Genomic DNA, 72,089 nt, shown 5'->3' with positions numbered 1-72,089 from the left:
AATTAATATATGTTTGCATCCAAGCATATTATATTTACAAACATTTTATGTCCCAAACATAATATGTCCCAAACATGTTATGCTAGTTTATGAACATTATATGCTTGCACTCAAAAATATTGTGTTTAAAAATTTGTGTTCCAAACATATAATGTTTATAGCCAAACATATGAAAAACAGTCTTTTTCATCCGTGCAAGTCTCAACCGGGTCGCATGAAGGTTAGGTATAGTGATTGAAAATCGTGCCATCTATGCCTTCAAGAAGTCAAATTGGGGGATCGGTTTATATGGGGGCTATGTCGAAACATGGACCTATATAGCCCATCTTTGAACTTGACCTGCTTGGAGACGAGTTTGTGCAAAAATTAAGCAACATACCATGATTATTGAAGGTTGTAGCGTGAATACAACAGACATCCAGACAGACGGACATTGTTATATTGTCTTAGAATTTCTCCCCGACCAAGAAAATATATATATCTTATATAGTGGTAAACCGTTATTTCGATGTGTTACAAACGGAATGGCAAACTTATTATTCCCCCATCACCATTGTATGGTGGTGGATATAAAAATGTATAGGTAATTTAAGTAATATATTTAATTTTTATTTATTGTGCATGGTAGCTAAAAGACAAATACCCGCGTCATACGTCCGACCTATATCAATAGCAACTATTTTGCCAATTTCCAAGCCGATAGCTTGTTTCTTTCGGAAGTTAGCATGATGTTAACAGACGGACACAGAATGTCAACACGACTAAGAATATATGTATATACACCCAGCACAAAAAAAAATTGGAACTTGTTCCACCAACATTTCTTTTTAAGAGCATCCCGGGATCCCTTATCAAATTTTATTCCACTTTCGATGACGTTCTTTTAGACCACTCTGAGAAAATATTCTATTTGGCAGTTTAAAGTCAAAACTTTCTTTTCTGCTAAATTTTGATGTCGATGAACAGAGAGGAATTGAGGCCATTTATTGGTATCATAACAGGACATAACACACTTGGGAAACACATGGTAGGAATAGGTCTTAAAGACGATGATATCTGTAGATGGTGCCTGGACCCGGAAGGTACAGAGGACTCGTACCACTTCCTGTGCTATTGTCCAGCTTTATCCTTTAGAAGAAACAAGATACTGGGCTCCTTTTTCTTTCAGGCTCTCACTGATCTGCAGGAGTGCAGCTTAAGGAACATATTTACATTCATCAGGGCCTCTGGTTGGTTGTTCTAAGATTTCTTTTAAAGAAAACGAGCAGGTGTAAGTTCTGGGACTATTCCAAAGGGGACCGCATCGGAAGGAAGAAGATGGAAAGAGGAATTACAATTGACCTATACTGGTCTAAGTAGACATCAATTTAATACAAAATTGATGTCATCCTCTACACCTACACAGAAAAAAAATTCACGAAAAATTTTCCAATTAAAATTTTAATTGAGTTTTAAAAAATATTCAATTAAAAATTTAATTGAATCAACAAATTTTTTAATTGAAACAAAAATCAATCACAAAAATTAATAGTATCAATTAATTTTTTAATTGGATCAATTAATTTTTAATTGACCTTCAATTAATTTTTTAATTGATACTATTATTTCTGTGATTGAAGACATTTCAATTAAAAAATTAATTGGATCAATTAATTTCGTGATTGAATCAGAAAAAAATTTTTTGTGTGTAGACACAAATTGATGGAGGTTCCCGGGATGGTTTTAACAAGAAGTGTTTGTGGAACAACGTACAATTTTTGTACTGTGATACTTTATGGTGCCATATTGACCAACATTTAATGCTTTATCTACGGAGTGACAAAGTTAGTATACTTGATGGAGGGTGTAATTACTTTTTACATTTCAATACAAAAATCCTAATATAGCATATCTCGATGTGCTATAAAATAATGTTTTGGGTCAACTTCCAATTTTTACCGAGATCCTATGGATTTTCATTTACACCAAATATCAGATTTGACCCTAATTAGATAAACATAAAATTTTTTTGAAGCTCAAGAAGGTTCTTCTTGAAACCTAAGAAAGTCCAATCATCCTATATTGGTTACAAAATAATCTAATACAAATTACAGTCTCTTGTCTTGGGAGTAATTACTTTTTACATTTCAATACAAAAATCCTAATATAGCATATATCGATGTGCTATAAAATAATGTTTTGGGTCAACTGCCAATTTTTACCGAGATCCTATGGATTTTCATTTACACCAAATACCAGATTTGACCCTAATTAGATAAACATTACATTTTTTGAAGTTCAAGAAGGTTCTTCTTGAAACTTAAGAAAGTCCAATCATCCTATATTGGTTACAAAATAATCTAATAAAAATTACAGTCTCTTGTCTCTGAAGAAATAAAATTAAAAGTTGATTTTAATTTTTCTAATAGTCCTAGCTTGAAATCTCTACAGAAGAATGTCAGCAAAAAAAATCAAAACTCTAACCCCAAAAAGAAATCAAATAAACAAAAATCATTTGCAAGTGAAACTTCAAATTTTCAAAGAATTGTCAAGTTCTTGATTTCAAGTAATGCACTTTTGGACATAGTTGATACACATATACCTTTTTAGTAATTTTTTTAACAGATTACTTGTGTTTTTCTTCCATTTTTTGGGGAGTTATCATTGTAACAAATGCAAAATTGCATTAAATTGGTGGTGGAACAATTGAAGCAACAAGGTGGCCACATTCTGTGGTAACTTGTGTTTATTGCGGCTAAATGTTTGCAACTTGCTAACATGGAAAATAGTAAAACCAAACGAGGGGGGGTTTCAACATGTATACCAACATGTAATTCGGCTCCATTTTGCCTGATTGTATGTGAATTTATTCCGTTCCGTTGTTGTTTTTTCACTTTTTAGGAGAGTGATATAAATGTAAGCTACTTAGGTATTTCCGCTAACACAATCATACAATTCAACAATGCTCAAATTGTCCGAAGTGTTGAGGATGAAGTGCAATGCAATATACAACTTTCCGTTCCATAGGGTTATTGTCGGAAATTTTGAATTTTTTGCTTATGTGTAACAAATAAGAGAAGTCTACAGTCAGGCACGACTGACTTTATTATACTCTTCACCTATTTGATGTGTATATAAAAGTTTATATTCCCATATACGTATATTTAAATCTTACATCAATTTGAAAAAATTGGTCATTTCTACTAAATCTTTAGAATGTTAATAAGAACAAGTGAGTAAAGTAGAAAGTCGGGCGGTGCAGACTATATCATACCCTAAAGTGGAAGCTAGCGTGATTTCAACAGACGGACGGACGGACATGCTTAGATCGACTCAGAATTTCACTACGACCCAGAATATATATACTTTATGGGTCTTAGAGCGATTTTTCGATGTGTTACAAACGGAATGACTGTTAATATACCCCATTCTATGGTGGAGGGTACAAAAATAATAAGGAAAGAGATATGCTTGCAAATTTGTTTAGGCAGTAGCCGACGATCAAACCCTTTTTTCGGAAGGTTTAAGTTCAGTTCACTTTGGGTTGAGTGAATTACCCGAATTTATTCTGATAATTGGTAGATAGTTTTGCTGCAAGTAGAAGATGCTGATGAGGAATGTGGTAATTCCGAAACAGCTGTGCATCCAACCATCTTGCAGTCTATAGGGCTTTGCCCAAATAAATTTGACAAGCATACTTTTCCTCTGTTGGTTAAGCTACACTTGTAGTTTAGTCAATGCATGGTTTTAAACTGAGATCGAAAACAAAAATATAAAAAAAAACTTCATACCCGCTGGGATTTGAACATGTGCCGTTGGACTTTTTCACTTCTATGGAAGTTTTTTTGAGAAGGTTTTGCAAATTGCATTAATTTTTAATTCTTTTTTTTATTTTTAATGGAAAAAATATATTTATACAAAACCATATATATTTATACTCCAAAACCAAATTTCGGGATCGGTTTATATGGGGGCTATATATGATTATGGACTGATATGGACCACTTTTGGCATAGTTGTTATAGACCATATACTACCACCACGTACCAAATTTCAACCAGATCGGATGAATTTTATTTTTCCAAGGCACCGGAGGTCAACTCTAGGGATCGGTTTATATGGGGGCTATATATAATTATGGACTGCTATGAACCAATTCCTGCATTGTTGGATACCATATACTAACTTCAGGTACCAAATTTCAACCGAATCAGATGAATTTTGCTCTTCCAAGAGGCTCCGGAGGTCAAATCTGGGGATCGGTTTATATAGGGCCTATATATAATTATGGACCGATTTCGACCAATTTTTGCATGGGTGTTTGATGCCATATATTAACACCACGTACCAAATTTCAACTGAATCAGATGAATGTTGGTCTTCCAAGAGGCTCCGAAGGTCAAATCTGGTGATCGGTTTATATTGGGGCTATATATAATTATGGGCCGATGTGGACCAATTTTTGCATGATCACTAGAGACCATATATTAACACCATGTACCAAATTTCAGCCGGATCGGATGAAATTTGCTTCTCTTAGAGGATTCGCAAGCCAAATTTGGGGGTCCGTTTATATGGGGGATATACGTAAAAGTGGACCGATGTGGACCAATTTTTGCATGGTTGTTAGAGACCATATACCAACACCATGTACCAAATTTCAGCTGGATCGGATGAAATTTGCTTCTCTTACAGGATTCGCAAGCCAAATTTGGGGGTCCGTTTATATGGGGCTATACGTAAAAGTGGACCGATGTGGGCCAATTTTTGCATGGCTGTTAGAGACCATATACTAGCACCATGTACCAAAATTCAGCCGGATCGGATGAGCAATATTTCGATGTGTTACAAACGGAATGACAATGTTAATATACCCCCCATCCTATGGTGGATGGTATAAAAATGTGTCATGTTAGGTTCTTGTGATATGAATAGACGTTTTGATGCATCGTGTTCAATGGAGTTTATGGCTGAGTGTGCTAAGGCGTTCTGTTATGGTGCCAACAGACCCAGGTTCAACCCCCGGTGGAAGCGAAGAAGTTTTTCAATTTGTAAAAATTAGATATGTTAATAAGAAAATAAAAGTGTAACAAAAAATACTGATAAAAATAAAATGTGAAATTGGAAAAAAATCAGTTACTGACAAAATCAGCTGTTACCGCATTATGACCCCACACGGACGAAAAAGACTGTTTTTCATATGTTTGGGTATAAACATTATATGTTTGGAACTCAAATTTTTAAACACAATATTTTTGAGGGCAAACATATAATGTTCATAAACTAGCATAATATGTTTGGGACATATATGTTAATATGTTAGAACATATTATGTTTGGGACATAAAATGTTTGTAAATATAATATGCTTGGATGCAAACATATATTAATTTAGAAATAGCCCATAAACATATATGTGTTTACAAAGAGAGACAAAGTGTATGCTGGAAGTAAAATAATGAAAGTAACCAATTGGCGCATTACAAATATATATACACAAAGAAAATTTCATTAAATATAGGAAAAATACTATGTGTGAATATAAACAAGTATAAATTTACATATTATGAGTAAAAATATATATGTTGTGATATAAGACTTCGCCAAAAATTGTATATGCTTAAGTAAAATATTAAAATGAGTATTCGGAGAGAAAATTCATTCGGAACCAAGATAAAATATATTTGAAAAAAAGAGCATGAGTTTTGTTTATCATTTTCGCATTACGGGCACAATTTTTTTGTTTCGTCAAAACAAATCGGAACGTAGGACGAGTAAGTCATAATATTCAAACAAAGGTAATTAAAGGGATCTTCATAAAAACTAACGAAAGGGCACTATACACTGAACAAAAAGCATGTCCGGTTCCAAAGATTGTGTCTCCACTTTAACAATTTTTAAGACACAATTCTCTTTTAAATGGGGTTTTGTGTACTTGACTCTACGAAGCACATTTCAATTTTTCGCTTTTTTAGCTTTTTTCATATGATATAACATGTCCGTTAAAATCAAGACTTCCAGTAGAAATTATGCTATGTTTCACGTAAAAAATGTCTTTAAAATAAAGTATTGAAAAACATGTCCTATTTTTTTAATGATTTTTGCATTGTAGTCAAGATGCAAAAATGCAACAAATTTAAAGACAGTTTCATTAATTTTAAAGAATTTTTCTGAATTATTAAAGTCAAGTTGACCTTAGTCCAAAATTTGTTCTTTCATGTTCGAAAATAAAAGTGGGCATTGAGTTAGAGTTTTGCCGCTAAAATTATTTCTCATTTTAGCGGCAAAACCAGAATAACATTACAACTTTTTCCGGTAAATTGTATTATAACATGGTGGGGAAAGATCCAAAGCAACAATTGAATAAGTTTATTTCCTTTAAAAGAAATTATTAAAGAAAAGTAAAAGGGTAAACATGGCCATTTTAACGCGATAATGCCAACTTTATACCGGCCTTAAGAATTAAATTAAGTACAAAATTATTCGTTAATAAAAATTCATATTTATTTGTATTTCTAAATTAATGGTGTAACATGCTAGCAAACAATTGTTCACACCAAAACAAATTTATGTGCTGTTTTAAAATTACTGTTTAGAATTTAAATATAATGTGCTTTTGAATGGTTATCGTTAACCTTAGGATTCGATGGAAAAATATTTATATATACTCGACTTCACGTTCTTCTTTTGTAAGAGTTTTTGAATTTCTTCGAAAATTTTAAATTTGTATACAAAAACCTTTATTTGTTACACAATTTTTATTGTTGCAATAAAAAAATAATATTTGATTTGAACTCAGTCCATTTCGTTTATATCAAGCACTTTTCTTTTCTGACTTTAAGTCTTTTATAAAACACACTTTACAATTTCGTAGTAAAAATTTAATATAATAGTATGTAATGCTGAACACCTTTTCGGGAACTTCCGAACGTATCTGGAATATATGTTAAAAAATATATTAAAAAAAAATGGGGTTGGTCGAAGCAGGGATCGAACCCAGGTCCCCTGTCACGCAAGGCGGACGACCAACCACTGCTCCACGCTGCCAACAAATGTATGTTTAATGTTATGTTGTTAAACAATGTTATGTTTGCACCGGCTCGTGGGCGCCGCAAGCTATGCTATATAAATATAACTTATAACGATAATTATCTCTTGATGACCATAACAGCTACGTAGGCCAGTGGTTAAAGTGCTGGCTTACAAACTGTGTGGTCCGCTGTTCGAATCCCCGTCCGGCAAAAGGTAAAATTAAAAAAAAATTATAAAATATAATAATTTCTTCTAAAATGTTTGTATTACAGAAAAAGTGAGAAAAATGTGAGGGAATATACAATTAGGCAGAAAAAAAAAATTTGAGTACAATCTTCTTTGGGAGAAAATTCTTCTAAGCATATAATATTTTTGGGTTCAAAATGTTTCCAAACATATTATATGTTCACATAAGAACATATAGTTTTTTGGAAGACAACATTATTGAATTTGGATGGAAAAATACAAAATGTTTGGAACTTAGACTACCCAAACATATTATATTGTTTAGACCAATATGCTTTCAAACATATTATATATTTGAAGAAATCAAACATATAAATGTTTGGGCAATACCCAAAAATTTGTATGCTTGAAGCAAAATATGTTGGGAGTATATGTTACAGAAGCGATTTTTTTTTGAGGGTGCAGAAACCAGAGTTTTACTTATATTTGCTTGACATTTTGCACGAGGAGTCTTATTAGTAGTACAGTCAAGTGTGCGAAATCAGTTCGGATTTAGATAGCTCCCATATATATCTATTGTCGGATCTATACTTACATAACAAACGGAAACTAAATTTTCACTCCGAGACCACATTTTCACTCCCATTTACTTGAAATTTTGCTCAGGTAGCAGAATTAACATTCTAACTATGCAGGCTGAGTTTGGTTGAAATCTGTTTAGATTTAGATATAGCCCCCATATATGTCTTACGACCGATATGCACTTATATGGCTCCAGAATCTAGGATTTTTCTCTGATCTACTCAAAATTTCGCACAAGGAATATATTTGGCAGTATCGTCAAGTGTGATTTAGGTATAGTCTCCATATAAACGTAAATTTACAGATAACATATGCACTATTTTACGAGTTAGTGAGGTTTGATTAACATTTTTGGCGCATTTTACTAAGCAAAGGCCTATGTATAATATATCATTAGAAAGGTTTTTTATAGGGCTTTCATTTTATGTTATCGAAAGATAATGCAAATTTAACGTTTTGGGGCAAGGAATCATTTTTTGGGAATTAAAAATATGAATTGAAATCTATATAATATTTGACTAATTATGATATCATTATGAATTTTATTGAGTTTTGCAGGAAAATTGTTTTAAGAAATATTGCTGAATATAATGTTGCCAAAATTCGTATCTAAAAATCCCCAAAATCCCAAAAGTAGGAACATATGTTAAAAAAAAAGTTATTTCAGCTGTTTATCAGTAGGATGTTGTTACAGTTGGTTAGTGGACATATAGGGCTTTCTGGAAAAGAGAGAAGTTTGGGAGATATTTACGAAAAAAAAAATTACGACAGAAATAATGCACCTACATTATTTCTGTCGTAATTTTTTTTTCGAAAAAAGTGGTCAAAATTCTGTATTTTTCTGAAATTTTAAATTCTGAAGTTTACAACTTTTAATCTAAAGCACATAGATACACAGTTGATAAAAGAAGACAAGGATCGGCCCAAAAACGGACCCTGTAGGTTCAAAATGCTGACCCCCCTTTGTCAAAATTTTGCTAAAAATAAATTGTGGGGCCCATATCTCGCAAACTACAAAATATTTTTTGAAGAGATAAGTTCAATCCAGCAGATAAAAAATCATCGGTTCATAATTGCGGATTTGACAGCTAAAACAAAATTTGATACCTCCGAAGTGACCAACTTTCAACGTCTTCAGATCAGCCCGTGGACCCACTAGGGACTCACAAGCTTGCAAATTTAGAGGAAAACACCTTAGCTTTCACCCAAAAAAAAAAAATATGTTGATATCTTTATCCGTTCAAAAGTTGCAGAATTATTTCAAAAAAGCGGTTTGGAACCACTATGGGGCATCGCTAAATCGACTTAGAATTTAATTATGAGACGATCAGTATACTAAACAATGGATCTCATACTGGTCCTCCTTGGAACGACGATTTAATACAAGGACCTTCTAGGGAATTTTAAACTAGCGAATTTTTGTTAAAAAAAATATTTATAACTCATTTTATACCCCTTTATGAAGACCAATGCCGAAAGCAGAGAAAAAAAATGAACATGAGAAACCAAAAGAAATGACAACACTTTCCTGTAAATTTTATGATAGTCTAATTTCAAGTTTCGAGTTTATTTTTAGAATTTACTTTGTCGTTTCATGTCGCCTACATGTATAGTAAGGATGAGAGACGGACACAGTACAGCGGTACCATATTTGAAATGGTGCAACAAATTGCCATTCCTGAAGGTCCTATATTCGAGTAACAACAACAATGGTAGGGCTAAGAAAAACTTGCAAAGGTTTCATCAGATTGTCGAAAAGTGTGTGAACCTGAATATCTGTGTGTGTGTGTGAGTATGCTATAACAAATAGTTGTTGAGTTTCCGAAGGACTGTGTAAAAAGGACATACACTTTAAACTTTACCGGATATCCGCTGTGACACTTGGAGTGCAGCCTCTCTTCCTGTCCTTTTTTAGGAGAGCGTTTTTTATTCTTCTTATTCGTTTGTTATTTGCCATCAAATTGTTAAGTGGAAGAAGCCGACCAAGTGACCGAAAAAGAAGAATTAAGGAGACAATTGGTTGCATTTTCAATAGATGACAGAGGCGAACAAAAATGACCACAGAGCACGTTCCCAATATTGGCCTTTTTTCCTATTGGCTTCACTTCACTTTGATATATGTATGCGGTTTCTTACTTTATGGGTTTGTGTGAACGAAATCAATGTGAGTGTGTGTGGAATGTGTGGTAAGATGTATTTGAGCTTGTGACCATTACTTTGACATTCGATGACTTTGCAAAAGGTATCTTGAATTTGTGGCATTGTGGTGTTCATCCAGAGGACATGATTTAAATTAGCTTAAATTCCGATCAAAAGAGTAAACCAACAATCGGAAGGAAATATTAAAGAAAACTTCAAAATATTTGACTATCACATACATTAAAAAGAAAGATGTTCTAATGTAATCAATAGTCGTAGTATATAGCGCCGAAAGTTCGGTCAGATGAATTCTTTTGTACCCTCCACCATGGATTGCGTGTAGAGTGCTACTAAAGACTGTTATCCAAATCGAATAACTTGGATTGTGGAAACTGTTGCCGATGACAAGGTATCTTAAAACGTCGTTATATTGTCTTCCAAATTGTAAGTTAGTCCATATGCGGTCTATGTTAAATAAAAGAGGCTAATTAAATACCTCTTTAACCCTATATAGCTCTTGATCGGTTATACAGAGGAGTCTATTAATAATTATGAAACTATATAAACCAATTTTCGCATGGTACTAGAATTAAATTTCATCTGGGCCAGTTGAATTGATTGTAAGGACAAAAGGTCTTCCTTGAAAAGTTTATCGACTTTTGGAAAAGGAAACAAATTTATATCACCTGTGTTAAGAAAAAAAAAACGCATTCGTATTTTAAGGACAAGAAATATTTGCCTCAGGACAATATTTTTTCAGAGAACAAAAGGTTTAGCCTCCACTATAGAAAATCCGTAAAAATAACAAGTATAAACGGCCGTAAGTTCGGCCAGGCCGAATCTTATGTACCCTCCACCATGGATTGCGTAGAAACTTCTACGAAAGACTGTCATCCACAATCGAATTAATTGGGTTGTGGTATCTTAAATCGTGTTCTAAATTGTGAGTTAGTCCATACGTGGTATACATTAGACAAAAAAGTATGTGTAGGTAAGTCTACAAATAATTACGAATCGATATGGACTTTTGCACGGTACGTAGGGAGCCGGAATTGAAATATGGGGGCTATATACAATTATTGATATGGACAAATTTTTGTGTGATTGGGGATCGATTTATATGAGGGCTATATATAACTATAGACCGATATGGACCTAGTTAGGCATGGTTGTTAACTGCCATATACTAGCACAATGTACCAAATTTCAACAGACTCGGATGAAATTTGGACTGATATGGACCACTTTGGGCATGGTTGTTAAATGTCATATACTACCACCACGTACAAAATTTCAACCATATCGGATGAATTTTGCTTCTCCAAAAGGCACCGAAGGTCAAATCTGGGGATCGGTTTATATGGGTGCTATATATAATTATGGACTGATATGAACCAATTCCTGCATGTTTGTTGGATACCATATACTAACATCACGTAGCAAATTTCAACCGAATCGGATGAATTTTGCTCTTCCAAGGGGCTCCGGAGGTCAAATCTGGGTATCGGTTTATATGGGGGATATATATAATTATGGACCGATTTCGACTAATTTTTGCATGGGAGTTTGAGGCCATATATTAACACCACGTACCAAATTTCAACTGAATCAGATGAATTTTGGTCTTCCAAGAGGCTCCGGAAGTCAAATCTGGAGATCGGTTTATATGGGGGCTATATATAATTATAGACCGATGTGGACCAATTTTTGCATGGTTGTTAGAGACAATATACTTACACCATGTACCAAATTTCAGCCGGATCGGATGAAATTTGCTTCTCTTATAGGCCTCGCGAGCCAAATCGGGGGATCGGTTTATATGGGGGCTATATATAATTATGGACCGATGTGGACCAATTTTTGCATGGTTGTTAGAGACAATATACTTACACCATGTACCAAATTTCAGCCGGATCGGATGAAATTTGCTTCTCTTAGAGGCCTCGCAAGCCAAATCGGGGGATCGGTTTATATGCGGGCTATATATAATTATGGACCGATGTGGACCAATTTTTGCATGGTTGTTAGAGACCATATACTAACACCATGTACCAAATTTCAGCCGGATCGGATGAAATTTGCTTCTCTTATAGGCCTCGCGAGCCAAATCGGGGGATCGGTTTATATGGGGGCTATATATAATTATGGACCGATGTGGACCAATTTTTTCATGGTTGTTAGAGACCGTATACTAACATCATGTACGAAATTTCAGCCGGATCGGATGAAATATGCTTCTTTTAGAGGCCTCGCAAGCCAAATTTGGGGGTCCGTTTCTATGGGGGCTATACGTAAAAGTGGACCGATATGGCCCATTTGCAATACCATCCGACCTACATCAATAACAACTACTTGTGCCAAGTTTCAAGTCGATAGCTTGTTTCGTTCGGAAGTTAGCGTGATTTCAACAGACGGACGGACGGACGGACATGCTCAGATCGACTCAGAATTTCACCACGACCCAGAATATATATACTTTATGGGGTCTTAGAGCAATATTTCGATGTGTTACAAACGGAATGACAAAGTTAATATACCCCCCATCCTATGGTGGAGGGTATAAAAAAGCAAGTAAAGTCGGATGGGGCCGGCTATATTATATCCTTCACTACTTTATAGACCGACATTTTTTCAAATCCTTCAAATTTGTTTGGAGCTATATAAAGGTGTATATACCCACACGGGCGAAAAAGACTGTTTTTCATATATTTCAGTATAAAGATTATATGTTGGCACTCAAATTTTTAGCACATTATTTTTAAGTGCAAGCATATAATACTTATAAACTAGTTTAAAATTTTTGGGATAAATATCTTAATATGTTAAAACATATTATGTTTGGGAATCACATTTTCTAAAATATAATATCTTTGGATGCAAACATATATTAATTTGGAATGTCTGTAGATAGCAAAAGACATCAACGTAACACTGCGAGAAAATTAAATGAGATTGGTGCTGTGTTTGAGAGGCTTATTTTTTATGTTGATAAGTGAGCTTGAACATCAAAAAATTTTAATTGCTTAAGTCTAAACATTATTCAATTTACACATTAAATTGGTGAAGCATAAAATATGTATGCAAAATTTTTTGTTTGCACAAATTCTGAACATACCCTATGGGAAATTGGGTATTGGAACTGGTACCTGTGCTCCAGTTAGTTGCAATTTCTAATAGTAGTAATTTATTTGTATCCGTACTCGCTTGATATTAAACTCCATTAAGATTTTAATATCAAGGATTTTCACATTTTGTGAAATAAAATTATCAGAATAATAAAATTTTTTTTTCATTTCGGGTTCGATTGGGATGCCCAAATTGAAATAGATTTCTAAGAGATTGTCCGAGACTGGTTCCTGAGGACCTGTCTATGGGGTGCTCCCGCTAAATTGTCCCAGGACGTGTCCTTTGGGATGAGTCCAAGACGCTTCCTAAAATGTAAATTTACTCCGTCAATGACAAACCCATGTTAAAGTGACCGGTCCCTTCCATACGTTTTCAACAGAACTGGGACTGGTTCATACATTTAGACTCATATACCCACAGAGCCCAAAGTTTTACCTCGATTTACTTGAAACTTCGCACAGGGAGTAGAATTAAAGTTCTGAATATGCATGCTAATTGTGGTTGAAATCGGTTCAGATTTTGATGTAGCTCCCATATATATCTTTCGCCCGATTTTCCGTCATATGACCGCAGAGGTCAAAGTTTGCGCAGGGAGTAGAATTAACATAGTAACTATGCATGTGAAATTTGATTGAAATCGGTTCAGATTTCGATTAGCTTCCATATATATGTTTTTCCGATTTAGTCAAAAATGGTCAAAATACCCACATTTTTTTTTTCGTTATAAAATCGCCACTGCTAAGCCGAAAACTTGTAAAAATGACTCAAATTTTCCTATTACTCTAATACACATATATCGACCGATGATTATTAATACACTTTTGCGAAGTTGCCTCAAAATTGGTTCTGATTTAAATGTCTCCCATATTTTTTTCCCATTTTAGTTGTAGAGTTTTTGTAGAAGTACAAAAAAAGGTTAAAATATAAATATTTGTATATGGGAATATAAACCTTCATGAAGGAGTTGAGATGGTAACACAAATTGTGGTCCACAAAGTGGTGATGGGTATAATATAGTTGGCCCGCCCGACTTTAGACTTTACTTACTTGTTTTTTTACTAACACTGTGGTCCGTCCCGGTCATTAACCAATTTAAATTTTGATTCTAGACATTTTGTGAAAGTTTAAAAATTGTTTTCCAAATCGGTTCAAATTAAAATATTTGTATATGGGAATATAAACCTTTATATAGCTCCTAACAAATTTGAAAGTGTTAAGATGGTATCAAAAATGTTGGTATACATAGTGGTGAAGGGTATAATATAGTAGGTCCCGCTCGACTTTAGACTTTTCTTACTTGTTTATTAATGGATTTTCCTAAAGTCGGCACAATATAATATTCTATGAGCTCTACTTAATCTACAAAAATTAACCAAATCGGACCTACTTTAGATATTGCTCCCATGTATATATCCCTCCGATTTTCCCAAATTTGGCCACAATATCCTTATTTACTAACCGATCTTAATCAAAATCTTATCTAATCTTCTGTAATCCTAATTATGCCTGCAATAGCTCCAATATAAATGTATAGCCCGATTTTCCAAAATCTTGCCATTATGGTGTTATTCACTAAACGTTGGAAATACGGTTTATCTCCCTAACCTATTTCAATGATACCCAACAAATGCTTATGCTTATTAATTCAGTAGGGGTGGTTTAGGGTGTGATATAGTCTACTTTATTCACTTGTTTATTAATAGGCTCAATTTTAGTGATATACTAATTCTGGAGGTGTCAAATAAACAGTAGCTGCTACAGGTACCTACTATGTGTGTATCACAAGATTTTAATGAACAGAGCCATATTATTATTGCAAACTAAAAGACGTATGTCCGTATTTTCATCTCCTCTTAATAGATGTAAGTTAAAATTTATATTAGACAATTCTATAAATTTTCGTTCATATAAGAGAGGATTTGACTATAACTCCCATATGCAGTAGAGTGTAAAACCGAGCACATGCTTTATACTTTTGAATTGGTGTACCCATAAAAATATTACCAACCAAACTTAAAAGTTTATTTTTGCCAGCTACTTGACCCTACCCCTACCTCAATCCCATAGAAAATTCGTGATCGATTCTGCAAAAAGTCTAAACCAATACCCACCGAAGGTTCCGGCAAAATTGCACGAAATAAACCAACAAAATTTAATTTTAAGACTGGTCCAAACGATCGTAATCGGAAGTGGAAAAAATTAATGGAAGATCCGGAGAGCTCTTAAAACGAAATGTTTGTGGAATAACTTCTAAATTTTTTGCTGAGTAGTGATGAGATTTTTCAAACTTTTTACAACAAACAATTGCACTTTTGACAATAATTTCTTTGTTAGAATTTTTTGAATTTCTTCGAAAATTTTAAACTTTTATAGCCAAAAATATTCGTTTGTTACAATTTTATTTATTTTTTCAATAAAAAAATATTTTTGAACCAACAACACAGTCCATTTCATTTATATCAAGCACTGTCCTTTTCTGACTTTAAATCTTTAATAAGACACATTTTACAGTTTCATAGTAAAAATTTAATATAGTAGTATGTAATGTTGAACCCCTTTTCGGAATCTTCCGAACATATCTGGAATATATTAAAACAAAACACTTTTTAGTGTTCGGTCGAAGCAGGGATCGAACCCAGGACCATTGGTGTACAAGGCGGACGTAGCAACCACTTATCCATAGTGCCCAACTAAATGTATGTTTCTTTTAAATAAAATTTGTTTAATCGGCTCCTTTTCGGAATCTTCCGAACATATCTGGAATATATTAAAACAAAACATTTTTTAGTGTTCGGTCGAACCCAGGACCCTTGGTATACAAGGCGGACGTAGCAACCACTTATCCATGGTGCCCAACTAAATATATGTTTCTTTTAAATAAAATTTGTTTAATCGGCTCATAGGCGCCGGAAGCTATGCTATATAAATATAACTTATATGGATAATTGTCTATTGATGACAATAACACCTACATACACCGAAAAAAGTGAACTGTTTTATAGGAAGAATGAACTACCACGCACGAAAATTGAATTAAATTTTACTCCACATTTTGAGATTTCCACAAAGCATTGTTAAAACCAGGAAATTCTAATGCCCTGTTGTACTTTTTAACAGCAGTTCACGAAATTACATCATCTCATAGAAGAAAAAATTAACTAAAAGTAAAGAAGAAAATCATTGGCGCCAAATCTTGACCATTTTAACCATATATTCATTCTTACTATTTTTAGGAATCGTACGAAAATTTTCATTTGTTTTAGTTCATATTGAACTTATGTGTACGGTCATTGAACTTTATACTCACGTTTAGTTCATAAAATTTTTGATACATACTTAAAAACAAGTATATACGGCCGTAAGTTCGGCCAGGCCGAAGCTTATGTACCCTCCATCATGGATTGCGTAGAAACTTCTTCTAAACGCTGCCATCCAGAATCGAATTACTTAATTTGCGGTAACTCTTGCCGATGGCAAGGTATCTTAAAACCTCCTAACACCATCTTCTAAATTGTATGTAAGTCCATACGTGGTATATATTAAATCAAAAAAGATCGATCCAATACGTGTATAATTCAGTTTGACAAAGTAGACATAAAATTTTGACAAAATTTTCTACAGAAATAAAATTTTCACAAAATTGTCTATAGAAATAAAAATTTTGACAAAATTTTCTATAGAAAGAAAATTTTGACAAAAATTTCTACAGAAATAAAATTTTAACAAAATTTTCTATAGAAATAAACTTTTGACAAAATTTTCTATAGAAATACAATTTTGACAATGATGAAAATTTTATTATGAACCGAATAAAATTTTAACAAAATTTTCTCTAGAAATAAAATTTTGACAAAATTTTCTATAGAAATAAAATTTTGGTAGATTATTTTTGGCTCTAGTGGCAACCATGATTATGAACCGATATGGACCAATTTTTGTACCAATTTTACCAATTTTGGTATGGTTGTTAGCGACCATATACTAACACCACGTTCCTAATTTGAACCGGATCGGATGAATTTTGCTCCTCCAAGACGCTCCGGAGGTCAAATCTGGAGAACGTTTTATATGGGGGCTATATATAATTATGGACCGATATGGACCTATTCTGCCACGGTTGTTAAAGATCATATACTAACGCCATGTTCCAAATTACAACCGGATCGGATGAAATTTGCTTCTCTTTGAGGCTCCGCAAGCCAAATCTGGGGATCGGTTTATATGGGGGCTATATATAATTATGGACCGATGTGGACCAATTTTTGCATGGTTGTTAGAGACCATATACCAATATCATGTACCAAATTTCAGGCGGATCGGATGAAATTTGCTTCTCTTTGAGGCTCCGCAACCCAAATCTGGGGATCGGTTTATATGGGCGCTATATATAATTATGGACCGATGTGGACCAATTTTTGCACGGTTGTTAGAGACCATATACCAATACCATGTACCAAATTTCAGCCGGATCGGATGAAATTTGCTTCTCTTTGAGGCTCCGCAAGCCAAATCTGGGGATCGGTTTATATGGGGGCTATATATAATTATGGACCGATGTGGACCAATTTTTGCATGGTTGTTAGAGACCCTATACCAACACCATGTACCAAATTTCAGCCGGATCGGATGAAATATGCTTCTCTTAGAGGCTCCACAAGCCAAATCTGGGGATCGGTTTATATGGGGGCTATATATAATTAAGGACCGATATGGACCAATTTTTGCATGGTTGTTAGAGACCATATACCAACATCATGTACCAAATTTCAGCCGGATCGGATGAAATTTTCTTCTCTTTGAGGCTCCGCAAGCCAAATCTGGGGATCGGTTTATATGGGGGCTATATATAATTATGGACCGATATGAACCAATTTTTGCACGGTTGTTAGAGACCGTATACCAACACCATGTACCAAATTTCAGCCGGATCGGATGAAATTTGCTTCCCTTTTAGGCTCCGCAAGCCAAATCTGGGGATGGGTTTATATGGGGGCTATATATAATTATGGACCGATGTGGACCAATTTTTGCATGGTTGTTAGAGACCATATACCAACACCATATACCAAATTTCAGCCGGATCGGATGAAATATGCTTCTGTTAGAGGCTCCACAAGCCAAATCTGAGGGTCCCTTTATATGAGGGCTATACGTAAAAGTGGACCGATATGGCCCATTTTCAATACCATCCGACTTTCATCGATAACAACTACTTGTGCCAAGTTTCAAGTCGATAGCTTGTTTCGTTCGGAAGTTAGCGTGATTTCAACAGACGGACGGACGGACGGACGGACGGACATGCTTATATCGACTCAGAATTTCACCACGACCCAGAATATATATACTTTATGGGGTCTTAGAGCAATATTTCGATGTGTTACAAACGGAATGACAAAGTTAATATACCCCCATCCTATGATGGAGGGTATAAAAAGTAAGATTTCATTAAGCTGTGAAAATTTCGATAAAAACAATAAAATTTAACTACAAGCAAATAATTTTTTTTCCAATAAAAATAAGTTACATTTAGCGTTAGTTTAACTACGGAATTTTTTTTTCTGTGTAGCTAAAGGGTGGTACGGTCAAAATTTGGTCAATATAAACTTGACGTATTTCTTTCAATTTTGCATTTAAAAAACCTGAACACCCCTCATTTTGAAGGTGTATGTGTAGAATGTTACTCCTATTTTGATTTTGGAATTCACTCTTCAGTTGTCAAAATGCCGTCCAAGCAAGAAGAGCAGCGTATCAAAATTTTGCTCGCGCATCGCGAAAATGCGAACTACTCGCACGCAAAGCTGGCAAAATCGCTAAAAGTTGCCAAATCAATCGTTACAAATGTAATTAAAGTGTTTGGGGAACGTTTGTCGACAGCCAGGAAGTCTGGATCGGGGGGAAATCGAAAACCGGAAGCCGCTGAGACGACAAAGAGAGTTGCTGGTAGTTTCAAGCGAAACCCTAACCTCTCTCTCCGAGATGCCGCAAATAAGCTGGGTGTATCGTCTACAACCGTGCATCGAGCCAAAAAACGAGCCGGACTATCGACTTACAAGAAGGTAGTGACTGCAAATCGCGATGATTAACAAAATACGACGGCCAAAGCGCGATCCCGGAGGCTGTACACGACGAAGTTTGACTGCGTGGTAATGGACGACGAAACCTACGTCAAAGCCGACTACAAGCAGCTTCCGGGACAGGAGTTTTATACGGCAAAAGGAAAGGGAAAGGTAGCAGATATTTTCAAGCACATAAAACTGTCAAAGTTCGCAAAGAAATATCTGGTTTTGCAAGCCATCTGTACCTGTGGCTTGAAAAGCAGCATTTTCATAGCTTCCGGGACTGTCAACCAAGAAATTTACGTGAAAGAGTGTTTGAATAAACGTCTGCTGCCTTTCCTGAAGAAACACGGTTGTTCGGTACTGTTTTGGCCGGATTTGGCATCTTGCCATTACGGTAAAAAGGCCATGGAGTGGTACGCCGCCACCAACGTGCAGGTGGTTCCCAAGGATAAGAACCCTCCCAACACGCCAGAGCTCCGCCCAATTGAGAAATACTGGGCTATTGTCAAGCGGAATCTAAAGAAGACAAAAAAACTGCTAAGGACGAGCAGCAGTTCAAGGCAAACTGGCTTTCTGCGGCGAAGAAGGTGGACAAGGTGGCTGTACAAAATCTGATGGCAGGTGTCAAGCGTGAGGCCCGGCAATTCGGATTTGGAAAAGCGAAAGCCTAACTGAATATTTTTCCTGAATTTTATACTAATTGAACTTGAAAAATAAATTTAATTTGATTTTTTAAATAAACGATTTCACCGATTTACACGCGTTTTCCCTTGACCAAATTTTGACCGTATCACCCTTTAAGTGGATAGTGTATGTATGAAATTGTTTTTAGATCCTGGAAAAGAATAAACGTTTATTACAAAAAGTATATACTTTTCTTCCAAATAAACTTCCTTAAAGCAAAAAGCAAATGAGAAACGAACTTTGTTTGTCTAAAATTTCGTTTGGGAGGAAAGAATTACTTTTTTGCGTGTAGAGTCGAATAATAATGCAAAATATTTATTAAAATATGCAGTTTCATTAAATTAGATTGATTCCAAATCAGAATATTTTCCAAGACACAATGTGCCCTATCATTCAGTTCTCTCGTCGGTTTCTTTTGCATCCATTACACTTGAATACCTCATAGACTCACGAGGGCACAAATAACTTAAGGAAATACTCACCTCATGTATACAAATGGAATGACATGAATATCGGCATCGCTACATCAAAGCGTACTATAACAAAAACAACACCTTTGACAAAACCAGAATCATTTTCGTATCCTTTTAGGACGTGCGAATTGCATTTTTGGCCATTTTCATTGCAAGTGGACGAAAGAACCAGTCATTTCACTCTATCCATATATAACTTCTGTCACAGTCGTGTGTACAAATGTGTGTACACATGGCAGATAAGAAACCGGTATTGCTCTTAGCCATGGTCTCACGAACCTATCCATCCATACACACACACGATGATCCTGCCAGCATTTATTGGGGTTACTAGAGCCTTTGCCATTGCCTTCGCAAATTGCAAAGAAAATGTTGTTATTCTTTGCTATTTCGGCCTTTTGTTCGATATACTGTTTTTTTTTTACTTGGTTGTTTGTTGGTTGGCTCGTTCATTCCTTCGTCCTTAAGGTTTCCTGTTATCTTGTTGACATGTCGGACTTTGACGTATCCATTTTTCACAAGATTTATACGAGTATGAATGAAAATGCCCCGTTTTGCACTGGTGTACGGTTCCAAAGTGTTTCTTTTCACGTTCTGTTCCCTTTGTCAATTGACTCCGTAAGATGGATAGTACATTCGTATTTTTTGTCGGTTTGTAACACTTTGAAAAGTTTTGAAACTTTCTTTTTTTGCTCTTTGAACTATGATAGTTTCATAGGTAGATATTGTGATTAAGAATCTACGAGGCATAATTTTAAATTAAAAAAAAAATCATTTTATAAAAAGTATATTTAGATGTATGAATCAATTGTATTGAAAGTATTTGGGAGATGTTGAAAAAAGAAGATTTTGTGTTTAGTTTGAAGAAAGTTAGATTTTCTACTGGTTGGTAAATTAGTAGAATTCTTATGTTTTCATAGATAGATTTGCAAAATATTCTCGTCCACTTACGAGGTACAATTTTCTAAAGAAAAAAAATTGTGTAAAAATTTTCTATAGAAATAATATTTTTCTACAGATATAAAATTTTGGCAAAATTTTCCATAGATATAAAATCTTGACAAAATTTTCTATAGAAAGTAAATTTTGAGAAAGTTTTGTATAAAAATGAAATTTTGCAAAAATTTTCTATAGAAATAACATTTTGCAAGAATATACTATAGAACTAAAATTTGCCAAAAATATTCTATAGAAATAAAATTTTGCAAACATTTTCTATAAAAATAAAATTTTCCAACAATTTTCTATAGAAATAAAAGCTTGCAAAAATTTTCTATAGAAATTTTCTATTTTGACAAAATTTTCTACAGAAACAAATTTTGCAAAAAAAAAAAATTTTGCAAGAATTGACTATCGAAATAAAATTTTGACAAAATTTTCTATAGAAATAAAATTTTGACAAAATTTTCCATAGAAATAAAATTTTGACAAAATTTTCTATAGAAATAACATTTTGACAAAATTTTCTATAGAAATAAAATTTTGACAAAATTTTCTATAGAAATAAAATTTTGACAAAATTTTCTATAAAAATAAAATTTTTGACAAAAATTTTCTATAGAAATAAAATGTTGACAAAATTTTCTACAGAAATAGAATTTTTACAAACTTTTCTATAGAAATAAAATTTTGACAAAATTTTCGTAGTTAAACTAATGCTATTTTTAACCTATTTTTACTGGAAAAAATTTTCGTGTTTTGTTTTTTATTGTGGGTTTGTACTTCAATCACATTTGTTGTTTTGATCTCGGCTCTAAACCATTGTGTTGACTAAACTACAAGAGTAGCTTAACCGACAGAGGAAAAGAATATTTGTCAACTTTATTTGGGCAAGACTATAGACTGCAAGATGGTTGGATGGACGCACGTTTCGGAATTACCGCATTCCTCATCAGCATCCTCCTCTTGCAGCAAAACTATCAACCAATTATCGGAATAAATTCAGGCAGTTCACTAAACCCATGGTGAACCACACTTGAACCTTCCGAAAAAAGTTTTATGATAGCCGGCTTATGCCGAAATAAATTCATACAAACATTTCTCTTTTCCTTTGCCACCATCAAATCATCGATTTGAGTGCAGTTGGCTGGGTTTATTTTGAGCGTGCTCCTTCTTACTTCATTCGTGTTTTGTTTTTTATTGTGGGTTTGTACTTCAATCAAAATTTTTTTGACATTTTATTATTTTTTTGAAATTTTCTACAGGCCAATGAAATTTCCTTTTTGTTAAGTACGTCTCAAAAAAGTACACCAGGGCATTCAATTTTCAGCCTCGACTCCGACTCCGGATAATATAACTAAATATCATTTTAATACCACAAATTTCTAGCTCTATTGTGGGGGGGTACCATAAATGGATCGGTATAAATTATCGTGTTTATTTCTGAGTGCAAAAAATGATCTAAATTTCATATTTGATGCCAATTGAACTCTTTTTTTCACTGAAAAAAATATAATATAACTAAATCTCATTTTAATACCACAAATTTCTAGCTCTATTGTGGGGGGTACCATAAATGGATCGGTATAAATCATCGTGTTTATGTCTGAGTGCAAAAAATGATCTAAATTTCATATTTGATGCCAATTGAACTCTTTTTTTCACTGAAAAAAATATTGTCGTGAGGTCAAAGAGTTCATGTCTTTAAAATACGAATGCAAATTTTGCTTAGCATAGAAGATGCATTTTTCTAATATAAATATAAAATATATAATATTTTTTTTCCTTGTCCAAAAGTCGATAAACTTTTCAATGAAGTCGTATTGTCCTTATAATTAAGTGATTTCACTTAAAAATGGATATGATATCATGAAAGAAAAAATGTTTGGGCTAAGGTCAACTTGACTTTAATAATTCAGAAAAATTATTTAAATTTAATGAAATTATCTTTAAATTTGTTGTCTTTTTGCATTTTGACTACAAAGAAAAAAATCGTTCCAATATAGGACATGTCTTTCAACACTTTATTTTAAAGACGTTTTTACTTGAAACATAGTATAATTTCTACTGGAAGTCGAGTTTGAATTTGGAAAATAAAGTTGTCGTTAACTCGTGTTTAAATGACTTTGATAGCATATGAAGAAAAAAGCTGAAAAAGCGAAAAATTAAAATTTGCTTCCTAGAAGCAAGTAAATTAAATTATGATATAAATACCCATCACAATGTGAGCAGATACTAACATTCTTCAGTATATGTATTTATAAACAAGTAAAGAATATACAAAGTCAGACGGGTCTCATTGTATTATACCCTTCAACACATTGTGGACCAAAATTAGTGATAGCATCTCAAATCCTTCAAATTTATTGCGAGTTTTAGTAAATTAATTTGGAAAACAAAGTATTTGTTAATTTTCAAAAAAATTTTTTGGTGTGGTTTATAAACAACAAAAAGAAACATATTCAGTTAAGAGGTAAAAAAATCGGGGGTATATAAACTTGTGTAAGACTGTGTACATTTCGATACCATCTCGAATCCTTCCAAAATTTTGTCAGACTTCTACAAAATCTCTAGACTCAAAATTTAAATCGGATAATGCCTTGGTGCAGGGTATAAATATGGGAAATATTTATACATTTTTAGGCAACGCAAAAATGCATTTATGATTTATCGGTCAATTGATACGTATGAGAAGTAAAATTTTAGACAAATTTACCAATTTTCGGCTTAGCAGTGCCGATGGTACAAGGTATCTTGGCCATTTTTACCCAAAATCGGAATATGATATACATATTGGGGCTTCGTCCAAATCTGAGCTGATTCTGACCAAATTTGGCACACATTTTTATACCCTTCACCACCACTGTGGTACAGGGTATAATAAGTTTGTGCATTTGTATGTAACGCCAAGAAGGAGTAATCATAGACCAACCTTTTAGTATAAGGATAGGCTTAGAATTAAATTCTGAGTCGATTTAGCGATGTCCGTCTGTCTGTTGGTGTATTTTTGTGTGCAAAGTACAGATCGCAGTTTTAGTCTGATTGTCCTAAAATTTGGTATAGGGTCCTGTTTCGGCTCAAAGACGATCCCTATTTATTTTGGAAAAAATCGGTTCAGATTTAGATATATCTGCCATATATATTTTTCACCGATCTGGTCATAATTGGCGTGTCAAATTCCGAACATCTGAATATTTTATGAGTCTCGAAAAACTTCCAAAATATCAGCCAAATCGGTTCAGATTTAAATATAGCTCCCATATATAGTTTCGCCCGATTTACAATCATTTGCCCACAGAGGCCAATTTTTTGCTCCGATTTAGTTGAAATTTTGCATAGGGAGTAGAATTAGCATTGTAACTATGCGTGCCAAATTTGGTTGAAATCGGTTCAGATTTGGATATATCTCCCATATATAGCTTTCGCCTGATTTACTCTCATATGACCACAGAGGCCAATTTTTAACTCCGATTTAGTTGAAATTTTGCACAGAGAGTAGAATTAGCATTGTAGCTATGCGTGCCAAATTTGGTTGACATCGGTTCAGATTTAAATATAGCTCCCATATATATGTTTTTCTGATTTCGACAAAAATGGTCAAAATACCAACATTTTCCTTGTTAAATCGCCACTGCTTAGTCGGATAGTTGTAAAAATGACTCTAATTTTCCTAAACTTCTAATACATATATATCGAGCGATAAATCATAAATAAACTTTTGCGAAGTTTCCTTAAAATTGCTTCAGATTTAAATGTCTCCCATATTTTTTTACTAAAATTGTGTCTCACCCTAGTGCATTAGCCAACTTAAATTTTAAGTCTATAGATTTTGTAAAAGTCTATCAAATTCTGTCCAAATCGAGTGATATTTAAATGTATGTATTTGGGACAAACCTTTATATATAGCACCCAACACATTTGACGGATGTGATATGGTATCGAAAATTTAGATCTACAAAGTGGTGCAGGGTATAATAGTCGGCCCCACCCGACTTTAGACTTTCCTTACTTGTTAAAATGGTAATTGTACTCGCTGTGCAAAATTTCAAGTAAATCGGAGTGAAATTTTGATCTACGAAAGTCATATGAGTCTTAATCGGGCGAAAGATATATGGTGGAGCTATATCTAAATATGAACCGATTTCAATCAAATTTGGCATGCATACTCAAAATTTTAATTTTACATTGGATTAAAGCTTTGGCTGGAGCCATATATCATAAGTGCATATCGGGCGAAAGATATATATGGGAGCTATATATGGATCTAAACTGCTAATGACCAAATTTGGAGTGCATAACTAGAGTCTTAATTCTTCTACCTCTGTTGTCCTAAATCGGAGAACAATTTCGACCGCTGTAGTCATAAGAATGTAAATCGGGGAAAAGATATGGGACCTATTTCTAAATCGGAACCAACTTTAGCCACACTTGACTGCACTATCAAATCAGTAAGAAATAAAATTTTGACAAAATGTCCTATAGTAATAAAATTTTGACAAAATTTTCTATAGTAATAAAATTTTGAAAAAAATTTCTATAGAAATAAAATTTTGACAAAATTTTCTGTAGAAATAAAATTTTGACAAAATGTTCTATAGAAATAAAATTTTGACAAAATGTTCTATAGAAATAAAATTTTGACAACATTTTCCATAGAAATAAAATTTTAACACAAATTTCTACAGAAATAAAATTTTGACAAAATGGTCTATAGAAGTAAAATTTTGACAAAATGGTCTATAGAAGTAAAATCTTGACAAAATTTTCTATAAAAATAAAATTTTGAGAAAAATTTCTATAAAAATAAAATTTTTTGAAAATTTTCCATAGAAATAAAATTTTTTGAAAATTTTCCATAGAAATAAAATGTTGACAAAATGTTCGCCAATGTTCGACATATGTATAGAGCTAGGTTAGGTTAGGTTAGGTTAGGTGGCAGCCCGATGTATCAGACTCACTTAGACTATTCAGTCCATTGTGATACCACATTGGTGAACTTCTCTCTTCACCAATGTGGTATCACAATGTATAGAGCTATATTGTCTTAAAATAGAATAAAAAAAGAACCGAAAATCGATGGTTCGAAATATTTCAAATAATTTTATATGGTGGTGGGCATTAAAGTGGATCGTTTCCCATCTGTATAATCCCCATCTAGTCTAACATTCTAGGAAACATAAAATAATATCCATAATTGGAAATTGCGTTTCATTTACAGTCAGAAAAACGCAATGGAATCAAAACTTTTTTAGTTACAAAAATGTGAAGTGTTTTAAAAGAATTAGATTAGCCGGAGTCGGAGTCGAACAAAATTTTTACGACTCCGACTCCAGCAAAATCTACAGACTCCGACTCCACAGCCCTGGTTTTAACAACGATTTATGGAAATCTCAAAATGTGGAGTACAATCTAGTTCAATTTTCGCACTAGGTAGTTGATTCTTCCTATAAAACAGTTTACTTTTGTATAGAAAAAAAAAACACAAAAGAATATTAGGGTTATTCTATTAGCATAAACATAATTTCAATTATTCAATTTAAGTGTTTGCAAAATTCATATGATTTTTACGTCCAAACATCTTAGTGTAGACAAACATAAAGCGTATATATGTATTTCTCACTTTTACCACATGTTGAAGTTACGAATTTGAAAATGGCAATTACGCCTAATTTTCATAGCCGTCTTCCTTGACCATTTAGAATTTTAGTAGATATCCTTATTTGTAGCACACCATTTCTGTCCCTGTTGGTAGCGAACATTAAGCATTCGACACAACTGAATGCTTTACCTATTTTAGATTGCCTATATAGCCCACTAAAAGTCCGAATGATGGTAGACAGGGGGTGTTATGTTATATATGTTAAAGTAGTTAAAGATTGGGAAATTTCTTATTTCGTTTGAATGTGACTTTCTTTATTTTGTGTTTTTTTTTTTTTGCTTTTTTTGGTGTTGCTTGCCGGTCCATGTGAATTGCTTCTTTTACTTCATAAAAATTTAAAAATGGTCCCAAGTTTTATTTATTGTCTGAACTTCAAAGAAGTGCCGAAATAAATATCCTTTTCTTTTTTTCTTGTTCACCTTCTTTGCTTTACTTTTGTTGGAAAAAAGTTTTGTCCATACATTTCCAGAAACATTCCAAAATGGCTTCGTGCAAAAGGCCTGTAGACAAAAAGGGTTGTGAGGGATGGGGAAGGGAAAAAATGGAAACGTAAGTTTTACAGTTTTAAAGGTGCTAAATGGCATCATTAAACTCGCAACCCGTTTTCTTTATGATTTTAGAAACCCCGTATGCCAAAAGTTTCTATTGAATTGTAAAAAACTCTCTCTCTCCTTCACACACACACACACACACACACTAAAAATGGAAGTTGGAAGTTGTTGTTTGCTGTTCATAGGAAAATAACAAGAGCATCAAAAGCTACTACAACAACAATAACCAACACCACCAACAACAAGAATACTTTGAAATCAAACAAAAACTTTGCGTTCTTTGTTAGTCTTTTCATTCGCAACTTAAAACTAACAATTCATGTTTTCGGCGAGTTTATCTTACTTTTTTTGTTGCCCCCCTTGTTTGGACTTTTGTGAAAAGTTTCGAGTACTACATTTGAATATTTTTATACATATCCAATAATAGATAAATATATTTTGCATTTTTATACCCTAAATCACATAGAGGTTAGGGAATAATAACTTTGATCTACAAGAAAATGTGCTTACCAGCAATATTGATTTTAGACCCCATAACCAATCGACTTGTGGTAGAATCACCTCCTGTGTCTACCTAGTCATTGGTTTCCGTCCATTCGTCCGTCTATCAGCAATATTCCGGTCGCAATTATTAACCGATTTTTATGGAATTTGGTACATGGTAATTTATTGGCACAAGAAATTTGGAAGAATTTCGAAGATATGGGACATAGCACCAATATACGAGTATTTACACTGTTAGAAAAATATGTTTTTCATAACATATGTTCCGATATAAACAAAATGTGTTTCGGGCGCAATTTTTAAACACAATATATTTAAGTGCAAACATGTAATGTTCCTAAACTAACACTAAATGTTTGGGACACATATGTTAATATGTTAGAATATATTATGTTTGGGGGCATGAATGTTTCATAAAACTAATATGTGTGAATGTAAACATATATAAATTTACAAATTTCGAGTAAACACATATATATTGTGATATTTTATTCAGAGAACGACAGAGAGAGAGAGAGAGTATGGAGAAAGAAATAGAGATGGAAACCGAGAGGGTTGACGAAAGATATCAACATAACACAGCGAGAGAATGGAAAGAGAGCAATTTCTGTGAAACCGCTTGTATGTTGTTTCGGAAAACTATTTTATGATAAGGCCAACAATTTGATATGCTTAAGTCAAAATATTATTTAATTTAAATATTAGAATGAGTATTCGGAGTAAAGAGAATTGACATTTGAGAAAAAAAACAGCATGTGTTTTCGTGGGAGCAACATTTTATGTATGTGTGGACATTTTTTTCTTGGTTCGTTGAAAGAAATGGGAACGTAAAGAAAAGTAAAAGGCAAAAAATTTTACAGCAATGGTTGGCATTATTGCTAGTAAAAAACTGCTCAATAAATTTATGTGTATATTATAAAATTATTTATGTATGTTTATACTCGACTCCACGTTCTTCTTTTGTAAGAGTTTTTCAATTCCTTCCAGAATTTCAAACTTTTATACCAAAAACAGTTTTTAGTTACAAAATTGTTATTTTTGCAATAAAAAATAATATTTTATTCAAAAGCTCAGTTCATTTCGTTTATATCAAGCACGGTTTCTGACTGTAAGTCTTTAATAACCCACATTTCGGAGTTTCATTATAAAAATTTAATATAGTATAAATATAAATGTGTAAATTAAAAAAAATAAATAAAAAATGGTGTTCGGTCGGAGCAGGGATTGAACCCTCGACCCTTTGTACGCAAGGCAGACATGCTAACCACTTGAATAATTTCTTCAACATTATTTGTTTTACAGAAAAAGGTGCCAAGAACTAAAAAATTTCGTGGAAGTAAAAATTATGTGAGGGAATGAGCACAATCTTCTTTGATGAAATTTCTTCCAAGCACATAATATTTTTGGACTCAAAATGCTTCCAAATATATAATATGTTTATATAAAACAAACATATTAATGTTTCGGCAGTATCCAATAATATATCTGCTTCCTGCAAAATATGTTTGGAACATATGTTAGAGAAGCGATTTTTTTTGGAGGGTGTCGCTCGATCTCAACAAATGGGGTACGCTTATTAACTAACCGATTGTCTTGAAATTTAACACAAAGTAATTTTTTATAGTACCCGTCAAGTGTGCAGAATTTTTTTGGAATCGATTCAGATTTAGATATAGCTCTCATACACAGAAAAAAATGTACAAAATAAGAATCAATTATTAAATGAAAAAAAAAAAAAACAAGTAAAGGGTGATTCTTTTGAGGTTAGGATTTTCATGCATTAGTATTTGACAGATCACGTGGGATTTCAGACATGGTGTCAAAGAGAAAGATGCTCAGTATGCTTTGACATTTCATCATGAATAGGCTTACGATCTGCCACAACGTCGAATTTTCAGTGAATGGGCCCTAGAAAAGTTGGCAGAAAATCCGCTTTTTTATCGACAAATTTTGTTCAGCGATGAGGCTCATTTCTGGTTGAATGGCTACGTAAATAAGCAAAATTGCCGCATTTGGAGTGAAGAGCAACCAGAAGCCGTTCAAGAACTGCCCATGCATCCCGAAAAATGCACTGTTTGGTGTGGTTTGTACGCTGGTGGAATCATTGGACCGTATTTTTTCAAAGATGCTGTTGGACGCAACGTTACGGTGAATGGCGATCGCTATCGTTCGATGCTAACAAACTTTTTGTTGCCAAAAATGGAAGAACTGAACTTGGTTGACATGTGGTTTCAACAAGATGGCGCTACATGCCACACAGCTCGCGATTCTATGGCCATTTTGAGGGAAAACTTCGGAGAACAATTCATCTCAAGAAATGGACCGGTAAGTTGGCCACCAAGATCATGCGATTTGACGCCTTTAGACTATTTTTTGTGGGGCTACGTCAAGTCTAAAGTCTACAGAAATAAGCCAGCAACTATTCCAGCTTTGGAAGACAACATTTCCGAAGAAATTCGGGCTATTCCGGCCGAAATGCTCGAAAAAGTTGCCCAAAATTGGACTTTCCGAATGGACCACCTAAGACGCAGCCGCGGTCAACATTTAAATGAAATTATCTTCAAAAAGTAAATGTCATGGACCAATCTAACGTTTCAAATAAAGAACCGATGAGATTTTGCAAATTTTATGCGTTTTTTTTTTTAAAAAGTTATCAAGCTCTTAACAAATCACCCTTTATATACGGCCGTAAGTTCGGCCAGGCCGAAGCTTATGTACCCTCCTCCATGGATTGCGTAGAAACTTCTACTGAAGCCGATAGCAAGGTATCTTAAAACTTCCTACCACCGTAATATATATCGCATAATCCATACGTCGTATATATTAAACTAAAAAGGCCGATTAAATACGTATATAATTAAGTTTAAAGTTTCTTTAGAAATAAAATTTTGACAAAATAAAATTTTGACAACATTTTGTATAGAAGTAAAATTTTGACAAAATTTTTTGTAGAAATAAAATTTTGGCGAAATTTACTATAGAAATAAAATGTTGACAAAATTTTCTATAGAAATAACATTTTGACAATGTTTTCTATAAAAATAAAATTTTGGTAGATTTTTTTTTGGCTCGAGTGGCAACCATGATTATGAACCGATATGGACCAATTTTTGTGTGATTGGGGATAGGCTATATATATAACTATAGACCGATATGGACCAATTTTGGCATGGATATTAGCGGCCTTATAAAGGGTGATTTGTTAAGAGCTTGATAACTTTTTTTAAAAAAAAAACGCATAAAATTTGCAAAATCTCATCGGTTCTTTATTTGAAACGTTAGATTGGTCCATGACATTTACTTTTTGAAGATAATTTCATTTAAATGTTGACCGCGGCTGCGTCTTAGGTGGTCCATTCGGAAAGTCCAATTTTGGGCAACTTTTTCGAGCATTTCGGCCGGAATAGCCCGAATTTCTTCGGAAATGTTGTCTTCCAAAGCTGGAATAGTTGCTGGCTTATTTCTGTAGACTTTAGACTTGACGTAGCCCCACAAAAAATAGTCTAAAGGCGTCAAATCGCATGATCTTGGTGGCCAACTTACCGGTCCATTTCTTGAGATGAATTGTTCTCCGAAGTTTTCCCTCAAAATGGCCATAGAATCGCGAGCTGTGTGGCATGTAGCGCCATCTTGTTGAAACCACATGTCAACCAAGTTCAGTTCTTCCATTTTTGGCAACAAAAAGTTTGTTAGCATCGAACGATAGCGATCGCCATTCACCGTAACGTTGCGTCCAACAGCATCTTTGAAAAAATACGGTCCAATGATTCCACCAGCGTACAAACCACACCAAACAGTGCATTTTTCGGGATGCATGGGCAGTTCTTGAACGGCTTCTGGTTGCTCTTCACTCCAAATGCGGCAATTTTGCTTATTTACGTAGCCATTCAACCAGAAATGAGCCTCATCGCTGAACAAAATTTGTCGATAAAAAAGCGGATTTTCTGCCACTGATTTTGGTAATAAAATTCAATGATTTGCAAGCGTTGCTCGTTAGTAAGTCTATTCATGATGAAATGTCAAAGCATACTGAGCATCTTTCTCTTTGACACCATGTCTGAAATCCCACGTGATCTGTCAAATACTAATGCATGAAAATCCTAACCTCAAAAGAATCACCCATTACTAACACCACGTTGCAAATTTCAACCGGATCGGATGAATTTTGCTCCTCCAAGAGGCTCCGGAGATCAAATCTGGGGAACGGTTTATATGGGGGCTATATATAATTATGGACCGATATGGACCAATTCTTGCATGGTTGTTAGAGACCATATACTAGCACCACGTACCAAATTTCAACCGGATCGGATGAATTTTGCTCTTCCAAGAGGCTCCGGAGATCAAATCTGGGGAACGGTTTATATGGGGGCTATATATAATTATGGACCGATATGGACCAATTCTTGCATGGTTGTTAGAGACCATATACTAACACCACGTACCAAATTTCAACCGGATCGGATGAATTTTGCTCTTCCAAGAGGCTCCGGAGGTAAAATGTGGGGATCGGCTTTTATGAGGGCTATATATATTTATGGGTCGATGTGGACTAATGTTTGCATGGTCATTAGAGAACATATACCAACACCATGTACCGAATTTCAGCCGGATTGGATGAAATTTGCTTCTCTTAGAGGCTCCGCAAGCCAAATCGGGGATCGTTTTATATGGGAGCTATATATAATTATGGACCGATGTGGACCAATTTTTGCGTGGTTGTTAGAGACCATATACCAACATCATGTACCAAATTTCAGCCTGATCGGATGAAATTTGAGCAATCGCAAGCCAAATTTGGGGGTCCGTTTATATGGGGGCTATACGTAAAAGTGGACCGATATGGACCAATTTTTGCATGGTTGTTGGAGACCATTTACTACCACCATTTACCAAATTTCAGCCTGATCGGATGCAATTTGCTTCTCTTAGAGCAATCGCAAACCAAATTTAGGGGTCCGTTTATATGGGGGCTATACGTAAAAGTGGACCGATATGGACCAATTTTTGCATGGTTGTTAGAGACCATATATTAACACCATGTACCAAATTTCAGCTCGATCGGATGAAATTTGCTTCTTTTAGAGCAATCGCAAGCCAAATTTGGGGGTCCGTTTATATGGGGGCTATACGTAAAAGTGGACCGATATGGCCCATTTGCAATACCATCCGACCTACATCAATAACAACTACTTGTGCCATGTTTCAAGTCGATAGCTTATTTCGTTCGGAAGTTAACGTGATTTCAACAGACGGACGGACATGCTCTGATCGACTCAGAATTTCACCACGACCCAGAATATATATACTTTATGGGGTCTTAGAGCAATATTTCCATGTGTTACAAACGGAATGACAAAGTTAATATACCCCCATCCTATGGTGGAGGGTATAAAAAAAATCAAATACTATATTTTATTGTATTTTTTAAGTCAATTACGAAAATAATTGTTTGAATGGAAAACTCTCTAAAATATCAAAATTCCCTCATAATTAAATTCACAACACTTCAATTACTATGTTCCATTAGACTAAGTGTAAAAGTTATTGATTTAAGTATACTGCGTAATTGCCAAACAACAAATTGAATTCCAACACTAATTATGAAGTTGCTAGGTGACGAAAATACAAATAAATAACTACATACAAACAATAAAAATATATTGTTATTGTCACCGAAGTGGAAATATTCCGTAAATAAAACATTGTACCGCGATTCGAAATATTCCAATATATATAATCTCAAAAAAATTGATGAATAAAATTTTATTTGTCGTAAGCATAAGCGTAGGAAGGCCTCTGGGGAGGGGGCTTAGACCCCCCAGAAAAATTTTAGCCCCCCCCCCCAGAATTTGAAAACCTATTAACGATTTTACATTTTTATAAAAATTAAACAAGTATATACTCGTACAACGCACAAAGTTCCACTAAAGACTTTCATGCACAATCGAATTACTTGGGTTGTGGTAGAAGTCTGATATTTACGAAATAAAGCTGTGATTGAACTTATGCTTTAGTTGAATAAAAAATAGTAATTGATATTAAAACTATTCTTTCATAAATTAATATCTTAATAATGCTGCAAAAAAGCGTCGCCAAAAAAGAAGTTAAAATGTTTTTTTTTTGGGGTCTGGAAGTGGTACAAAATTGGCGGAGAAGCGATGAATGTAATATGAACTTGTCATAAAACGAATGTCCACCGTTTCAACAACCGTTGCAATGAATTTGCATCACTTCTTAAGGTGTGATCCGAATTCAGTGTTTTGAATCTGAATTAAAAATTTTGTGATATTTTCCCAAATAAATAATTTTTATACTTTTTTATGATTTTTAATGCATTCTAACGCTTGTTTGAAACGTTTCCCTTGAATATTTTCAAATATTATCGATTTTTCTATAATGGATTTAGCATTTTTGTGGCAAAATTTGAATAACTTGTACCATTTTATTTATTCTTACTCTTTTTTTTAAACTATTTGAAAAAAGAAAACAAAAAATTACGCATTAAAATATAAAAAAATGAAGTAAAAAAACTTCTTGTGTAGTTAAAATAGTTAACTTCTTTGTGAAGACATTTTTGGAAGTGCTTTTAAAGTTGTGCCTTTAGAACAACTCCCAATTTTTTGCTGGGAAAAGTGTGGAACTACCCTACGGAAAATGGATCAACCACAGAACTGGTACAGGACTAGTCCCTGGTGTGTATGGACCAGTCCCAGTTCTGATCCAAACGTATGGAAGGGACCGTCCACTTTAACATGGGTTTGTCATTGACGGAGTAAACTTACATTTTAGGACGCGTCTTGGACTCATCTCAAAGGACACGTCCTGGGACAATTTAGCAGGAGCAACCCATAAACAGGTCCTCAGAAACCAGTCTCGGACAAACTCTTAGAAATCTCTTTCAATTTGGGCTCCTAATCGAACCCGAAATGAAAAAAAAAACTTTTGAAATATGTCGAACAAAAGGTTATTCTGATAATTTTATTTCACTAAATGTGAAAACTGCAACTAACTGGAGCACAGGTACCAGTTCTGTGATATGTCCGTCAGTGGCAATTTGCACCAATTTCCCCGTAGGGTACTTTTAGTTGCTTTATTATAAATTGATTGTCGAGTTATTTTGATGTCTATTTTTTATTCAATTTTATGAAATAAAACATTAGTTGAACCTATAAGTTCAGTCTATAAAGTTTTAGCTAGGGGGGCTATAGCCCCCCCTAGGAAAATTGTCTAGCTACGCTAATGGTCGTAAGTATGTAATTTTATCTAAATGCGAGTTTTTGACCAAGCTCACCCAGAGAAGGAATATCATCACCTCCTAAAGCAAAATGTTATTTTTGGACGGTGAAAATGTTAAATGTTTTTCTTAGCCATGTTGTTTTCTTGGGCATTATATATTTAAGCTTGGCGAGAAAATAGTTTTGCTGCAAAAATGTTCCATGTTCCAATGTTCAATTCGCTCTAAGAGGTAATCATATTCCTTATCTTCGTGCGGTATGTTTTTTGAAAACTACACTAAAATAGTTCTTTTCGTAAAAATGATCATATTCATTGTGAGAATGAAGTTCACTGACATTACCGAGACGAAATCTTTAGTCACGCACGCTATGTGTGGAAGGAACTCGCTCTCAACAACATTTACGAAATACTCATGAACGTTCATTCAAAATGAAAAACATTTCCCGTGATTCACAACAATTTTTAGACTCACGAAAATTCTCGTGAGTTACGAAAATTAGTCGTGAATCTCGAATATTCAAGAAATTTTAATTCACAGTTTATAAAAATATCAAAAAGAACTATTTCGATGTATGCAATTCCACACATCATGAATTAGTCCTTTCGAAATCTCGCGAAACACCTTTAGGATATCTTTACAATTACACAATTTCTGTTTTGTTTTAACAAAGGATGCTTTTCAAGCGGGTCCATAAATGTATACGCTTGCAACATAAACCAAATTATATAAGGCGACTATGTGGTCTGGAGGAAAGTCTATTTGCTTCGAAAACGGTTCAGTTCTCCGCCCGAACAGAAGGTGAAATTATTTATTTATTTATTTATTTATAGTATATACTAAATTTATAGTAAATATAATATTAGTATAAAGATATAAAAAGCATTGGCAATTGAGGCCAGGTGAAATTATATAATTAAATATACTATGAAATCGGTTTTATGTTTCTAAATTGTTTGTATTACAGCAAGTATAGACGACGAAACATATAGGGAGCCCAATCCCACCAGGTCGTACAGATGATTAAACAACGGTTGCTTGATACAACACTCAAAAAATAGTGAATAATAAACCTCAATATCACGCCGATTTCTCTAAACTAAATAAACGTTTTTCGACAAATACAACCATTTTTATTGCATAATATATAATTATATTTTTCACTTGTTAAAGAAAATTTCGTAGTTTGAAGAAAAAAATTGGAGTTCAAAATTGCAAAAATGTCTTTAGTGCCATACGAAGATTGGAAAATTATTGGTAATATTTATCATCGTTTATCATAAATATTCTGTACTTTTCTGGCAACCAAGCCCTCATGCAAAAAATTTCTTTACATACATAATAATTACATTTCCCGTATACTTGGTAGATTATATAGATTTTTATAAAAATTATGTAAACTCAAACAAAAAAAAAAACTATATATTTTATAATAAAAGACAAACTCATTTTTCAATGTGTATTTATATTATTTTTGAGGGTGTAATTATACAATTTGAATTTAATCTTAATACCATAAACCCAATTACGATAGTAATTGATATAGGTTACAACATTTAATAAATATTGTACTCAATTCAATTAGGCCCGTAATTGAAAAGTATCATATATTTCAATTACTAATGTATTTGGATTGAGTACTATCTCATTTGGATGTTTTGACAAATTCCAATTACCTTTGTACTCAACACAAATATTCCATCATTTGAAAATAATTTTACGACAACCTTACAATTTGAGTAAATGAATTTATGATTTTTGTAATAAGGCCGGAATGCTCCTCTAGCGAAAAATTTCATTCCCATAAGAAATGCATTGCCATTTATGCTAACGAAATTTTCGGTAGCGTTCAATTTCGTAAGCTGGTACGCACCTCTAATGAAAATAACAGGGTTGTCAAAAGCATATTTTGGCAACAAACATTTAATTTATTACAATCATAGTGTGCGTAAAAGTTTTAAAAGATCTGTAAATAATAAACAATTTATTTGAGGAATATTTGGAACATATAAAGGGTGATTTGTTAAGAGCTTGATAACTTTTTTTTAAAAAAAAAAACGCATAAAATTTGCAAAATCTCATCGGTTCTTTATTTGAAACGTTAGATTGGTCCATGACATTTACTTTTTGAAGATAATTTCATTTAAATGTTGACCGCGGCTGCGTCTTAGGTGGTCCATTCGGAAAGTCCAATTTTGGGCAACTTTTTCGAGCATTTCGGCCGGAATAGCCCGAATTTCTTCGGAAATGTTGTCTTCCAAAGCTGGAATAGTTGCTGGCTTATTTCTGTAGACTTTAGACTTGACGTAGCCCCACAAAAAATAGTCTAAAGGCGTCAAATCGCATGATCTTGGTGGCCAACTTACCGGTCCATTTCTTGAGATGAATTGTTCTCCGAAGTTTTCCCTCAAAATGGCCATAGAATCGCGAGCTGTGTGGCATGTAGCGCCATCTTGTTGAAACCACATGTCAACCAAGTTCAGTTCTTCCATTTTTGGCAACAAAAAGTTTGTTAGCATCGAACGATAGCGATCGCCATTCACCGTAACGTTGCGTCCAACAGCATCTTTGAAAAAATACGGTCCAATGATTCCACCAGCGTACAAACCACACCAAACAGTGCATTTTTCGGGATGCATGGGCAGTTCTTGAACGGCTTCTGGTTGCTCTTCACTCCAAATGCGGCAATTTTGCTTATTTACGTAGCCATTCAACCAGAAATGAGCCTCATCGCTGAACAAAATTTGTCGATAAAAAAGCGGATTTTCTGCCACTGATTTTGGTAATAAAATTCAATGATTTGCAAGCGTTGCTCGTTAGTAAGTCTATTCATGATGAAATGTCAAAGCATACTGAGCATCTTTCTCTTTGACACCATGTCTGAAATCCCACGTGATCTGTCAAATACTAATGCATGAAAATCCTAACCTCAAAAGAATCACCCATTACTAACACCACGTTGCAAATTTCAACCGGATCGGATGAATTTTGCTCCTCCAAGAGGCTCCGGAGATCAAATCTGGGGAACGGTTTATATGGGGGCTATATATAATTATGGACCGATATGGACCAATTCTTGCATGGTTGTTAGAGACCATATACTAGCACCACGTACCAAATTTCAACCGGATCGGATGAATTTTGCTCTTCCAAGAGGCTCCGGAGATCAAATCTGGGGAACGGTTTATATGGGGGCTATATATAATTATGGACCGATATGGACCAATTCTTGCATGGTTGTTAGAGACCATATACTAACACCACGTACCAAATTTCAACCGGATCGGATGAATTTTGCTCTTCCAAGAGGCTCCGGAGGTAAAATGTGGGGATCGGCTTTTATGAGGGCTATATATATTTATGGGTCGATGTGGACTAATGTTTGCATGGTCATTAGAGAACATATACCAACACCATGTACCGAATTTCAGCCGGATTGGATGAAATTTGCTTCTCTTAGAGGCTCCGCAAGCCAAATCGGGGATCGTTTTATATGGGAGCTATATATAATTATGGACCGATGTGGACCAATTTTTGCGTGGTTGTTAGAGACCATATACCAACATCATGTACCAAATTTCAGCCTGATCGGATGAAATTTGAGCAATCGCAAGCCAAATTTGGGGGTCCGTTTATATGGGGGCTATACGTAAAAGTGGACCGATATGGACCAATTTTTGCATGGTTGTTGGAGACCATTTACTACCACCATTTACCAAATTTCAGCCTGATCGGATGCAATTTGCTTCTCTTAGAGCAATCGCAAACCAAATTTAGGGGTCCGTTTATATGGGGGCTATACGTAAAAGTGGACCGATATGGACCAATTTTTGCATGGTTGTTAGAGACCATATATTAACACCATGTACCAAATTTCAGCTCGATCGGATGAAATTTGCTTCTTTTAGAGCAATCGCAAGCCAAATTTGGGGGTCCGTTTATATGGGGGCTATACGTAAAAGTGGACCGATATGGCCCATTTGCAATACCATCCGACCTACATCAATAACAACTACTTGTGCCATGTTTCAAGTCGATAGCTTATTTCGTTCGGAAGTTAACGTGATTTCAACAGACGGACGGACATGCTCTGATCGACTCAGAATTTCACCACGACCCAGAATATATATACTTTATGGGGTCTTAGAGCAATATTTCCATGTGTTACAAACGGAATGACAAAGTTAATATACCCCCATCCTATGGTGGAGGGTATAAAAAAAATCAAATACTATATTTTATTGTATTTTTTAAGTCAATTACGAAAATAATTGTTTGAATGGAAAACTCTCTAAAATATCAAAATTCCCTCATAATTAAATTCACAACACTTCAATTACTATGTTCCATTAGACTAAGTGTAAAAGTTATTGATTTAAGTATACTGCGTAATTGCCAAACAACAAATTGAATTCCAACACTAATTATGAAGTTGCTAGGTGACGAAAATACAAATAAATAACTACATACAAACAATAAAAATATATTGTTATTGTCACCGAAGTGGAAATATTCCGTAAATAAAACATTGTACCGCGATTCGAAATATTCCAATATATATAATCTCAAAAAAATTGATGAATAAAATTTTATTTGTCGTAAGCATAAGCGTAGGAAGGCCTCTGGGGAGGGGGCTTAGACCCCCCAGAAAAATTTTAGCCCCCCCCCCCAGAATTTGAAAACCTATTAACGATTTTACATTTTTATAAAAATTAAACAAGTATATACTCGTACAACGCACAAAGTTCCACTAAAGACTTTCATGCACAATCGAATTACTTGGGTTGTGGTAGAAGTCTGATATTTACGAAATAAAGCTGTGATTGAACTTATGCTTTAGTTGAATAAAAAATAGTAATTGATATTAAAACTATTCTTTCATAAATTAATATCTTAATAATGCTGCAAAAAAGCGTCGCCAAAAAAGAAGTTAAAATGTTTTTTTTTTGGGGTCTGGAAGTGGTACAAAATTGGCGGAGAAGCGATGAATGTAATATGAACTTGTCATAAAACGAATGTCCACCGTTTCAACAACCGTTGCAATGAATTTGCATCACTTCTTAAGGTGTGATCCGAATTCAGTGTTTTGAATCTGAATTAAAAATTTTGTGATATTTTCCCAAATAAATAATTTTTATACTTTTTTATGATTTTTAATGCATTCTAACGCTTGTTTGAAACGTTTCCCTTGAATATTTTCAAATATTATCGATTTTTCTATAATGGATTTAGCATTTTTGTGGCAAAATTTGAATAACTTGTACCATTTTATTTATTCTTACTCTTTTTTTTAAACTATTTGAAAAAAGAAAACAAAAAATTACGCATTAAAATATAAAAAAATGAAGTAAAAAAACTTCTTGTGTAGTTAAAATAGTTAACTTCTTTGTGAAGACATTTTTGGAAGTGCTTTTAAAGTTGTGCCTTTAGAACAACTCCCAATTTTTTGCTGGGAAAAGTGTGGAACTACCCTACGGAAAATGGATCAACCACAGAACTGGTACAGGACTAGTCCCTGGTGTGTATGGACCAGTCCCAGTTCTGATCCAAACGTATGGAAGGGACCGTCCACTTTAACATGGGTTTGTCATTGACGGAGTAAACTTACATTTTAGGACGCGTCTTGGACTCATCTCAAAGGACACGTCCTGGGACAATTTAGCAGGAGCAACCCATAAACAGGTCCTCAGAAACCAGTCTCGGACAAACTCTTAGAAATCTCTTTCAATTTGGGCTCCTAATCGAACCCGAAATGAAAAAAAAAACTTTTGAAATATGTCGAACAAAAGGTTATTCTGATAATTTTATTTCACTAAATGTGAAAACTGCAACTAACTGGAGCACAGGTACCAGTTCTGTGATATGTCCGTCAGTGGCAATTTGCACCAATTTCCCCGTAGGGTACTTTTAGTTGCTTTATTATAAATTGATTGTCGAGTTATTTTGATGTCTATTTTTTATTCAATTTTATGAAATAAAACATTAGTTGAACCTATAAGTTCAGTCTATAAAGTTTTAGCTAGGGGGGCTATAGCCCCCCCTAGGAAAATTGTCTAGCTACGCTAATGGTCGTAAGTATGTAATTTTATCTAAATGCGAGTTTTTGACCAAGCTCACCCAGAGAAGGAATATCATCACCTCCTAAAGCAAAATGTTATTTTTGGACGGTGAAAATGTTAAATGTTTTTCTTAGCCATGTTGTTTTCTTGGGCATTATATATTTAAGCTTGGCGAGAAAATAGTTTTGCTGCAAAAATGTTCCATGTTCCATTGTTCAATTCGCTCTAAGAGGTAATCATATTCCTTATCTTCGTGCGGTATGTTTTTTGAAAACTACACTAAAATAGTTCTTTTCGTAAAAATGATCATATTCATTGTGAGAATGAAGTTCACTGACATTACCGAGACGAAATCTTTAGTCACGCACGCTATGTGTGGAAGGAACTCGCTCTCAACAACATTTACGAAATACTCATGAACGTTCATTCAAAATGAAAAACATTTCCCGTGATTCACAACAATTTTTAGACTCACGAAAATTCTCGTGAGTTACGAAAATTAGTCGTGAATCTCGAATATTCAAGAAATTTTAATTCACAGTTTATAAAAATATCAAAAAGAACTATTTCGATGTATGCAATTCCACACATCATGAATTAGTCCTTTCGAAATCTCGCGAAACACCTTTAGGATATCTTTACAATTACACAATTTCTGTTTTGTTTTAACAAAGGATGCTTTTCAAGCGGGTCCATAAATGTATACGCTTGCAACATAAACCAAATTATATAAGGCGACTATGTGGTCTGGAGGAAAGTCTATTTGCTTCGAAAACGGTTCAGTTCTCCGCCCGAACAGAAGGTGAAATTATTTATTTATAGTTGATACTAAATTTATAGTAAATAAATATAATATTAGTATAAAGATATAAAAAGCATTGGCAATTGAGGCCATCAGCTAAAGGTGAAATTATATAATTAAATATACTATGAAATCGGTTTTATGTTTCTAAATTGTTTGTATTACAGCAAGTATAGACGACGAAACATATAGGGACCCCAATTCCACCAGGTCGTACAGATGATTAAACAACGGTTGCTTGATACAACACTCAAAAAATAGTGAATAATAAACCTCAATATCACGCCGATTTCACTAAACTAAATAAACGTTTTTCGACAAATTCAACCAATTTTATTGCATAATATATAATTATATTTGTAGTTTGAAGAAAAAAATTGGAGTTCAAAATTACAAAAATGTCTTTAGTGCCATACGAAGATTGGAAAATTATTGGTAATATTTATCATCGTTTATCATAAATATTCTGTACTTTTCTGGCAACCAAGCCCTCATGCAAAAAATTTCTTTACACACATAATAATTACATTTCCCGTATACTTGGTAGATTATATAGATTTTTATAAAAATTATGTAAACTCAAACAAAAAAAAACTATATATTTTATAATAAAAGACAAACTCATTTTTCAATGTGTATTTATATTATTTTTGAGGGTGTAATTATACAATTTGAATTTAATCTTAATACCATAAACCCAATTACGATAGTAATTGATATAGGTTACAACATTTAATAAATATTGTACTCAATTCAATTAGGCCCGTAATTGAAAAGTATCATATATTTCAATTACTAATGTATTTGGATTGAGTACTATCTCATTTGGATGTTTTGACAAATTCCAATTACCTTTGTACTCAACACAAATATTCCATCATTTGAAAATAATTTTACGACAACCTTACAATGTGAGTACATGAATTTATGATTTTTGTAATAAGCTGAAAATCAAATGCAAAAATAATTGAAATCACAATTTTTGTTTTTGATTCAAATATTCACTTCACAGAAAAAAAGTGTCTCGTAAATTTAAGAAAATTTTTACAATAATTTATTACAAGAATTTTCCAGAATTTTAGTTCATTTTTCGTATCTTCATCGAAAATTGACTACTCGAAAGGAAATTTTACAAATTCTAAGTAGCAATCGTTTAGTTCATGCCCTACAAAATACGATGGAAATTTCCTTAAAAAAATTCTTAACTTGTAGTTAAAAATTCGTTTGTCATGCTATAAAACTACTTGTGAAATATAAAGTATTTTCTAAATAATAAGTGCAATTTACCATAAGATTTTTTTGTATGAGAAAATATTTTTTTACGAAAAATGAACTTGAAAGTGGATAGCAATTTCTTACTGACAATTCCTATGGTTAATAATTGTTGGTAAAAAATTACCCAATGAAATATTTTTAGTTCACATGTAATTAAATTTATAGACATTTTCGTCAAAAAATGGGTAGATATCATTTCATGAAGTTTTTGCTAATTTTAAGTTAAACGTTTCATCGTTCTTATACTGATATGCATTTAAGAGTATTGTTTTTAGAGTAAATTGTGGACAGATGCGATGATCTAATGCATAGTACAGAGATCTTTCTCGTCAAAGTGGAATATGTTTAATGTAAAGATGATGTTACTTGAATTTTTTTTTTTGAGAGTGAGAGCATGCAATGCAATAATGAGAAATGGTAGCGAGTGATGGGGATGTTGTGTATATCTGAGCGTGGGGTTGTTTTTGTTCTTTCAGTGGTTTGTGTGTGTGTTTATTATTGGCGAATGGTTTATTTGTCTGGATGAGGTGTTGTTGTCAAGGCACATGTGTTTTTGTTGTTGTAGGAATGTTTTGGTTTTGCTTGGTTTTGTTTGGCATGCTTCAGTTACATAGTTGGCGTTGGCGTGGGCTGTTGCATCTTTTTAGCAAGTATGTAACAAGGGAATATAAAGGTATGGAATATTTTGGTTTTTTTTAGACATATATTGGTGTTTGTTTATTAAAACTTTGAAATGAAAGTTATTAATATTTTAGCGATGAGATGTACGATGGCGAAGTGATGATCGGTAGCTTAGAAAAAAAGTTATTAAGAAGGTTCAATATTTAGGAAAAAATGCTGAAATGGAATGTATATTGAAATTGTTTTATCTAATTTAATTTTTATTATTCAAAGTAAAAAATAAATATTCAATTTCAGAGTAACTCCAGATGAATTTGGAAAATTGTTTGTTACACCTCAGCGTATAGATTAATGATAAATAGGTAAGAGTTCTTTTTCAATGTGGTTTTCTTTTAAAAAATAATATTCTTTATGTATATTATTATTTGCTAATTATTATTATTATTTTTTTAACAAGTTTCATGTTTTTCTTTGTTGTAAAAAAATATCTAAGTTAAGAGCAACCCCAGATAAATTCGGGCAAATTTTTATATTTCTCCTCAGCGTATAATTTAAAAGAGAAGTGGTAAGTTTTTTTTAAAAAATTGGCTTTCTTCTCACTACAATATTTACGTTTTAATGACATTTTTATTGTCAAAAAGTACAGGTTTTTAATACCTTATTTTAGTATTACTTTAATCAAATATTTTTGGAAAATTTTTGTTACACCTCAGCATATAGTTTAATCATAAATTTGTAAGTATTCTTTTTAAAATGTAGTTTTCTTTAAAAAATGGTATTTTTTATTTACATCATTATTTGCTCAGTATTATGATTATTATTATTATTTTTTTTTTTTTTTTGAAACTAGTTTAATGTTTTTCTTTGTTGTAAAAAAATATTTAATTTCAGAGCAACCCCAAGATGGATTCGGGCATATTTTTATATTCCTCCTCAGCGTATAATTTTATAGAGAAGTGGTAAGTTTTCTTTTAAAATTTGCCTTTCTTTTCACTAGAATATTTAAATTTTTATGACCTTTTTATTATCAAAATTACATGTTTTTAATACCTTATTTTAGTATTACAATAATCAAATATTTTTGGAAACAAATGTAATATTTTTATTGTAAAAAACAAATATTTAATTTCAGAATAACAATTTGGAAACATTTTTATGAATTGGTAAGCTTTCTTTGACATTCTTTTAACCAGAATATTTAGTTTTTTTTATGCATATTATTTCTTTAATTAGATTTTTTGGAAACAAATTTAATGTTTTCTATTTAATGTAAAAAATAAATATTTAATTTCAGAGTATCTCCAAATTAATTTCGATAACTTTTTAACCTCAGCGTACAATTTAATAGAGAATTGGTAAGTTTTATATTAAAACTTTGGCTTTCTTTTGACAAGAATATTTATTGTATTACAGTATGTCAAGAAAGTCTTTTGACATTGCCAAATATTTCAAATTCCAGAAATAATTGAAGTAAAAATCTAAATGTTAATTCGTTTTGAGAAAAATAAAATATGTATAATTTGCAAAATACATAATAAAATATTTTTAAAAATTAAATTATATTTAATTTTGGAACAAAACATAAGTTTTATCCTATTGTCAAAACACTTTCTTGACATACTGTTTGTCCTTCACATCGATAACAACACAGTTTTATGAGTTAATATATTACTTAATTCATTATTTCTCTAATTTTTTTCAGGTACAAACTTTATGAGGTACGTTTATCTAAGAAAAGTTGAATTCCTTACACCAATTAATAAATTGCCCCCAAATATGGTAAGTTACAAGCTAATTTAAAGAGATTAAAAATTATATTTTATTACATGTTAATTTTTAACAATTTTCATTATTCCTTCCATTTTTTTCAGCAAGACATGTGAATATACTAACGATGAATAAAAATCTAAGGAAAAGTCAAAATGTCCAAATAGCGAGTTAAAATAAACTACTTTCTTGTTCCACGTGGTCATAATTTTTATTCACAAAAACATTGTATTAAGAACTCTCATCATAAGTTTTTATAATAAAGTACTTTTGCTTAAAGAAAGTTGAATTTTAATGCATGAAAATTTTCATAATAGTAAAACGGGTTGTTGTTCCTTTAATTATTTAATTTCTCTGTACTGTGGAATGATTGATTTAAAAATAGTTTAGTCGTCCACATTTTAAGGAGACTGTTAACCACTTTTTATTATCGGGTTTCCCAAAAAATAAGCAGGTAAACCAAAATAATACTGACGTTTTAACTTGGTAGGGGTATATAAATCTGATGGTGTTGTAAAAATGAACTAAAATACAATGTTATGGATTAACTAAAATTTAAGAGCATTATAAACTAGACAAGTTGAAAACAAGTACATACGGCCGCAAGTTCGGCCAGGCCGAATCTTATGTACCCACCACCATGGATTGCGTAGAAACTTCTACGAAAGACTGTGATTTAGTCCATACATGGTATATATTAGACAAAAAAGTTATGTATGGTTAAGTCTACAAATAATTACGAATCGATATGGACTTTTTGTACGTATAGAGCCAGAATTGAAATATGGGGGTCGCTTATATGGGGGCTGTATACAATTATGAACTTGATATGGACCAATTTTTGTGTGATTGGGGATCGATTTATCTGAGGGCCATATATAACTATAGACCGATATGGACCTAGTTAGGCATGGTTGTTAACGATCATATACTAGCACAATGTACCAAATTTCAACTCACTCGGATGAAATTTGCTCCTCCAAGAGGTTCCAAAACCAAATCTCGGGATAGGTTTATATGGGGCTATGTACGATTATGGACTGATATGGACCACTTTTGGCATGGTTGTTGAATATATACTACCACCACGTACCAAATTTCAAGCAGATCGGATGAATTTTGCTTCTCCAAGAGGCACCGGAGGTCAAATCTGGGGTCGGTTTATATGGGAGCTATATATAATTATGGACTGATAGGAACCAATTCCTGCATGGTTGTTGGATACCATATACTAACATCACGAACCAAATTTCAACCGAATGGCAAGAATTTTGCTCTTCCAAGGGGCTCTGGAGGTCAAATCTGGGGATCGGTTTATATGGGGCCTATATATAATTATGGACCGATATCGACCAATTTTTGCATGGGAGTTTGAGGCCATATATTAACACCACATACCAAATTTCAACTGAATCAGATGAATTTTGGTCTTCCAAGAGGTTCCGGAGGTCAAATATGGTGATCGGTTTATATGGGGGCTATATATAATTATGAACCGATGTGGACCAATTTTTGCATGGTTGTTATAGACCATATACTAACATCACGTACAAAATTTCAGCCGGATCGGATGAAATTTGCTTCTCTTAGCGGCCTCGCAAGCCAAATCGGGGGATCGGTTTATATGGGGGCTATATATAATTATGGACCGATGTCTACCAATTTTTGCATGGTTGTTAGAGACCATATACTAACACCATGTACCAAATTTCAGCCGGATCGGATGAAATTTGCTTCTCTTAGAGGCCTCGCAAGCCAAATCTGGTGATCGGTTTATATGGGGGCTATATATAATTATGAACCGACGTGGACCAATTTTTGCATGGTTGTTATAGACCATATACTAACATCACGTACAAAATTTCAGCCGGATCGGATGAAATTTGCTTCTCTTAGCGGCCTCGTAAGCCAAATCGGGGGATCGGTTTATATGGGGGCTATATATAATTATGGACCGATGTCTACCAATTTTTGCATGGTTGTTAGAGACCATATACTAACACCATGTACCAAATTTCAGCCGGATCGGATGAAATTTGCTTCTCTTAGAGGCCTCACAAACCAAATCGGGGGATCGGTTTATATGGGGGCTATATATAATTATGGACCGATGTGGACCAATTTTTGCATGGTTGTTAGAGGCCATGTATTGACACCATGTACCAAATTTCAGCCGGATCGGATGAAATTTGCTTCTCTTAGGGGCCTCGCAAGCCAGATCGGGGGATCGGTTTATATGGGGGCTATATATAATTATGGACCGATGTGGATCAATTTTTGCATGGTTGTTAGAACCCATATACTTACACCATGTACCAAATTTCAGCCGGATCGGATGAAATTTGCTTCTCTTAGAGGCCTCGCAAGCCAAATTTTGGGGTCCGTTTATATGGGGGCTATACGTCAAAGTGGACCGATATCGCCCATTTGCAATACCATCCGACCTACATCAATAACAACTACTTGTGCCAAGTTTCAAGTCGATAGCTTGTTTCGTTCGGAAGTTAGCGTGATTTCAACAGACGGACGGACGGACGGACGGACGGACGGACGGACGGACGGACATGCTCAGATCGACTCAGAATTTCACCACGACCCAGAATATATATACTTTATGGGGTCTTAGAGCAATATTTCGATGTGTTACAAACGGAATGACAAAGTTAATATACCCCCCATCCTATGGTGGTGGGTATAAAAAATCTTAAGGGCTAAATCATGGTCAATATTACTACAGTTTAGTTCATTTTGCAATGGAAAAGGGTTCACTGTTTTTTCTGTGTGTGTTTATATATGTATCATCTTATTTTCCCAAATTTGATTATTACACCCTTATTTAGTGAAATCCTTATTGAAATTTGCTGCTCCAAAATGCTCCGAACCCTAATTACGAGGACAATTTATATGGGGGCTATAGCAATGCCGTGCGACCTGCATCAATTACAATTACGTCTACCCAAGTTTCATTCGAAAGTTCGAAAGTTAATGTGATCTCAACAGACAGACATATGTATACTAATGACTTTTCAACAATAATGTTGGAATTAAAATCACCAGTTATTATTATTGGGTCGTATAATAGAGTCAATGGCCGTAGGACTTCTAAAACTGAATCGATACATACACACCTATTAGGTCGATACACCGTTTCAATTAAGATCCTGTGGGTTCCACCGGTTATACACAAATATAAGTGCTATCTGCATATGATCTACAGACATTTTTAGCTTGGATACCTTTCCTAACATACATCGCAACTCCTTCTTTGTTACCTACCCTATTCGAGCGGCACAAAACATATCCTTGTAATTGAACCCTGCTATTCGTTAAATCTGTTCTGAGCCATGTTTCAGATATGCAAATTATGTCTATCCCAGAACCGATAAAAATCAACCGAAATTGATTAATTTTTTTCAACAGTATATAAATATGAAGCACTCACACACAAAAAAATGCCAGCTATAAAAAATTCATGCTTGATTCTAAAGATTTGAAATCTAAAGGGTTTCATTTGATTTGCAAAAGGTTGAAAGTGATTTGAAAAAGGATTCATTTGATTCGATTTAATTTGAAGTGAAAATAGTACACTGAAAAAAATATTGTCTTGAGGTCAAAGATTTCATGTCTTTAAAATACGAATGCACATTTTGCTTAGCATAGAATCATAACATGAAAAACGAAATGTTTGGGCCAAGGTCAACTTGACTTTAAAAACTCAGAAAAATTCTTTTAATTTAATGAAATTGTCTTTAAATTTGTTGTCTTTTTGCATCTTGACTACAAAGCAAAAAATCGTTCAAATATAGGACATGTTTTTCAACACTTTATTTTAAAGACGTTTTTTAGTTGATACATAGCATAATTTCTACTGGATTAACTCGTTTTTAAAGGTCGTTGATAGAATATGAAGAAGAAAAAAAAGCTGAAAAAGCGAAAAATTACAATTTGTTTCCAAGAAGCAAGTACACTAAACCCAAATTTAAAAGAGAGCTGTGTCTTAGAAGTATCCTTACTTGTATTCTTCGCTTCTTTGGCTCGGAATCAATACCAACATTTTTAAAGTAAAGACAAAATCTTTAGAACCGGTGATGCTTTTATTTCAGTTATATATAGCGCCCATATAAACTGCTACCCAGATCTTAATTCTTGCACCTCCGGGAGAGGCAATTTTAATTCGATCAGGATGTCAGAAAGCCTAATAATCATGCATCCATTATTCATTATTATATATAGCCCTATATAAACCGATTCAAAAGATTTGACTTCTACATCCTCCTACAGGATCCGGTAAAATTTGGTCCTCCGATAAAGAATAATATGTGTTTAATCTGCCGTTTTGTAACTAACATATACTGCATATGAACTGACATACCATTTAGAAGACAATGTTAAGAAGTTTCTTAAAAAGTGTTTCGTAGAAGTGTTTAATCAATCTATGGTGGAGGATATATAAGATCCGGCATAGCCAAACTTTGGGCGGGTTATAATTTTTGTATTTTTTCGCCACGCCTTATTTTTTTAAATATCAGAAATGATATAAATCCGTAACACTTTAAAAGCTTTAACTAAAATCTTTTATCGTTAAGAACGTTAATGGCTTTAATGCTCCCATAAATGCCAACGAACTGTTTTCCCCTATTTTCTGCGTTTAAATTTATTGTCTTTTGCACGCCCACGTTTATAGCTATTCTGTTCTGTTTATCCTTTTTCCAGCATTTCGCTTCAGTAAAAGTCAAGAATAAATCTAAACATTCGACCTTCGTCTCGGTGATAGTTCTTTAGCAGCCACCCACACCAACAAATATGCACTTCCAAAATTCAGGATATACTCCACACATCTGTGGCAATGGATATAAAAATACACAAACACAATCAACCATACATAACTAAATAGCTAAAACACCTCTATGAGCGAGTGTGTGTGTGTGCAGAAATGGAGGATGAAGAAAGGTATTTTCCTTTGTGTGTGACTGTCTCATGCTCCTTTTGCATGGATATAACACAGTAGGTGAATGAACATTTATACATGGATAACATGAATTGGCATCTTTAGGTAGTGTCTTATCCTTAAGCGCGTATGTGGAATTGATATGCTATAGCTGGTGATGTTGTCTGTATGGTGAATATAAATCAGCAATTCATCATGTATCACGGTGTACTGTGTACAGGCCACAGCTACATTACTCCTCTGTACACATGTTACACTGAAAAACAAGTGTATACAGTTCCCAAGATTTCGTATTAACTTAAACTAATTTGGACTCCAATGCGAGCGAATGAAGCGAAGAAATTACTTTAAAGTTACATTTAAGACGCAATTCGCTTTTACTAAATTTGGGCATTGTGTTCTTGATATTTAGACAAAATCGTAATTTATTAGGCCGGCCTCATTACGCTTTCCTGATTTCTTTTAAATTGTTAACTAACTCAGACCCATCCTTCACAAAATATTTCGAAGGTCTATTCATACTATGAAATTTGAAAAATAATCGGATCAAACTTAACATAGATATAGCTACAATATATATGTATCGGCCGACAAATTGCATTTCCTTACAAATTGATTGGCGTCAAATATGGCACAAAGTAATCTTATTTACCACCCTTCAAGTGTGCAAAATATCATTGAAATCTGTTCAGATCTAGATATGTATGTGGTTCGGTTCAATTTTCAGCTTAAAACCATGTGTTGACTAAACTACAAGGACAGTTTAACCAACATAGAGAAAATGTTGCCAAATTTCATTTCTATAGGAAATTATGTTAAAATTTTATTTCTACAGAAAATTTTGTCAAAATTATTTCATTCGTTTTTGTTTTTTTATTGTTGGTTTTTACTTCAATCACGTTTTTGTTTTGATCACAGCTTTAGTTTTTCTGCTGTTGAGGATGCTGACTCCGAAACGTGCGTTCATCCAACCATCTTGCGGTCTATAGGGCTTTGTCCAAATAAATTTGACAAGCATTCTTTTTAGAATTGTTTTCATTCAAAATTTTATTTCTTTAGAAATTTTTTTCGAAATTTTTTTTCTATAGAAAATTTAGAAAAAATTTTATTTCTATAGATTTTTTTTTAAGATTATATTTATATAGAAAATTTTATTTCTTTAGAGTTGTTTTCTTTAAAAATTTAATTTCTATAAAAAATTTTTCGAAATTTTATTTCTATAGAGAATTAAAAAAAAAATTCTATAGAACATTTTGTCAAAATTTTATTTCTATATTTTATTCTATAGTATTTTATTTTATAGAAAATTTTGTAAAAATTTTATTTCTATAGAAAATTTTGTCAAAGTTTTATTTCTATATAAAATTTTCTAAAAATTTTATTTCTGTAGAAAATTTTGTCAAAATTTTATTTTTATAGAATTTTGTTACAAAATTTTATTTTTATAGAAAATTTAGTTTGTTTGAAAATTTTGTCAAAATTTTATATTGTAGAAAATTTTGTCAAAATATTATTTCTATAGAAAATTTTGTCAAAATTTTATTTCTATTATTTCCAAAATTTTATTTTTACAGATTTTTTTTTAATTTTATTTTACTTCAAAATTTCATTTCTGAAAATTTTATTTCTTTAGAATATTCTCTAACTTATTATTCTTATAAGAACAAACTTTTTAATTTTGCAATCCACAAATGAATGAAAGTCAAAAACTTGATTTTCAAAATATGGTAAGACTGAGCAGGTGTTAGAAACCCTCATTTTAATGTAACACTTCTTCGAAATTCTCCTGCGTTGAGATAGACCGACGAACGGGCATGGTTATATGGGGAACCCTATTTACACCGAATGATCACCTTCTACGTTCTCTCAAAATTTCAAGTAAATTTGTTCAGCCGTTTCTGAGCATACCCAGAACATGCCAACAAACAAAAAACACCGATACATTTCTTTTGGTTTAATAAAATTTCTTGTATTAGAGAAATGCATCATCTACGCTACGCTGAAATGGCATTCATATTTTAAAGATTTAAAATCTTTATGTTTACCAAACGTATATATTTCTCAGTGTATGAGGAACGAAGACCAATGCTACTTCAATTTCCCATTTACCAGTAATATAGGACTGAGATGAGTTCTTATGTGTGATGCACTATTTTTTTAAAGGATTTCATTTCGTGAGAATTATGCACGTGCTTGAATGGATATTTTTAAAATGTGCAAATGAAATGCTTAACGTTTGATTAAATGCATGGGATATTGAACTCCATGCAATAAGAATATATAAAAGTTTCATATAACATTCAATGGCAGTAGCACCTCAACCGGGAAATTAAGGGGTAGAATGAATATTTTAATATACTTTATGTCAATTAAAGTTCAAAAGTAGTATTTTAATGATTTTAGTAATGATTTCGAGCTAAAAAAAAGCCCATAGTTGCTCTAGGGACGCATTAGCACTGAAAAAGTATTTCGTGAAGCTAAAAATTGCATGTCCTTAAAATACGAATTCGAATTTTGCTTAGCAAAAAAGGCGCATTACTCTCATGTAAATATTCCTTCCTCGTACAAAAATCGACAATCTTTTCATATAACCCTCATAATAACCGATCCCAAAATTTTGCTTGCAAAGCAAATTTAATCCGATCCGGTTGAAATTTGGTGCGTGGGTTTTGTATCTGGTCCGTTATTCAAGCAAAAATTGGTCCATATCGGTCCACAATTATATATAGTCCCATTATAAACCGATCCCCAGATTGAGCTCTAACAATCATGCATAAATTGGTCCATATCGGTCCATAATTATACACAGAAAAAAAGTGTCTCGTAAATTTAAGAAGATTTTTACAATAATTTATTACAAGAATTTTCCAGAATTTTAGTTCATTTTTCGTATCTTCAACGAAAATTAACTACTAGAAAGGAAATTTTACAAATTCTAAGTAGCAATCGTTTAGTTCATGGCCTACAAAATACGATGGAAATTTCCTTAAAAAATTTCTTAACTGGTAGTTAAAAATTCGTTTGTCATGCTATAAAACTACTTGTGAAATGTAAAGTATTTTCTAAATAATAAGTGCAATTTACTATAAGATTTTTTTGTATGAGAAAATATTTTTTTACGAAAAATGAACTTGAAAGTGGATAGGAATTTCTTACTGACAATTCCTATAGTTAATAATTGTTGGTAAAAAATTACACAATGAAATATTTTTAGTTCACATGTAATTAAATTTATAGACATTTTCGTCAAAAATGGTAGATAACATTTCATGAAAATTTTGCAAATTTTAAGTTAAACGTTTCATCGTTCATAAACTGGTGTGCCTTTACGAATATTATTCTTAGAGTAAATTGTCAGCAGATGCAATGAACTAATGCATAGTACAGAGATCTTTATCGGCATAGTGGAATGTGATTAATGTAAAGATGATGTTACTTGAGTTTTGTTGTGTATACATGAGCGTGGGGTTGTTTTTATTTTTGTTCATTTAGTGGTTTGTGTGTGCGTGTGTTTGTTATTCGTTGATGGTTTTTGGCTGGATGAGGTGTTGTTTTCAATAAAGGCACATGTGTTTTTGTTGTATTAGGGATGTTTTGGATTTGCTTGGTTTTGTTTGGCATGCTTCAGTTGTATAGTTGGCGTTGGCGTGGGCTGTTGCATCTTTTTAGCTGGTATGCAACAAGGGAATATAAAGACATGGAATATTTTTCATTTTTGAGACATATATTGGTGTTTGTTTATTAAACCTTTTAAATGAAAGTTATTAATATTTTATCGGTAGTTTAGAAAAAAGTTATTAAGAATATTTAGGAAAATATGTTGAAAGTGTATTGAAATTTTTATTATTCTATGTAAAAAGATGAATTTGGAAAATTTTTGTTATATCTCAGCGTATAGTTTATTCATAAATTGGTAAGTATTTTTTTAATATGACTTTCTTTTAAAAAGAATATTTTTTATGTATGTATATTATTATTTGTTAATTAATTTTTTTGGAAACCAGTTCAATGTTTTTCTTTGTTGTAAAAATAATATTTAATTTCAGAGCAACTCCAGATGGATTCGAAAAAATTTAAAAAATAGAGAATTGGTAAGTTTTCTTTTAAAAATTGCCTTTTTTTCGACTAGAATATTTACGTTTTTATGACATTTTTATCATCAAAATTACAGGTTTTTAATACTTTATTTTAGTATTTCTTTAATAATTTTTTTTGGATACCAATGTAATATCTTTAATGTAAAAACAGATATTTAATTTCAGAATAACCCCTTTAAAAATTGGACAAATTTTTAGTACTCCTTTGCCTGTAATTTAATAGTGAATTGGTAAGGATTCTTTTACATTCTTTTAACAAGAATATTTGGTTTTTTATGCATATTATTATTTTTTTCATTAGATTTTTTGAAAACCTATTTAATAATTTTATTTAATGTAAAAAATATATATTTAATTTCAGAGTAACCCAAATAAGTTTGGACAACTTTTTATATTTCCCCTCAGCGTACAATTTAATAGAGAATTGGTAAGTTTTATATTAAAACTTTGTCTTTCTTTCAACTAGAATATTTAATTTATTATATCTTTCACATCGATAACAACACAGTTTTATGAGTTTATTTAGAATACTTCATTATTTCTCTAATTGTTTCAGGTACAAATTTTATGAGATACGTTTTCCAATGAAAAGTTAAATTCCTTACACCATTTGATAAAATGCCCCAAATATTGTAAGTTACAAGCTAAAATGAAGAATTAAAAATTATATTTCATTACATGGTGTTAATTTTTAACAATTTTCATTATTGTTTCCATTTTTTCCAGCAAGATATGTGAAAAAATTGCCTACGATGAATAAAAAAAGGATAAGTCAAAATTTCCAAACAGCGAGTTCAAATGAACTATTCTCTGTTCCACGTGGTCATAATTTTGATTCACAAAAAAACATTGTATTAAGAACTTTCATCATAAGTTTTTATAATAAAGTACTTTTGCTTAAAGAAAGTTAAATTTTAATGTATGAAAATAAACATAATAGTAAAACGGTTTGTTGTTCCTTTAATTATTTAATTTCTCTGTACTGTGGAATGATTGATTTAATAATAGTTTAGTCGTCGACATTTTAAAGAGACTGTTAACCAATTTTTATTATCGGGTTTCTCACAAAATAAACATGTAAACCAAAATAATACTGACTTCTTAACTTGGTAGGGGTATATAAATCTTATGGTGTTGTAAAAATGAACCAAACTACAATGTTATAGATGAACTAAAATTTAAGAAAATTATAAACTAGACAAGTTGAAAAAAATCTTAAGGGCTAAATCATGGTCAATATTACTACAGTTTAGTTCATTTTGCAATGGAAAAGGGTTCACTGTTTTTTCAGTGTACCCTAAACCACATAGTGGTCAGGGTATAATAAGTTTGATCGGCCAAAAAATTTTAGACCCCATAAAATATATACCGATCGACTCAGAATCATCTCCTGAGTCGATCTAGTGCTTGGAGTCCGTCCGTCCGTCTGTCCATGTATTTGTTGTTCACAGGATTCCGGTCGCAATTATTAACCGATTTTGATGAAATTTGGTACAGGGAGTTTTTTGGGCACAAGGACGAACGCTATTGAATTTGGAAGAAATCGGATCAAATTTAGATATAGCTCCCATATATATGTATTTCGACAAATGGGGTCACGTTGCGCGTTTTTTCAAACGGATCGTCACCAAATTTAGCAAAACGTAATCTTCTCCATCGCCCTTCAAGTCTGCAAAATTTCATCCAAATCGGTTCAGATTTAGATATAGCTCTCATATATATGTATCGCCCGATTTTCCCAAATTTGGCCACAAAACCTTTATTTATCAACCGATCTTACTCAAATTTGGCTAAATGTAGTCTTCTATAGCACTAACTATATGTGCAAAAAATCATCGAAATCGGTTCAGATTTAGCTATAGCTCCCATATATATGTACCGCCCGATTTTTCTAAATTTGGCCATAAAACCCTTATTTATCAACCGATCTTACTCAAATTTGTCTAAATGTAGTCTTCTATAGCACTTACTATATGTGCAAAAAATGATCGAAATCGGTTCAGATTTAGATATAGCTCCCATATATATGTATAGCCCGATTTTCCCAAATTTGGCCATAGAACCCTTATTTATTAACCGATCTTACTAAAAGTTGGCTAGATCCAGTCATCTATAGTACTAACTATATGTGCAAAATTTCATCGAAATCGGTTCAGATGTAGATATAGCTCCCATATATGTATCACCCGATTTTGAAAAATTCGGCCCTAATAACCTTATGTTTGACCATACAGGCCTCATTTCTTAACTGATCTTACTCAAATCTTGCACAAGGTAACCCTTTGTGGTATTAATCAAAACCGCAAAATATTATGGAAATTGGTTCAGATTTAGATATAGCTTCCATATATATGCATCGCTCGATTTTCCCAAATTTGGCCATACACCCAGAAAAAAGTGCCTTCGAAACTAAAGGAAAAAATTTTCATCAATATAAAGGGTGATTTGTTAAGAGCTTGATAACTTTTTTAAAAAAAAAACGCATAAAATTTGCAAAATCTCATCGGTTCTTTATTTGAAACGTTAGATTGGTCCATGACATTTACTTTTTGAAGATAATTTCATTTAAATGTTGACCGCGGCTGCGTCTTAGGTGGTCCATTCGGAAAGTCCAATTTTGGGCAACTTTTTCGAGCATTTCGGCCGGAATAGCCCGAATTTCTTCGGAAATGTTGTCTTCCAAAGCTGGAATAGTTGCTGGCTTATTTCTGTAGACTTTAGACTTGACGTAGCCCCACAAAAAATAGTCTAAAGGCGTCAAATCGCATGATCTTGGTGGCCAACTTACCGGTCCATTTCTTGAGATGAATTGTTCTCCGAAGTTTTCCCTCAAAATGGCCATAGAATCGCGAGCTGTGTGGCATGTAGCGCCATCTTGTTGAAACCACATGTCAACCAAGTTCAGTTCTTCCATTTTTGGCAACAAAAAGTTTGTTAGCATCGAACGATAGCGATCGCCATTCACCGTAACGTTGCGTCCAACAGCATCTTTGAAAAAATACGGTCCAATGATTCCACCAGCGTACAAACCACACCAAACAGTGCATTTTTCGGGATGCATGGGCAGTTCTTGAACGGCTTCTGGTTGCTCTTCACTCCAAATGCGACAATTTTGCTTATTTACGTAGCCATTCAACCAGAAATGAGCCTCATCGCTGAACAAAATTTGTCGATAAAAAAGCGGATTTTCTGCCAACTTTTCTAGGGCCCATTCACTGAAAATTCGACGTTGTGGCTCGTTAGTAAGTCTATTCATGATGAAATGTCAAAGCATACTGAGCATCTTTCTCTTTGACACCATGTCTGAAATCCCACGTGATCTGTCAAATACTAATGCATGAAAATCCTAACCTCAAAAGAATCACCCTTTAGTTTATCCATTTTATTTCCATTAAGGTAAATTTTTGTGAAAAATAATAAAATTTACTCGTTTCAGTAAAAAAATCCTAAACTGTAAGCAGTTAGGAATAGTTCATTAACTAGAATAAGGCATGGAATTTTACTCATACTATTTTCTTCGCTGGGTATAAGAATTTACTACTGAAAAAGAAAATTTTATTCACCGATAACAAAGCATTCGTAAAAATAAACAAAAACCGAACTAAAACCAAGTTTCCTCAAAATTAGTAAAATTTCTTATAAAATGATAATTGCGACTTCCTTTATAATAGAAAGTTTTTCATACATACGAACAACACTTGGCATAGAAAAATATTTTAGTTCATTCGTACTAAGAAGTATGCAATCCTTTCAAAACTTAAGGAAACACACTTGTTAGAATATAGGAAATTTTCCTAAATTTCTATTGTCTACCTGTAATCGATACCTGTCATCGCAATCGATGTGTTTGCGCGTGGGTGTAATCGATATATTTGCGCGTCGGTTGTTTTTTTAGTTGGAATCGCGTTGTTTTGGTATACGGAGAGATTGTTAAAAAATAATATGGTAAAATAATATAATAAATAACAAATAAAATATATAAAATATTTGTTATTTTAAATTAGTGAGAAAAATTTTCGTTTTTTAAATAAATCTATCAATGTTCGTGATAGTGTATAAAGAAAGAAAACACCAGCAGAATAACAACCCTTTCATTTGTCTTCATTTTGGAATCTTCAATTATCAGGTAATATTCAGTGACGCTAACCTTTTGCAAAAAAATGTTTTATGATTTTTTATATTTGTAGGTATTGAAATTGTAAAAGGAGGACAAAATCGTTAGGCAGCAATTTATTAAAAGTGAAAAGTACAAGAAGAAGAAAAAGTGCGTTTTACAGTTGATAATATCACACGGAAATTGGAAATAGTGGAATAATAAACTAATATTTCAAAGAGATTCGATGCTGTTGATTCTTAATAAATATATTCAATATATTAATAAAACATGTCTTTTATTGAAGATAAAATTGCTTATAGAAATAAATAAAATTGTATTTAAAAACGAAGGTAAGCAGTGCTAATTATGAAGTAAAAGTTTTACCACAAATGTGTAAGATTTGTCGAAATGAATGAAAAAATTTCAATAAAATCATTCCATATATGAATTCAAATTAGTTAAATTTTTTCATTCTGTAGTATAGAGGTATATAAATATAGGAAAATGTTAACTAATATATGGAATGCATTATTCCTAATTTCTACGAAAATCACATCGTTCAAACAAATAAAAATGTCTTTGGCGCTATACGAAGTTCAACTTTCTTCACAATGAGTTCATTTTAATTTAAAGAAGGGGTCACTTTTTTCTGGGTGTAGTACTCTAATTTATTAACCAATGTTACTCAAATTTCAAATTTTGATGTACTACCCGATCGTACTTATACGTACTTGTAGCTCTTACATAAGAATATTGCTCGTTTTTTACAAATTTGTATTTATTACCCACACTAATTTAACGATTTTCTCTTTTTTAATAATGGGCTCAATACTAGTGGCATACTAACTCCGTAGGTGCAATATCAACACAGCCAGTGTTGCTAGAAGTAGGGGAAATTCCCTATATGTAGGGTTTTTCTAATATTTAGCGTCTTGTAGGGACGTAGGGCCACAATGTAGGACATTTTCACTCAAAACAATTTGTAATAATTTTTACATTTTGGTGGCTCTAGAGGAGGAAATTAGAAGCCGGCAAGGCTTGATCTTTAACAATGTGTGGTAAACTTTATTCCTGTAGAGAATTTCGTTAACATTTTATTTCTATAGGACATTTTGTCAAAATTGTACTTCTATAGAAATTTTTCTCAAAATTTTATTTCTGTGGAAATTTTTCTCAAAATTTTATTTCTGTGGAATTTTTTCTCAAAATTTTATTTCTATAGAATCTATTGTCAAAATTTTATTTCTATAGAAAAATTTCTCACAAAAATTTGTTTATAGAAACTTTTTCCAAAATTTTATTTTTATAGAGATTTAACAAAAAAGATTACTAATTTGGGTAGAATTCTACCAACTGTGGCAACTGTGGTGGTAATACAAATTTATATTCTAAGTTATATACATTGCATATTCATGTTTTAAGATAATAAAATACTTAGAACCATTTTTGTTTTGTAAATTTGTTTAAATTTAACGAAAAATATAGTAGGGAAAATTGTTTGGGAATGTATGGGAAAGTAGGGAACTTTTTTTTGTCCTTATAGGGTAAACCGAACATTTTCCGTGGCAACATTGATTATGAGCTATAGTCAGATTGACACAAAGCACCCATAGACATGTACTTAATTTTCTTAAATATGCAACTGCGGTTTATCTCCCAGACCTATATGTTACCCCACAAATGCTTATGATTACTAATTCTGTAATGGTGGTTTAGGGTATGATATAGTCGGCCCGGCCCGACTTTCTACTTTACTTACTTGTTATATATATCTCCAATGTAAACCGATACCCAGATTTGACTTCAAGAACCTCTTGGAGGAGCAAATTTCATCCGATTTGATTACAAGTTTGTACGTTGAGTTAGTATATGGCCTCTATTAACCATCCAGAAATTGGTTAATATTGGACATGGTTGCCGCATCCATTTAATGATTATCTAGAACATGTAGTAATTGCCGCGAAAACCATGTATTTTGTCTTTGTAAAAATAGTTTTCGAGCGGAGAAAAATGTATGGTGGCAAAAGCATTTGAATGGTTCTCAAATATCTATCGTTTAAATTATAGAATTTGAGACCATTAAATGGTCGGGCAAATCATGTACCTGACCATTCAATTTTATGATTTTTTACAGGGAAAAAGGTACTTTTATAGGTTAAGTATAGACATGTCTAGAACCATTACATGACCATAAAGACCATGTACATTGTTTTCGTGACCATTTAATTTTTAATTTTTTCCAGCGAAAAGAATTTTATAAAAACATTGAGCAGGTACACACGATTTTCATTTTGCGCGTCAGTCGTGTGTTGATTGTTTCCTGTAATGGACGGAGAATACGGAATTACTGTGTTTTGTGTTAATTTATTTATTCAGAAGTGGCACGTGGTTTTATGTGAACACAAAAACGGAAAGTGTAATTGAAACAAGTATATACGGCCGTAAGTTCGACCAGGCCGAATCTTATGTACCCTCATGGATTGCATAGAAACTCTACGGCTCTACTCTCTACGACTTCCAAAATGTGAATAAGAAAAAAAAATATATGGCCAAACATATAAAAGAATAGGAGCTAGACAGATAAGAATCTAACATTGCATATATGCAATGCCATGTAACGAAGGGTTAATACCACATTTTGTAAAATCACAAAAAAGTATAAATTTAATCCTCAAATTTAAAAAAGAATTGCGCAATACACTAAAACAAGTATAAACGGCCGGGTACGTCCGGGCCGAATCTTATGTAATCTTCTCCATGGATAGCGTAGAGACTTCTACTAAAGAGTGTCATCCACAATCGAATTACTTGGGTTGCGGTAACACTTGCCGATGGCAAGGTATTTTAAAACTTTTTTACACCGTCTTCTCAATTGTAAGTTAGTCCATACGGGGTAGATATTAAACAAAAAAGGCCGATTAAATACTATATAATTCAGTTTGACAAAATTTTCTATAGAAATAAACTCTTGACAAAATCTTGTACGATAAAGTAATAAAATTTTGAGAAAATTTTCTATAGAAATAAAATTTTGGTAGATTATTTTTAGGGATCGGCTATATATAACTATAGACCAATATGGACTAACACCACGTACCAAATTTCAACCGGATCGGGAGAATTTTGCTCTTCCAAGTGGCTCCGGAGGTCAAATCTGGGGATCGGTTTATATGGGGGCTATATATAATTATGGACCGATGTGAACCAATTTTTGAATGGTTGTTAGAGACCATATACTAACACCATGTACCAAATTTCAGCCGGATCGGATGAAATGTGCTTCTCTTAGAGGCTCCGCAATCCAAATCGAGGGATCGGTTTATATGGGGGCTATATATAATTATGGACCGATGTGGACCAAATAGTTGTTAGAGACCATATGCTTACATTATGTACTAAATTTTAGCCGAATCGGAGAATTTTGCTCCTCCAGGAGGCTCCACACTCCAAATCTGAATAAAATAAAAATAAAATAAAAATAGAATAAAAATGTACCTGTTTTGTTCTGCATTTTGCTATATGGATCATTTATTTTTATTTTCAATTACATGATGTCTGCGTTTATACATTTGGTGGGCACGATGTAAATATGGAATAATTACTTATTGTTGAAATTGAAATAAAATAGAGTGTGTAATAATATATGATGATGTTTGCTTGATTATAAATACAAATAAACAATGAATTAGGTTATAAATAAATAACAAGTATAAACGGACGTAAGTTCGGCCAGGCCGAATCTTATGTACCCTCCACCATGGATTGCGTAGAAACTTCTACGAAAGACTGTCATCCACAATCGAATTACTTGGGTTGTGGTATCTTAAATCGTTTTCTAAATTGTGAGTTAGTCCATACATTAGACAAATAAAGTATGTGTAGGTAAGTCTACAAATAATTACGAATCGATATGGACTTTTGCACGGTACGTAGGGAGCCAGAATTGAAATGTGGGGGTCGCTTATATCGGGGCTATATACAATTATGAACTTGATATGGACCAATTTTTTGTGATTGGGAATCGATTTATCAGAGGGCTATATATAACTATAGACCGATATGGACCTAGTTAGGCATGGTTGTTCACGGCTATATACTAGCACAATGTACCAAATTTCAACTGACTCGGATGAAATTTGCTCCTCCAAGAGGCTCCAAAACCAAATCTCGGGATCGGTTTATATGGGGACTATATATGATTATGGACTGATATGGGCCACTTTTGGCATGGTTGTTATATATCATATACTACCACCACGTACAAAATATCAACCAGATCGGAAGAATTTTGATTCTCCAAGAGGCACCGGAGCTCAAATCTGGGGATCGATTTATATGGGTGCTATATATAATTATGGACTGATATGAACCAATTCATGCATGGTTGTTGGATACCATATACTAACATCACGTACCAAATTTCAACCGAATCGGATGAATTTTGCTCTTCCAAGGGGCTCCGGAGGTCAAATCTGGGGATCGGTTTATATGGGGGCTATATATAATTATGGACCGATTTCGACCAAGTTTTGCATAGGAGTTTGAGGCCATATATTAACACCACTTACCAAATTTCAACTGAATCAGATGAATTTTGGTCTTCCAAGAGGCTCCGGAGGTCAAATCTGGTGATGGGTTTATATGGGGGCTATATATAAGTATGGGCCGATGTGGACCAATTTTTGCGTGGTTGTTAGAGACCATATACTAACACCATGTACCAAATTTCAGCCGGATCGGATGAAATTTGCTTCTCTTAGAGGCCTCGCACGCCAAATCGGGGGATCGGTTTATATAGGGGCTATATATAATTATAGACCGATGTGGACCAATTTTTGCATGCTTGTTACAGACCATATATTAAAACCCTGTACCAAATTTCAGCCGGATCGGATGAAATTTGCTTCTCTTAGAGGCCTCGCAAGCCAAATCGGGGGATCGGTCTATATGGGGGCTATATATAATTATGGACCGATGTGAACCAATTTTTCATGGTTGTTAGAGACCATATACTAACACCATGTACCAAATTTCAGCCGGATCGGATGAAATTTGCTTCTCTTAGAGGCCGCGCAAGCCAAATCGGGGGATCGGTTTATATGGGGGCTATATATAATTATGGACCGATGTAGACCAATTTTTGCATGGTTGTTAGAGACCATATACTAACACCGTGTACCAAATTTCAGCCGGATCGGTTGAAATTTGCTTCTCTTAGAGACCTCGCAAGCCAAATTTGGGGGTCCGTTTATATGGGGGCTATACGTAAAAGCGGACCGATAAGGCCCATTTACAATACCATCCGACCTACATCAATAACAACTACTTGTGCCAAGTTTCAAGTCGATAGCTTGTTTCGTTCGGAAGTTAGCGTGATTTCAACAGACGGACGGACGGACGGACGGACATGCTCAGATCGACTCAGAATTTCACCACGACCCAGAATATATATACTTTATGGGGTCTTAGAGCAATATTTCGATGTGTTACAAACGGAATGACAAAGTTAATATACCCCCCATCCTATTGTGGAGGGTATAAAAACAAATAACTAATGCTAATTTTGTGTTTTCTTTTTTCAAGTGGCGTCCTTTTTTCAACGACGAAAAAAGTATTTTCATAAAGACCAAAACATTTTAGGTTGTGACCATGTTCTTTCAACTGGAAGAAACCCATTTTTGACGAATACCATAACATTTTTGATCGTGACCATTGTCTTTTTATTCAAACAAAATTCTTTTTATCAATATAATAACATTTTAGATGAGGACCATTATATTTTCCTTAGAACCATGTTCACTGAGCCAACATGGTTGCAAGAGAAAATGTTACATGGTCGCCCCAAAAATAGATCCTATGATATTATTTTGCTCTTCGAATATGATTGTGACAATCACGTTTCTTCTCTGCGTGTATATAGCCCCATATAAATAAAATTGGTTCATATAAGGTTCGTAGTTTTTTATAGACTCCCCTATTTATATCGGTCAAGAACTGAATTATATAGGATGAAATCTGACTTTTTTGTCTAAGATATATCCCATATGGACAAACTTATAATTTAGAAGACAATGTTAAAAATATTAAGATTCCTTGCCATCGGCAATTGTTACCACGACCCACGTCATTCGATTGTGGGTACAGCCTTTAGTAGAAGTCTCTACGCCCGGACGTACTTGCGGCCATTTATTGCCTGTGTGTATTGCGCAATTCTTTTTTAAATTTGACGATTGAACTTATGCTTTTTGTTGTGATTTATCAACATGTGGTATTAACCCTTCGTTACATGGCATTGCATATGTTATATGCAATGTTAGATTCTTATCTGTCTAGCTCCTATTCTTGACTATATTTGTATACCCTCCACCATAGGATGGGGGTATATTAACTTTGTCATTCCGTTTGTAACACATCGAAATATTGCTCTAAGACCCCATAAACTATATATTTTCTGGGTCGTGGTGAAATTCTGAGTCCATCTGAGCATGTCCGTTTGTTGAAATCACGCTATCTTCCGAACGAAACAAGCTATCGACTTGAAACTTGGCACAAGTAGTTGTTATTGATGTAGATCGGATGGTATTGCAAATGGGCCATATCGGTCCACTTTTACGTATAGCCCCCATATAAATGGACCCCCAAATTTGGCTTGCGATTGCTCTAAGAGAAGCAAATTTCATCCGATCCGGCTGAAATTTGGTACATGGTCCACATCGGTCCATAATTATATATAGCCCCCATATAAACCGATCCCCCGATTTGGCTTGCGGAGCCTCTAAGAGAAGCAAATTTCATACGATCCGGCTGAAATTTGGTACATGGTGTTGGTATATGTTCTCTAATAACCATGCAAAATTTGGTCCAGATCGACCCATAATTATATATAGCCCCCATATAAGCCGATCACCAGATTTAACCTACGGAGCCTCTTAGAGGAGCAAAATTCATCCGATCCGGTTGAAATTTGGTACGTGGTGTTAGTATATGGTCTCTAACAACCATGCAAGAATTGGTCCATATAGGTCCATAATTATATAATTATATATAGCCCCCATATAAATCGATCCCCAGATTTGTCCTCCAGAGCCTCGTGGAGGAGCAAAATTCATCCGATCCGGTTGAAATTGGGAACATGGTGTTAGAATGTGGTCTCTAACAACCACGCCAGAATTGGTCCATATCGGTCCATAATTATATATATATAGCCCCCATATAAACCGTTCCCCAGATTTGATCTCCGGAGCCTCTTGGAGGAGCAAAATTCATCCGATCCGGTTGAAATTTGCAACGTGGTGTTAGTATAAGGCCCCTAACAACCATGCCAAAATTGGTCCATATCGGTCTATAGTTATATATAGCCGATCCCCAATCACACCAAAAATTGGTTCATATCGGTTCATAATCATGGTTGCCACTCGAGCCAAAAATAATCCACCAAAATTTTATTTTTATAGAAAACATTGTCAAAATGTTATTTCTATAGAAAATTTTGTCAAAATTTGATTTCTATAGAAAATTTTGTCAAAATTTTATTTCTATAGAAAATTTTGACAAAATTTTATTTCTATAGAAAATTTTGTCAAAATTTTATTTCTACACACAAAAAATTATCACCAAAAGTTTTTCAATTAAACACTTAATTGAATTTGTAAACGGATTCAATTAATATGTTAATTGATTCAATTAATTATTTAATCAAATCCGAATAAAAACCAATTAAAAAAATGATTGATATTTGTTACGTTTCCAATTAAAATATTAATTGATTCAATCAATTTGTTAATCAATTCGGAAATAATTTTCAATTACAAACGTGATTGAAATTTTTTCCGTTTCCAATTACACATGTGATTGATCCAATCACCTTTGTGATTGAAACTGAATAATTTTGAGCAATGGAAAGACCGAAAAGAGAACAAGAGAATGGGTATTTATTCAACAATGTATGATGGAGAGATCAGTCTGTGGAAGTAACTCGTAACGAACGGTTGGGTTTTTGTTTTTCGCATAAATTGAAAAACATGATTGGCGACTGTCTGCTGCATTCAAAATGTGTGCATAAATATTTTGAACGCAACAAAAAATCATAGCAAAGGGTTGAAATAAATAAAGTGTGCAACAACAAACGGACACGTTGTAAAGGTTTGAAAAAATATATGACAGAACGCATTTGAAATTACCTGTGTTTGTGTTTTGTGGTATTGTAAAAATATAAAACAATCTACGTTTATTGAAGGTAAAAAATTGTGAAATGTGAATACCGTTTTCCATTGAAGCCTGTTTACATTAAATGGACTAAAATAATATATTTTTTATTCATTTCTTTTAGTGACCAATTTTATTTCGTGAAATTGACCAATCAATCCCATCAACTCCATCATTTTATCAAATATATAATAATATGTTTGCAATAAAAAAGTGGGTACCGTATTGATCTTTTAAAATTATAATTTTTTTTCAATCCTAGTTTTCTTAAAACCAAGAGCGGTATGGGTTTGTTGGAAGATTCACCTTGAAGTTGCGAAGTAGCGTTGGCATTAAATTGCATTTTTGTTTTACCTGTCTTTTTCAGTTTGAACCCAAGTAGAGAGCAGTATATCTGGTATATAAACTAATGAGCTGAATTATGTAATGGTAAAAAAGTTCTTTCTTTTGGATTTAAAAATATGAAAAATATCCGATAATAATAAAAATATGTATTTTCCATTTATATTTTTTTCTATTTCCAGAATTTGCAAAGTATCATCAATATAATACCAAATATTACATTGCTTTCCCATTATTTTTGTCTTTGATTGGTTCAAATTTTAATAGACGATTTTAATGTGTGGAAATTTTGGAAAGGAATTGTTACTAAAATTAAATTTCCGAGCTCCTTAACACCTTTTCATGCTAAAAGACTACAACTGCAAAAGAAGATTATAATTCTGCAACCTGGAACTAAGAATTGAACTTGATATTCTATGCAGGTAATGTTTAACAAAATTAACTTTTAATTGAACAAAATTAAATTCGAATTATTCTGTTTACTTTCAGAAAAACTAATTTAGCTTACAGGCTGCTGAAATATTGGAAATCTAGGCGCATCTACATATTAGAAGGAACATGGTTATTATTATAAGGAAGATAATGATTTATATAATTTATTTTTCACCCTATAGTTGTTATTGATAGTAGTTGTATTTGTAAGTTATGTTAGAACAAAACACAAATGACAAGAACCTAATTTATTTGTCTATTGCATAACTAAAAAATAATAAAATATTAAATATGTTTTATAAGAAACACATATTTTCTTTTATCTTAAAAGAAAAAAAAAAAAACTAAATACGATTTTGGGTTCGCAATATATAAATTTTTTGATCGAAATTTATAGCCAATTTCAATTAATTATTTAATTGAATGAATCAAGTAGTTGATTGATTTTTGTCGCGAAATTAAATAAAATTTTAATTGATTCAATTAAAACTGTGATTGAATTTTATGTTAAAAATCAATCACGTTTTTAATTGATTCAGTCACACAATTAATTGATTCCGTGACAAAAGTCAATTAAATTTGTAATTAAAAATCGTGTTGGTTTTCAATCAAAATGGGTGATTGATACTATCATTTTCGTGATTGAAGACATTTCAATTAAAAAAAATGATTGAATCCGCGATTTTCGTAATTGAAATCAAAAAAATTTTTTTTGTGTGTATAGAAAAATTTTTCCAAATTTTATTTTTATAGAAAATTTTGTCAAAATTTTACTTCTATAGAAAATGTTGTCAAAATTTTATTTTGTCAAAATTTTATTTCTATAGAAACTTTAAACTTAATTATATACGTATTTAATCTGCCTTTTTTAGTTTAATATATACCACGTATGGACTATGTGGGATATATTACGGTGTTAGGAAGTTTTAAGTTACCTTGCCATCGGCTTCAGTAGAAGTTTCTACGCAATCAATGGTGGAGGGTACATAAGCTTCGGTCTGGCCGAACTTACGGCCGTATATACTTGTTTTTTTCTTATTCAGTAGTAGTTTGAGTAGCTCGAACAATTTAATTTATTTGTTTTAATATTATGAAACTTTCATAACATTTTTTAAAATGCAAATATAAAATGAAAAGTTTAGCCTATTCTAAACGCTACGTATATAGTTTTGTAATACAAATTATATTTACAAGTGCTCTACGATGAATGATATCATATCTGCAATTTCATGCGTTTTAGCCGATATGAACTGTAATTGCATATATTTCATATAATTGAATATGTGCAATATCATGCATCTGACCCATTGTTGTTACAACTAGGAAACTTACCGACGAATATGAATATTAAGACGAATATTTTGATGATGATGATGAAGATTTAAACACGGAGTTTTATATAAATCGAGTTCGTAGAAGACGCACAAGACTCTATAGACGTAAAATCGGCTATTGAGCTCAATATGGAATCGAACTGCACTCAGTGATAAACAGAAGTTCACGACTGTGGTATCAGAATTGACTGAAAAGTCTATGCGAAAATGAAGTTATGGGACGCCACGATAACTAGACTAACCTATGTAAACAGAGGATCCAGATTTCCGTGTATCATATAGGCTGAAATGGTTTTACTGCCCAGCATTTGACATAGAGTTCCAACGTCTCTTTTTCTACTTTTCTTTAAGTAGTTCTCCAGTTTTTTTTCTTGTTTGCGTCACTCCCTAGAAGTTTCGCCGCCTTCCGATCGTTGCACTGTTCGACTTTAATATTGCAGCCCGAGAAGTAATAGGATCACCTCAAACAGGTTTTCAGCAGTAAATGTTAGTTTTCGATGGGAAACATGTAACGTGTTTGTCACAACCATGCATCTGATTTTGGCAAACATTTAATGTTTGGCGAGAAAAAAAACATTTTTGTAGTAAACATGTTCCATTTTCCCCATCCAGCAGTAAAATTTTTCACTTAAAACATGTTGGATTTGATCACATTCCTCCTCTACGTGTGATATGTTATATAGAGATAACACCATGCACTAAAGAAATTGATTATCTGCATGAAATTGCATATATGCAATGTTACGTAACTTTTCCTCCATTAATCAGAATTGAACGAAAATTGGTTTACGGTATCATAACTCCATATACAACAGTTCTATCATACCAAAAAAAATTTTATCCTTGATCAAATTAAATCATGCAACGAAGGGTTAAAGTCCTTTAACAACATTCTAACCAGAATTTCACCCGTGGTACAATGGTTCGCATGTCCGCCTGAATACAAAGAGTCGTGGGTTCAATCCCTGTTTCGGGGGAAAGGGTCCGTCACAGAAATTTATGGGGGAAGTGATAGATGAAGAAGAAGGCGACGTTCGATTTGATTATATTCTTTATTGGTTTATCGGTGTGTGGAAAACAATGGAATAGAGCTGGGTTGCTGGACTGCTTGCTGGTTGATCCAGGGGTGGGCAACGTGTCGGCGTGAGGTCCAGTGGCGTCGGAAGACGAGAGGGATGAGCCGATGTCAGAAGGGTGCGGAGACGACGGATAGAAACTAGGTCCTTGGTCGAAACCCCACGAAATCTAGAAAAGCGATGACAGAAAAAGACAGGCGGTGGCCGTGACCGAGTCGGAACACGAGCTCGGGGTGACGACGATGGCGTTGGTGCCCTACCCGTGACCGGGGTCGGAACACAAGGGTATGAGGACGTTGAGGTGAGGGTTGAAGACCCGCGGCTGTGACCATGTTCGGAACACAGTTGTGGGTAAGGCTCGTCTAGAGAACTTTGAATAGGAATGGGACAGCTTGATCTACAACGCTCCGAGTAGCCAGTATCGGAACGGTGACCGAGTTCGGAACACAGAGCAAAAAAGAGTAGATGGCGCGCGAGGTTAATGCCGTGTGAAGCGAAGGTGAGAACACGAGTTAACCACGGCTGACCCTGACCGTGTTCTTGAACGGTGACGATGTGATTGACGGAGAGATTTGGCTGAGACCGCGTTCCGAGCATTAGCAAAGAGGGCTTCGAAAAAAACACGGAAAACTTGGTTGTGACCGCGTTCGGAACACAAGTCGTGAGAAAGTGAGTGGAACACGGGAGGTGGCGTGCCTGTGACCGCGTCCGGAACACAGTGTACGAGCAGACGGGGGACGAGAAAGTCGACGGAAATAAGGACAGGAACACATGTTATTCGCGAATGACATTCGCCGTTACCTTGAGATGTGTCGGCGTCTGACGATGAGATATAACTGTGTCCGCGCTCGGAACACTAGTTAAAGTACAGATAACTTGGAAAAAACCGGTAAACGTGACTGTGACCGCGTTCGGAACACAAGTCGTGATAACGTGAGTGGAACACGGGAAGTGACGAAAGTATGATATTAAATCTCCTGGGTAATTTTGTTATTTACCTTTTTGGTTTTCAGAATCGCTTTTCTGATGTCCAATATATTTTATAGTTATAATTGTTTTTCTTCCAACTGCTCGATACAAAAATTTAATTTTTTTCTGTCTCTAAATTTTTTCTATCTTTCTTTCTATTTTCCAATTTCAAAGCTACTGTTTTCAAAAAAAAAAATCAAATATAAAAAATTAGTTTTTCAAAACTATCTATTCACAAGTCATTTAAGTTTTTCAAAACTTATTGTTTCAATTGTCGTGAATCGTGCATGATTGTGAGTCTTAAAACGTAGTTCGACCGTGAGTGCACGTGACTACTATTTTTCATTTCGTGAATGTGCGTGAGTGGCTGTCACACATATCGTGCGTGAGCGTGCGTGAAATATCACTCACTCAAATTTCTTTTAGACTTTTAACCCTTTCTACCCCGAATTTTTACAGGTATAGCTAATTTTTATACCCTTCACCACTACTGTGGTACAGGGTATAATAAGTTTGTGCATTTGTATGTAACGCCAAGAAGGAGTAATCATAGACCAACCTTTTAGTATACGGATCGGCTTAGAATTAAATTCTGAGTCGATTTAGCGATGTCCGTCTGTCTGTCCGTCTGTCTGTCCGTCTGTCTGTCTGTTGATGTATTTTTGTGTGCAAAGTACAGCTCGCAGTTTTAGTCCGATTGTCCTAAAATTTGGTATACGGTCCTGTTTCGGCTCAAAGACGATCCCTATTGATTTTGGAAAAAATCGGTTCAGATTTAGATATAGCTCCCATATATATTTTTCACCGATGTGGTCATAATTGGCGTGTATATCAACCGATCTTCCTCAAATTCCGTACATCCGAATATTTTATGTGTCTCGAAAAACTTGCAAAATATCAGCCAAATCGGTTCAGAT

General features: G+C 33.5%; 2 long non-coding RNA genes across 2 annotated transcripts; both read left to right on the top strand.

Moving 5' to 3' along the window:
* The first annotated feature begins 33,540 nt into the window (after positions 1–33,540).
* Positions 33,541–36,549, top strand: LOC142241870 (uncharacterized). The gene is made up of 3 exons (XR_012723850.1): positions 33,541–33,687; positions 35,823–35,950; positions 36,117–36,549. It is a non-coding gene; the product is annotated as an uncharacterized LOC142241870 (long non-coding RNA).
* A 3,051-nt stretch (positions 36,550–39,600) lies between these two features.
* Positions 39,601–42,341, top strand: LOC142241865 (uncharacterized). Its single transcript, XR_012723848.1, has 3 exons — positions 39,601–39,747; positions 41,883–42,010; positions 42,178–42,341. It is a non-coding gene; the product is annotated as an uncharacterized LOC142241865 (long non-coding RNA).
* Positions 42,342–72,089: the final 29,748 nt, after the last annotated feature.

This window comes from Haematobia irritans, chromosome 1 (genome assembly GCF_050003625.1).
Source record: "Haematobia irritans isolate KBUSLIRL chromosome 1, ASM5000362v1, whole genome shotgun sequence".
NCBI lineage: Eukaryota > Metazoa > Arthropoda > Insecta > Diptera > Muscidae > Haematobia > Haematobia irritans.
The sequence above is the reverse complement of the archived record's forward strand: the minus strand, read 5'-3'. Positions and strand labels throughout refer to the sequence as shown.